Source organism: Canis lupus, chromosome 7 (assembly GCF_048164855.1).
Source record: "Canis lupus baileyi chromosome 7, mCanLup2.hap1, whole genome shotgun sequence".
Lineage (NCBI taxonomy): Eukaryota > Metazoa > Chordata > Mammalia > Carnivora > Canidae > Canis > Canis lupus.
Window position 1 is genome coordinate 42,218,754 of NC_132844.1, and position 72,089 is coordinate 42,290,842.

Here is a 72,089-nt window from a genome sequence, read left to right on the forward strand (position 1 = left end):
CTAGGATCTAGACATAAATATGTTATATCTGCAGTGGAAGAGAAGATAGATTATATATATATATATATATATATATATATATATATATATATATATATACTTTCACCTGTTTCCAAAACTTATTAGGGAAGATTTCTCAATCAAATCCGTGTGTTTTCTCCATTGAGTACATTTTTAAATTTATTAGTCAATAATCAATTACTGAGTACCAACGGTGTGCTAGTCTCTAGAAATAAAAGAAATACGCCATCCCTACTCTTTTGGGGGCTGTATTGGTAGATTAACAGGAAAGCTAGTTTAATAAATCCAGATGTAATTATTATTCCAAACAGCGGCACTGAGTACTTGAAAAACTTCAGCAGAGTCCTATTTTAATCTATGTGTTCCTAGAAGTCTCCCACAAAAATATGACATTTAAACTGACATTTCAATCACCTAATAAGGATTGTTAGCTGGTGAGGTGAAGAGAGAAAGTAATGGTCAGAAACTATGATGTGTTCAAATCCCTACAGTAGGGAAGTCCTTGGTTCAATCTAAGAACCCCCAAAGAAGATACGTTTGACTATATTACAGTCAACCTGAGAGTCTAAAGTGGTGGAGGAGAGAGAAGACGTAGATATAGAGCTTATAATGCATCCCTATAAGGTTTATTTAAAAATTTGCAGTTTTTCTAAGGATTATAAAAAAACTAGATAATTTTGACCTAAGACAATGATTCTTTTTTTTTAAGATTTTAAATTTTATTTATTCATGAGAGACACACAGAAGAGTCAGAGATATAGGTAGAGGGAGAAGCAGACTCCCTGAGGAGAGCCCAATGTGGGACTCCATCCCAGGATCCCGGATTATGACCTGAGCCAAAGGTAGACATTCAACCACTGAGTCACCCAGGTACCCAGACAATGATTCTTGATTCAAGGCAGTTTTTTTTTTTTCCCCCAGTAGACATTTGGCAATGACTACAGACATTTTTAATCATCTTATATGGGGGAAGCAGACTACTGGCATCTAGTGGCTAGTCCACAGGGATGTTGCTAAACATCTTGCAATGACAGGACACAGCCTCCACAAAAAGGAGTTATCTGGCCTAAAATGTCAATAATACCAAGGCTGAGAAACAGTGATTTTCTAGACAATTTCACAATTAGATTTAAAATCACTATGTTTCTTTGGAAGGCATTGAATTTAAGGGAGTACAAGGTGTGAGACGAATAGTTGGGAAACTATTGCAGTGATATAAGCAAGAAGTCATTGTAGCTTGGAGTAAGTATGCAAGACAATTGCAAAATTTTAAAATTTTAGGAAAAAAATAGAGTAAGACGTGATATCAGACACTGCTGTTGGTCATGTACTTTATCATGGATTTGTTGGTTTACTTTTTTTGGTGGAAGGCAGCAACCTGACCCACAGCTCCTCCAGTCTTCCTTTAGCTTTTCCAGTTGTTGAGCCAGATATACAGTTAGCTCCATGATAAAAGTTACTTTTTTTCTTCTGTTGGCCATTCTATTATTGAAGTTGAAGATGGTCAGTGATGAGAGAACAATGTGAGATCTAGTTTATCCTTGTGGACTCCAGATCATTTTCACAAGTTCTAGTTCAGTCTTCTCTTCCTTACTGCATATCCTTCTTTTTTTTCTTTTTTTTTTCTTTTTTTTTTTGTTTTTTTTTTCTTTCTTTTTTTTTCTTTCTTTTTTTTTTCTTTATAGTCTACCTTGCTGCCTGCAAATCCAGAACCAGATACAAGTTAATAGCTTTGCATAAATTATATCCTCAAATTGTTAGTCTTAAAATTCCACAGTTTTTCTATACCAGTCTTAGTAGCTACACATTTCTAAACAAATCCTGGCTGATACAGTTGGGAGACTTTAACTCAAATTTCAAAAGGCTAGACAAAATTTGGAGTTCAAAGCAACCAAGGAGAGAAGACCTGACTACAGTTGGGATACTATAATGGTAATCCACTGTAGTAGTGGTAAATTGGAAATAGAAATATTTTCACAGGGACTGAAGCATAGTTTTGAATAAATCAATCTTGGATTGTATCACGGTGGTCTGCTTCTACTGTATCTGGTTTCCAGAAAGGAAAGAAAATCTTCTCTTGGAGAGATTTTAAGATTTTAAATGTGTATTTGTTCATAGCAACCTTTCTTGTCAGAACTTTCATTCTGTTTAATTTTTTTTAATTTTTCTTCAAAAATTTCTTGGCTGTTTTTGAAGTTTTCTTTTTCATGTGAAATGTGTAGAATGAATGTTCTGATGAGCTATTTTATTATTATTATTAATGAAATTCCATTACATTTGGATAGATCAATGTATAGATAACAAAATTGTGGTACTCCCAATTTCATAAGATTATATCTGTCTATATACTTGGATCTTTATTTATGTCTTTTAAAATATATTTGTATTTTTACAATGTATAACTAGAACATTTTTAATAATATATATAACAGGGATCCCTGGGTGGCGCAGCGGTTTGGCGCTTGCCTTTGGCCCGGGGCACGATCCTGGAGACCCGGGATCGAATCCCACATTGGGCTCCCGGTGCATGGAGCCTGCTTCTCCCTCTGCCTGTGTCTCTGCCTCTCTCTCTCTCTCTGATGACTATCATAAATAAATAAAAATTAAAAAAAAATTTAAAAATAATATATATAACATTTTATAGAATATCCATAGTTATATAAATTTTGCCTTTGTGAAGATTTTATTATGTTTTATAGCTAATTACTTTCTAGATTGTATTATTTTATTTTTTAAGATTTATTTATTTATTTATTTATTTATTTATTTATTTATTTATTTTTGAGAAAAAGTAGAAAGAGAGGCAGAGAGAATCCCCAAGCAAACCCTAGACTGAACATGGAGCCTCATATAGGGCTCAATCGCCAGACCCATAAGATCATGACTTTAGCCAAAACCAAGAGTTTGGCACTTAACCTACTGAGCTCCTATTCTAGATTTTGGAATTGCTATTTTATGAATCTCAGAGCAAACATTGGCAGGTTTCTGTTCCTAGCAGGATGACATAAATAAAAATTATTCTTAGACAACAAACAATAAAAAAAGACATCCGATCTTAAAGCCAAGCAATATATAGATTTCCATTCATGCTGGATGTATGATTGAAGAGAAATAAAAGTGACTCTCAAAATGGGAATGGGACTTTTTTTTCTTGGGAGCTTCAGACTTATGGAGACAGAAAAGAAAATAATTACATAGCTCATTCAGTAAAATAAAGGTGGGTAATTATTGCCCACCCTCAGAAATGGGTAATAATATTTCACTTTACTCTTCACTTTTTAGATTACTTTTAACTGAAAATATTCACATATCTGAACCATAATTTAAGTGAAATACTGAAATAAGGCCAATTAATAACAATGGCCTCTAAGTATAAAATAAAGTCACACATCTCTCACTTTAAATAAAAAACTAGAAATGATTAAGCTTAGTGAGGAACGCACGTTGAAAGCTAGATAGGCCTAAAGCCAGGCCTCTTGCACCAATTAGCCAAGTTGTGAATGCAAAGGGAAAGTTCTTGAAGAAAATTAAAAGTGCTACTCCAGTGAACACATTAATGATTAAAAAAAAAAAAAAAGCAAAACAAACTTTTGCTCATAGGGAGAAAGTTTGAGTGGTTTAGTCAGAAGATCAAAGCAGCTACGATATTCCCTTGAACCAAAGCCTAATCCAGGAGTTCCTGACTCCCCTCAATCCTGTGAAGGTCTAAAGAGGTGAAGAAGCTCCAGAAGAAGAGTTTGAAGTTAACAGCTTCATGTGGTTTAAGGTAAGAAGCCATCTCAATAATGTAAAAGTACAAGGTTAAGCAAATACTAATACAAAAGCTGCAGCAAACTATCCAGAAGATCTAGCTAAGATGCTAAAGATGGCTACACTAAACAATAGATTTGCAATGTATATGAAATAGCCTTATATTGGAAAAAGATGCCATCTAGGACCTTCATAGCTGGGGACGAGAATACAATGCTTGGTTTCAAAGATTTCAAGGACAGGCTCACTATCTTATTAGGAGCTAGTGCAGCTAGCTGGTAACTTGAAGTTGAAGCCAGTGCTCATTTACAATTCTGAAATTGATAGGGCCCTTAAGAATTATTCTGAATCAGCTCTGCCCATGTTCTAAAAAAAAGACTGGATGATCACTATCTGTTTAAAACATAATATTTACTGAAATATTTACTATTTTAAACCCAGTATTGAGCCTACTTACTGAGGAAAAAAAGAAAAGAAGATTTCTTTCAAAGTACAACCACTCATTGACAATGCATCTGGTCCTCCAGAGGCTTTAATGGAGCTGTCAAAGATTAATGTTTTTTTGATGCCTCCTAACACACCTATCCTGCACCCCATGGGTCAAGGAGTAATTTTGACTTTCAAGTCCTATTATTGAAAAAATATTTCTCATATGGCTAAAGCTATCATAGATGGTAATTACTCTGATGCATCTGGGCAAAGTACATTGAAGATCTCTGAAAAAGATTTACCATCCTAAATGATACTAAGAACATTCATGATTATGAACACTGGGTGATGTATGGAATTGCTGAATCACTATATTGTACACCTGAAACCAATGTAACACTGTAGCTAACTATACTGGAATGTAAAATAAAATTAAATTAAAGTTGAAAAAAGAACACTCATGAGTTATGGGAAGAAATCAAAATATCAACATTAGGGGCACCTGGGTGGCTCAGTCAGCTAAGCATCTGCTTTCCTTTCAGGTCATGATCCCAGGTTCCTAAGATGGAACCCCACATCAGGCTCCCTGCTAAGCAGGGAGTCTGCTTCTTCCTCTGCCCCTCCCCTGCTCATGTGCTCACTCAGATAGATAGATAGATGATAGATGATAGATAGATAGATAGATAGATAGATAGATGATAGATAGATGATAGATAGATTAGATGATAGATAAATGATAGATGATAGATAGATGATGATAGATAGATAGATAGATAGATAGATAGATAGATAGATAATAGATAAATCTTAAAAAAAACACAACATTAATAGAAGTTTGGAAGGAATTGATTTCAATCCTTATGGGTGACCTTGAGAGATTCAATATTTCAGTGGAGGAAGCAAGTGCAGATGTGATAAAAGTTCAAAGAGAACTAGAACTAGAAATAAGAGCCTGAAATGTGACCAAATTGCTGCAATCTCATGATAAAACTTAATTGGATGATGAGATGCTTCTTATGGGTGAGCAAAGAAAGTGGTTTCTTGATATAAAATCTACTCCTGGTGTAAATGCTGTGAAGATTGTTGAAATGACAACAAAGCATTTAGAATATTACATAAACTCAGTAAGTAAAGCAGTGGCAGAATTTGAGAGGACTGACTCCAATTTTGAAAATAATTCCACTGTGGATAAAATGCTATCACATAGCATTGTATACTATAGAGAAGCTGTTCATGAAAAGAAAAGTCAATCAATGTACCAAATTTCATTGTTACCATATTATAATAAATGGCATTATCCATCCCAGCCTTCAGCAACTGTCACCCTGTTCAGTCTACTGACTGATCAACATTGAGGCAAGACACTCCACCTGCAAAAAGATTGTGATTCCCTAAAGCTTAGATGATGGTTAGAATTTCTTAGCAAGAACACGTTTGAAGTTAATGTATATACATTATATTTTTACACAAACTGCACACTTAATAAACTACAAGAGTATGTAAACATAACTTTTATATGCACTGGGAAACGAAAAAAATGGGAAATGAAAAAAATCATTTGACTTGCTTTATTTTGATGTTCACTTTATTGCAGATGATCTGTAACTGAACCTTTGAGGTATGGCTGTATGGCACTGACCTGCCTGGTGAGACAGAGAAAACTGGGATTCAAATCTCTCATCCTCCATCAGACATGTCCCTGGACTTATTTACATAGTAGTGACAAGGTTCAAAAAAATGGGGGAGGGAATCATATTAAAGCTTTCAAGGCCTTCTTTCAGGACTGGTGTGCTGTCACTTCTGCTCTCTTCTATTGTTAAAAGCCTATCACAAGGCCCGTGTACCCTTACAAGTTTAAAGTAGGCTCCATCTCATCACAGAAAGTCATATTGTAAAGGGTCTCATATAAAAAAGGGTAAAGATTCGTTGCTACTTGCAACTGATCTACAAAAGCAAAAACAAAAAAAAAATTGAGAATGACCGAAAGTGTGGGTGAACTTAGCATACTGAATATAATATATATGATGTCTCTGCTTTAAAGAAATTGGTTTCGATGTTATCTTTTAATTCTGTGATTTATGCTGACTTCTATTCTCACTGGCATGCTTACTTAACCTCTATGTAATGGATTAGCTGAAATATGGCATTATTAATGTAGCTCTATTTGGTTGAATTCAGTGCTTGGAAATAAACAGGTAAAGAGTTGTGAGACTTCTTCATCTGAAAGCTTAAATGAGAAGAAATTTTAAAAAGCCTGAAAAAGAAATTGTCTACAAGGTTCTATCTATAGTGTAACAAGATTTGAAAGATTTTTACTTTTATTCTTATAAGAAAAAAGTTGAAAACTCATAAAATGACAACCATGTCTATCTTACTGGGTTTACTGATACTTATCTGAGATTAGAGTAAATCATTATTAACGTGGAACTATAGTAATGTAAGCTCTGAACCTAACCATTAAAATTGTTGGGTAGAGGGGTGCCTGGGTGGCTCAATAGGTTAAGTGTCTGCCTTTGACTCAGGTCATGTTCTCAGGGTTGTGGGATGGAGCCCTGCATCTGGGCTCACTGCTCAGTGAGGAGTCTGCTTAAGATTTGCTGCCCCTCCTATTCCTGCTCTCTCTCTCTCTCAAATAAGTCAATAAAATATTTTTTAAATGTTGAATATAGACTAATTCCATTAAGGCAGAGATTTGGTATGTATTTGTTGGTTATTTATCTTCTTCATCATGGTATATGTTTCTACAATACATATTTGGAAGAAAAATGCCTGACTTTACACATTGCTGTCATTTTTCCCATGCTACCACAAAGTATAGAGCTAAGAATTATGCTTGATTGCTTAACTTTTTCTTAAATCACATACTGTCTGATACATTAAATCTTCTCAGCCTAAATACTTTATCTCACTTGAGCTAACTTATTTTATCTTCATTTTATTGAACCTATTTTTTTTCTTGCTTTAGATTTAGCTCATTCCAATCAGATCTGGAGATAAGGGATAAATTAAAATATCAAAGGAAAACAAGCACAAATTCATCTGTCACAATTTTTATGTTCACCTATTTGGGAATAATTGTCATAGAAACTTTTGCTAGAGCTAATTAAGCAAGTAATATATTTTCAATGAGAAACAGTGCCAGATTTAGATGGTAAAAATGAATCGCCTTAGGCAAGGTCCTAACCCCAATTACTTCAATTATGTGTTTCATGGAAATCATTATACTCAATTAATATTTGTTGAATTTATTCTATATTCATCACACTTTTATGAATGCTATAAAAACTCACAGACAAAGTGAACTCAAAGCTTCTTCTAGCACTGGAAGTGTATTTTGAAATATAGCTATTCAGATTTCTGTAGTGAGTAATCAATATTTCATAGGTTCAAATTTTTAAACTATAAATTTAGAAATTATTTTATTTTTATTTTTATTTGTTTTATTTTTAAAAGATTTTATTTATTTATTTATTAGACACACACACACACACACACACACACACACACAGAGGCAGAGACACAGGCAAAGAGAGAAGCAGGCTCCATGCAGGGAGCCCGATGTGGGACTTGATCCTAGGACTCCAGGATCATGCCCTGGGCGGAAGGCAGGCACTAAACCACTGAGCCACCCAGGGATCCCCTATAAATTATTTAAAATCTTTGGTTTTGTGTATTACTATTTTAGTATTACTAAATCTATCTTTTATAAACTAATAATTGTTCATAAATGGACCCTACTCATTCCCCGCCCCCCCGCCCAATTCTTAAGATCTGGTCTCAAGGTTTGCTATACTCCAATTTCTCTTTTCATATTGCTTCTGGACATGTTAACACCTGTGTTAGCCTGTATCATTGCCCCCACAGTACCTCTTAAACAGAAATTTGAAATATTTGTTTTAGAAAACAAAAATTCTCAAAAACCAGTTTATAACATCACAAACAATTACATCTAGTGATTTATCTGAAATTTCATTAATTGAGTTTTATAAATAAAACATATCGTTTGCACAATTAGCTAGTGGTAAACTAAAGGAAGAATGAGTGGAAGTTATTTTTGTGGGAGAGAAGACTTCTATGGTTTTACATAGGAAAAAATGGAAAGTCAGAAAGGTTAAATAACTGTTCTAAATAAAAGGACTAGAAAGTAGAAGAGTCACCAATTCTGAACTCTAATCCCAAGACTACATAAAGTATTTCTCCTACATAATTCTGAGAGGAGTTACCAAGGAAGTATTGCCCCTCTAAAGGGCATTAATTTAAATTTATGAATTCACTTCTCTGATACATAATTTACTCATCTAAGAAGGAAAGTCAGCTGTCATAAGGGACCATAGGAGTTGCTAGTTCACAGAATCCTTGTTTAATCCGTCTACATCTGTCAGAATCCTTGTGAGAATCAGCTAATAAGTGGTAGAGTTTTAATATCAAGTTGTTAAGACTGCCTAGCTGCCAGAGTATGTCTCTACTGCAATAAAAAAAAAATGAAATAGCTGTATAGTTTATTTATACAGCTTCATATCTTCCAGGTTTTTTTTTTCATTTGGAAAAATATATATCATTAACTATAACTTTGTTTATTTTATAGTTTACTATGCATTGATAATATTGATTTGATAAAAACACCACTTTATCATATTCCAGTATACTCAGGATATTGATGAACTTTTTGGATAAGTGCTGATTACTCTGTAATCCTGAAATTTAAATTGAAGCCAAAAAAAAAAACTTTATGAATTGGAGCAATATTCGTATCAACCAATTTTTGCCTATATATTTGCTGACATTAAAAGTGTCAGATACCAGGTCTTTGGTTTTGCTGTATTACTATTTCAGTGTTATTAGAATCTATCTTTTATAAACTAGTGATTGTACATAAATGGATCCTAACCACTTCCTGACTTTAGAGATCATAATATCTGTCTCTTTTTCTATCTATCTATCATCTATCTATCTATCATCTATCTATCTATCATCTATCAACATCTATCTTAATAGCTCTCCATCTATCAAGAGACATCTTTGTGAATAAAATACATACTCACTAGAACACTATGCAACTATGCATACTATGAGTTTTAATTTAAAAATAAAAAATGATTTGTGAGATAAGATAATCCAAGATTTGTGCAATGCTGCTATAAGCAGGAAAGAATATCCAGTGTGGGGGGGGGAACAGTCTCTTCAACAAATGGTGTTGGGAAAATTGGGAAGAAGAATGAAACTGGACCATTCTCTTACACCATACACAAAAGTAGACTCAAAATGAATGAAAGACATAAATATGAGACAGGTATCCATAAAAATACTAGAGGAAAACACAGACAGCATCTTCTGTGACATTGGCCACAACAACATCTTGCTAGACACATCTCCAAAGACAAGGAAAACAACAGCAAAAATGACTATTGGGGCTTCATCAAAATAAAAAGCTTTTGCACAGCAAAGGAAACAGTCAAAAAAAAAAACAAAAGGCAACCTATAGAATAGGAGAAAATATTTGCAAATGTCTTATCAGATAAGAGCTAGTATCCAAAATCTATGAAGAATTTATCAAACTCAATACCCAAAGAACAGATAATCCAATCAGGAAATGGGCAGAAGACATGAACAGATATTTCTCCAAAGAGAACATACAGATGGCCAACAGACACATGAAAAAAATACCCCACATTACTTGGCATCAGGGAAAGGCAAATCAAAACCACAATGAGATACCACCTTGCACCTGTCAGAATGGCTAAAATTAACAAGTCAGGAAATGACAGATGTTGGTGAGGATGCAAAGGAAGGGGAACCTTCTTACATGGTTGGTGGAAATGCAAGCTGGTGCAGCCAGTCTGGAAAACAAAATGAAAAATCCTCAAAAAATTGAAAATAGAGCTACCCTACAAATCAGCAATTGCACTACTAGGTATCTACCCCAAAGATATAAATGTAGTGATCTGAAGGGACACTTACACCCCAATGTTTATATCAGCAATGTGGACAATAGCCAAACTGTGGAAAGAGCCCAGATGTTTATCAACAGATGAATGGATAAAGATTAAGTGATATATATATATATATATATATATATATATATATATATATATATCACGTAATGGAATACTATTCAGCCATCAAAAATGAAATCTTGCCATTTGCAAAGATAGGGGTGCAACTAGAGAGTATTATGCTAAATAAAATAAGTCAAGAGAAAGACAATTATCATATGACTTCACTCATATGTGGGATTTAGGAGACAAAACAGGTTCATAGGGTAAAGGATGGAAAAATAAAACAATATGAAATCAGATGGGGAGACAAACTGTAAGAGACTCTTAATCATAGGAAACGAACTGAGGGTTTGTTGAAGGGAAGTTGGTGGGGGAGATGGGGTAACTGGGTGATGGGCATTAAGGAGGGTATGTGATGTAATAAGCACTGGATATTACATAAGACTGATGAATCACTGACCTTTACCTCTGAAATTAATAATATGTTATATGTTAATTAATTAAATTTAAATTAAATAGCAAATGTTATATCATATCTCCACCAAGAAGCAGAAAATGAAAGTTACTCAACTTGTTCTATTTTTCATGAAATTTGTATAACTGGATTAAGAAATGAGAAAATATGTAGCAATTAGAGTCCCACCACATCTGCCAGAGTCTAGGAAGCAGCTTCCACTATGTTTGGGGACTATTCCTGAAGAATCTAAACTGTCTTTTTAGATTTATTCCCACTGCAGTAGACCAGGTTATCTCAATATGTGACCTGCAGATAATTTCAGGGAGTATAAAGTATATTCTTCATAATCTAAGATATTGTTTTCCTTTTACCTGTGTTGATATTTTTCAGCTGATGCAAAAACAATGATAAGTATAATTGCTAATACCTTAAGATGAATAAAGCAGAGCACAAATTGTATTTGTAGTCCTGTGTTCTTCACCACCATTCACATACACTCAGAGTTTTGCTGAAAGATATCCTTGATGAATCAATAAAAGTATTATGTTTATTTAATCTTAACTCTTTAGTACAAGTCTTTTAACCTCTTATGTGAAGTACACATAGCACAGTCTGCTATATATCAAACTATAATTGTTGTCTTGAGAAAGGCAGTAGTGGGACTATTCTAGTTGTGAGCTGAAAGAGCTAATATTTTTCACAGAAAACCATATACTTGAAAGAATGCCTGACTGGTAATTTATAATATCCACACCTGGGTATTTGGTAGACATTTCACAAAAAGTATCAAAGTGGGACTGTTAGTTCCAGAAAAAACATTGGTCGTATTTTGGGCTGGAAATAAGACCTAAGCTTTCAAACAAAAATTAGGTTTCTGGAAAACTTGTATCTGCCACTGTGAATTTTACAGTTATGCAATATTTTAAGACCTTTGTGATGAAATAGATGGTGACAGTAGTGAATACTTTTTGATGAAATACAATGTAATGTGTCTAAGATCAGAAAATTTGCACAACTTAGTGAAACATTTCCAAGTGATCAATGGTTGATATTACGAGATTATTTATGTGTAAAGTTTTACTTGAGTTCAGGACAATATATAGCATAGTGGAAATAATGCATAGTGCAAATAAATATAACATGTAACAGTGCAACAGGTTTGTCAATATGGCTTGAAATTCCAAACTGCAAATAATGTTTAAAATAATACCACTTATCAAGTTTGGGTGGAGTAAAAGAATACCTACAATTATTTGAAAATGCTATTAAAGTTGTTTCTCTAATTACATATGGCTATAAAGCCAAATTATCTGCATATACATTAATCAAAGCAAGATAGAACAATAGATCAAATGAAGATGCAGATGAAACTCAAACCAACTTATTTTAAAGAAGAAATTAAAGAGATTTGCAAAAATATAAAACAGTTTACTTCAACACATTAAGTTTTAAATAGATAATGTACTTATTTTTAACAAAAAACTATTTGTGCTGATAATGGATTTATTTTTGTTAATTTTAAATTAATAGTGCTATTTTTTCAATTTTACTATTTAATATGTAAAATACTTAAAGATAAAATGACATAAATCAGACTTCTTTAAAGGACAATTTTTTTTACGTTCACAAAACATTTGTATTTTTATTTTTAATATTTTAACTTTTTAATATTTTTAAAGATTTTATTTATTCATGAGAGACACGTAGAGAGAAGCAGAGACATTGGCAGAAGGAGAAGCAGGCTCCTCGCAGGAAGCCTGATGCTGGACTCAATCCCCAGACTGGGATCACGCCCTGAGCTGAAGATAGATACTCAACTGCTGAGCCACCCATGAGTCCCTACTCTTATTTTTTTAAACTTTCTAACTTTGCAACGTATTGAGGTTAAACTTTTTTTAGTTTACATAAAAGTTGCAAAGGTAGTACATCATGTTCTTATATATCACTCTCATAATTTCCTTTAATTCAATAGTATACAAAACTATGGCTTTATCAAAACTAGGAAATTAATATTTGCTCAGTACTATAGGTTAAATTGTACTTGTTGCTTTTTTCCTCCAGTCTGGCAACTAAGGTTCTTTTATAGAATCCAATCTAAGACACCATATTATATTTTAATGCTTTTAACTAATAAGTCTCTTTCAATCTTTGATAGTACCTTAAATTTTCTTGTCTTTCACAAGCTTGTTAGTTTTGAAGAATAGTAATAAGATATTTTGTATAATGTGCCTCACTGTGGCTTTGTCTGATGTCTTCTCACAATTATGCTGAAGCTGTGTATTTTTGTGAAGAATAGCACAGAGGTGTGTGCCCTTTTTTATTACATCCTATCAGGAAGCAGGTGACATGGACATACTTGGGTAGATAACTTGACCAGAGGTTTTTCCACTTGCTATTCTGCCCTTTTAATAGAACTCTATTTTTAAAAGAAAATCAATAAGTTAAGCCTGACCTCCAATGGAGGGGAAATAAGAAATGTCTTTGGAGAGGGGTAAATTAAACGTCCTATTTCCCACAAAATTTCATCACTAATTTTCACATTCTTCAATGAATATCACTTATATCAATTATTATTGGAATTCTATTGGTGATTTTCTATGTCCCTGACTCTTTTCATATTTATTATTTGGAATTTTTCTGCAAGGGAGATTAAATCATGTATGTATATATGTATATATATTTGTATTTACTTACTTATTAATTTATGTAAAAATTCATGGATTTTTGGATTTAATTGTATACTTTGGTTTATAATTTTATACTATTATTGTCTATTATATTTCAACTATAGCTGCTGGGAGATTTTTCAGATTTGTTTCTGTTCCTTTTAAATGCCCTAATCCTTTTATTATGTGAGCAGTTCCTTAATTTCTGTTACTACACGATTCTTCAGGCTTGTTTTGTATTTTCCCTGCCCTGGTGCTAGAATCAGAAGTTTCTCCAAAGAGTTTCAGTCCCTTACATTAGAAAATGGCATTGGAAACCAAGACCTGAGTGCTAAGTGTGCTCAGTGCTACTCAGATGTCCTAATTCTAACACTCTTAGTGATCACTGATTGTGTCTTCTGGCAACTAAATTCGGTTACCAGGTAAAATTTCTAGTAAAATTTCAATTAGTTATTGGACTTATAGATTCTAGAATTTATGTTGTTTTTAATATAATTCTTTTCTTTATTGAAATATTGGTGAGGTAACATTGTCATACTTTATTTCTCTAAACATGATTTCCTTGGGACACTTGGTGGCTCAGCGGTTCAGCATCTGCCTTTGGCTGGGGGCTGTGATCCTAGGGTCTGGGATCGAGTCCCACATCGGGCTCCTTGTAGCGAGTCTGCTTCTCCCCCAGCCCCTCCCTCTGCTCGTGCACGCTGTCTCTCTCAAATAAAATTTTTAAATAAATAAACAAACCTGAATGTTTTAGATAATTTGTTGTAGCAATTCTGGAATCGTATATCCCCCAATGGTTGTTGTTACTGTTTTTGTTGCTGCTGTTACTGCTGTTTATTACTCACCCAGACTAGTTCCCTATAGCTTTTATTCCCAGTAATGTGCAACCACTAATGTCTCTGATGGTTTTGTTTGTTTGGTTTTACTGTTAAGTCCATTTGGGCTGCTTCAACAGAATACCATAAACTAGGTTATTTACAAGCAACATATATTTATTTCTCATGGTTCTGGGGGCTAGGAGTTCCAAGATCAAGGTGCCAGCAGATCTGTGTCTGATGAGAGACTACTTCCTGTTTCAAAAGTCAACATTACTGTGCCCTCACAAGACAGCAAGCAAAGGGAGCTCGCATGTATATAGCACGAATCCCCATTGTGGGGGCTCCACCATCGTGATGTAAGCAACTCCTAAAGTCCCCATTTCCAAATGTATCACATCGGGGATTAGGTTTCAACACCTGAAGTCTTGAGGGACACAAATATTCAGTCTACATCAACCACATTTATTTCTACTCGTGGGCCAGCGTTGTACCTGTGCCAGCAGTCAGTATAGCTTAGTAGTCAGCCTCTGAGTTCCTTGGGTCAGTAAATCTTCTAGCTTTAGAGGAGATTTTGTATGCATGTGTGTATTAGGGTTGCCTTCGTTGTACAGGCAGTGTATAATTCTGCATTATGCTTCACGTCCTATTTGTGCCATGCTTTTAGAACAGCTAGAGGTGAATAATTGCAGCCCTCTCTGGCCTTTCTTGGGCATACATGCAGTTTTCTCAATTACCAAGAATATGTCACAGCTTTTTAAAATCCCCCATATACTACTTGTTCCCTAGGTATTACTTCTGAATTTTTGGCTGTGCTCCTTTGTGCAAACTGAATTGTAGCCTTAGGCAGCTCCTATGTTAAATAGCTGCAGCTGATTGTTTTCAATGACTGAAATTAAAGTATCTCCTCCAGAGCTGAAGTCTGAGTCAGGTCACATAGGCACAATGCCCTGGGAATGAAGCTTTTCCTAGGAACTTCCTGTTGGGTACTATAGTGACAATACACTGTTAATGGAACTTCCAATAAGTGCCAAACAGGTATGCCCTTTCTGATGGCTAAGAAAGAGGTTGTTTTTTGAGGCCAGGGTTTGGGAGTGGTCCTAAATTAAACATCATAAAACCCACAGTTCTAATTGAGTGTTAGTATTTATTATTGTTTAAAAAAATTTTCTGTTTGTTTTAAACTATTTGTGCATTTCCAGAGCTCAGCGTTTGTAAAATATATCTTGAATAAATACTGTGCGTTCAGATAGAAATAATTGAGTTTTAGTTTTGAATATATTTCCAGTCAAAATCCTAGCCATTTACTTTATTTCTGTCAAAATTGACAAAATTATTCTAGAATTTATTTCAAAGTAAATCTAAGTGCAACTTGACACATTTAGATAAAAAGATACATGTGATTTTTTACAACTATAACATTGTTTTTAAATTCTGTAAAATTAAGACTTTGTGATACTGGCCAGGAATTTGTTTCCAGGAATATTACCAACTTGATTGAAATCCATTTTCTTATTAAAATAATCAACATGTGGAGGCCGAGAAAATTAAGACCATTCCACCTTAAGTTCAGAGTTAGCACAAGTACAGCCATCTCAGGCCCCTGTGAATAAGAGCTGAAATTTACCTTGCTTCAATTACAGGAAAAAACAGTTTATAGTTTAAGGCCCTAGAAAGCCCCATATTAGAATGAGAACAGAGCTCAAGCCAGTGGCAGAAAGCCCCAAATTAGAATGAGAACAGAGCTCAATGCCCTTGAAAGCCCCATATCAGAATGTAAACAGAACTTGAGAAATTCCTCCACCCCTTCTGGAGGTCCCCTAGACCAGCCCATAAAACTAAGCTGGAACCCACCTTGGGGTCCAAGTCCCTGCTCCTCTGTGTCCGGTACACTTGGACCCAAGCTCGAGCTTGTAAATAAACCCTCTTGTGTTTGCATCGGTGTTGGCTCCTTGGTGGTTTCTCGGATACATAATCTTGGGCACAACAAACATAAATCACTCATATTTCTAACAGATTTTTTCTACTTTCCAAAATGTTTTATAAACAATTCCTGAGATAGATATTATTAAAATTTTGAATATTATTCATTCAAATAAATATATTTGAATTTGTTATGCAGCTTTTTCAAATACTTTATTATTTCTTAGTCATACCTTGATACAAAGATATCTTTGACTTTACTATATTTTATAAAAATGATATTTTGGAACTAAATCTGATAACTTCTGCACTTACTAGTTCTTTCAATGAATAAATATTGTTACATTCCAAATAATATACTGAATACTGAGGACTCAGGATTGAGAAAGATGAATAGAATCCCTATCCTCATGAAATCGTCTTATCCAAAAGAAGACACAAATTAAACAAACTAAATATTGAGACTATAGCACAGGGCCAATCAGAATTGCCAAAATCAACAGAATGCTGAATATATCACCTTGTTGCTTTTAAGATGTAAGCAACAGCTTTTTAAAAACATCATCACGGGGATCCCTGGGTGGCGCAGTGGTTTGGCACCTGCCTTTGGCCCAGGGCGCGATCCTGGAGACCCGGGATCAAATCCCACGTCGGGCTCCCCATGCATGGAGCCTGCTTCTGCCTCTGCCTATGTCTCTGCCTCTCTCTCTCTCTGTGTGACTATCATAAATAAATAAAAATTAAAAAAAAATAAATTAAAAAAAAACATCTTCACGCTTTCAATCTATCCAACTAGTGCAAAGTGGGACTTAATATATCGTGAGAGATAACATTGGCCAGGGATAGAATTTGTCACTTTCAATTCCCTATCTTTTGTTGAACACTTAAGAGTTTAACTTCAGAATACTTCTTCAGAGATAAGAATAATAATTTTGATGAAAATCCAAATAAAGACTCTAGTGAGCACTGTAATTAAAATAAGTAGTTTTATAGGCTTCCAGTTATGGAATGAGTAAGTCACAGGAATGAAAGGCACAATATAAGGAATATAGTTAATGATATTATAATAGTGGTGTATGATGACAAATGGGAACTACGCTTGTGAGCATAGCATAACATATAAACTTGTCAAATCACTATGGTGTACACCTGAAATTAATGTAACAGTATGTGTCAACTATACTCATATTAAAAATGTCAATAATTAATTAATTAAATAAGTAGCATTATAAATGACAATAGGGACAAAGAAAGTTATTGCATGGAAAAAATTGTAAATAGCCTTATATTTTTCTGAAATGGATGAAGATGAACATGGATAGCAATCAAACACATAATGCATATGGACTCTGGGGTTGATAGACTGTCACAAGGCTAAGTGGTTTAAAATTATATACCCTTTCTTTTCATATCTATAAAATAATAGCTTCCAGAAATTTGGGTGTGTCATTGAACTTACATGATAACACTTCAATGAGAAAAAGTAAACATTCTTTTTTTTTGAATTATGACACACTGTGATATTTCCAGAAAAAACACATATGCTATATATCTGTATCTATATCAGGAAATGTTATATAGATAGATAGATACAGATGTAGATATAGATATATAAAACACATGTACCTATAAATGTACATCTTGTTTATATATATATGTATGGAGGCCGAGAAAAATTAAGGCCATTCCACCTCAAGTTTAGCATTAGCACAAGTACAGCCATCTTAGGCCCCTGTGAATAAGAGCTGAACTTTACAGGAAAAACTGCAGAATGTCCTTGGCAGGGAATCCCATATCAGAAAGACAACAGAACCCAAGCCAGTGGCATAAAGTCCCATATTAGAATGAGAACAGAGCTCAATGCCCTTGAAAGCCCATATCAGAATGTAAACAGAACTTGAGAAATTCTTCCACCCCTTCTGAAAATCCCCTAGACCAGCCCATAAAAAACCCAGCTTAACCCACTTTGGGGTCCAAGTCCCTGCTCCTCTGTGTCGGGTATACTTGGACCCAAGCTCGAGCTTCCTAATAAACCCTCGTGCGCTTGCATTGGTGTCAGCTCCTTGGTGGTTTCTCGGATATGTAATCTTGGGCACAACAATATGTTGTATGTGTACATATGCCTTTGAAACAAATACAAATAAAGGTAATATAGACACATTTTATTCTGGGTTATTTCTTCCTATCACCATCCTGATGGTTTATTGAGAAAGTATTTTGTTAAAAATATTACTGATTCTTTAGCAATTAGAAAATGATTATTTGAATGATCTATGCAGCATGAAATATGCATTCTGCATGGATGCAAAAATGACTTTTAGACTTTGTTGTTAGAACAAAATGGGAGTTGGAAGTAGATCCATGTTGCATAGCAATTACATAAATAATCTATTAAATAGATGAGTCTTAAGATGTGGAGAGAGTTCTCACATTTAATGTGTGAAGACAGTAACTTCTCCTTCCTTTTTATTTTATATCTTAAGATTCCAAGAGTACTTTTTCACTCATCTAATGTGTTTATTGGAATAGCTTAATGTTTTTGTTTGTTAGGTTGTGTAATATTGGACATTTTCTTGCATAATACTAGATTTGTCTTCTCAGACTATTTTTGAGGGATAAAAATACAGATAATATTTTTAGGAAAAAATGGGTAAAATATGTATATTTACTGAATATGATGAAGTGAATGCATCAGAATCTAACTTGGTAGAATATTCAGTTTGTAATCCATTTTAAATATCATGGCTTCTCTAGGATACTAGTTAACATCCAGGATTTTGAAGCCAGACTAAATTAGACATTTATTAGCTATCTGATGCTGTCATTAGACAGATTTATGTCATTGCTTTGATAAAATTGGAGTAAAGAATTGCCTACTGTGTAAAGTACTTAATAATAATTAATTGAATTAATATATATAAAGCAGAAAGGAGGGGCAAGAAGGCGGAAGAATAGGGTCCCCAAATCACCTGTCCCCACCAAATTACCTGGAAAACCTTCAAATCATCCTGAAAATCTACGAATTCGGCCTGAGATTTAAAGAGAGACCAGCTGGAACACTACAATGAGAAGAGTTTGCGTTTCTATCAGGGTAGGAAGACGGGGAAAAAGAAGTAAAGAAACAAAGGCCTCCAAGGGGGAGGGGCCCCGCGAGGAGCCGGGCTGAGGCCGGGGCGAGTGTCCCCAGGACAGGAGAGCCCCGTCCCGGAGGAGCAGGAGCTGCACCGACCTTCCCGGGCGGAAAGGGGCTCCAGGGAGGTGGAGCAGGACCCAGGAGGGCGGGGATGCCCTCGGGCTCCCGGGGACACTAACAGCAACTGCGCACCCAGGAGAGTGCGCCGAGCTCCCTAAGGGCTGCAGCGCGCACGGCGGGACCCGGAGCAGCTCGGAGGGGCTCGGGGGCGGCTCCGCGGAGGGGGCTGCGGGGCGGAAGCGCGAATCCAACAGCGCAGGTCCCGGGCAAAGGGATCCAGCCTCCCCCGGGACAGGCAGAGGCCGGGAGGGCCCAGGAGAGCAAGGACGCTCCTGCCCCCGAGCTGAGCAGATCCAGGCCCTGCAGACGGAGTAGTTCCTGCGGGAGCTGAATCCAGGTTTCCAGAGCTGCCACAGCCACTGGAGTTGTTCCTCCTGGGGCCTCACGGGGTAAACAACCCCCACTGAGCCCTGCACCAGGCAGGGGCAGAGCAGCTCCCCCAAGTGCTAACACCTGAAAATCAGCACAACAGGCCCCTCCCCGAGAAAACCAGCTAGAGGGACAAGTTCCAGGGGAAGTCAAGGGACTTAAAATACAGAATCAGAAGATACTCCCCCGTGGGTTTTTTTTTTTTTTTTCTTTTTGATTTCTGTTTGCTTCCCCCACCCTTTTTTCCCTTTCATTCTTATTCTTTGTCTTCTCTTTTTTCTTTTTTCTTCCTTTTTTCTTTTTTCTTTTTCTCTTTTTCTTTCCTTCTTTCTCTTTTTCTCCTTTTCCCAGTACAACTTGTTTTTGGCCATTCTGCACTGAGCAAAATGACTACAAGGAAAACCTCACCTCAAAAGAAAGAATCAGAAACAGTTAGATTAAGGGAAATAAACGACAGCCTGAGGAAGAAAAACCTATGTTTAATTGGGGTTCCCGAGGGCGCCGAAAGGGCCAGAGGGCCAGAATATGTATTTGAACAAATCATAGCTGAAAACTTTCCTAATCTGGGAAGGGAAACAGGCATTCAGATCCAGGAAATAGAGAGATCCCGCCCTAAAATCAATAAAAACCGTTTCACCTCAACATCTAATAGTGAAGCTTGCAAATTCCAAAGATAAAGAGAAGATCCTTAAAGCGGCAAGAGACAAGAAATCCCTGACTTTTATGGGGAGAAGTATTAGGGTAACAGCAGACCTCTCCACAGAGACCTGGCAGGCCAGAAAGGACTGGCAGGATATATTCAGGGTCCTAAATGAGAAGAACATGCAACCAAAAATACTTTATCCAGCAAGGCTCTCATTCAAAATGGAAGGAGAGATAAAGAGCTTCCAAGACAGGCAGCAACTGAAAGAATATGTGACCTCCAAACCAGCTCTGCAAGAAATTTTAAGGGGGACTCTTAAAATTCCCCTTTAAGAAGAAGTTCAGGGCAACAATCCACAAAAACAAGGACTGAATAGATATCATGATGACACTAAACTCATATCTTTCAATAGTAACTCTGAACGTGAACGGGCTTAATGACCCCATCAAAAGGCGCAGGGTTTCAGACTGGATAAAAAAGCAGGACCCATCTATTTGCTGTCTACAAGAGACTCATTTTAGACAGAAGGACACCTACAGCCTGAAAATAAAAGGTTGGAGAACCATGTACCATTCAAATGGTCCTCAAAAGAAAGCAGGGGTAGCCATCCTTATATCAGATAAACTAAAATTTACCCCGAAGACTGTAGTGAGAGATGAAGAGGGACACTATCTCATACTTAGGGATCTAGCCAACAAGAGGACTTAACAATCCTCAATATATATGCCCCGAATGTGGGAGCTGCCAAATATTTAAACCAATTAATAACCAAAGTGAAGAAATACTTAGATAATAATACACTTACACTTGGTGACTTCAGTCTAGCTCTTTCTATACTCGATAGGTCTTCTAAGCACAACATCTCCAAAGAAACGAGAGCTTTAAATGATACACTGGACCAGATGGATTTCACAGATATCTACAGAACTTTACATCCAAACTCAACTGAATATACATTCTTCTCAAGTGCACATGGAACTTTCTCCAGAATAGACCACATACTGGGTCACAAATTGGGTCTGAACCGACACCTAAAGATTGGGATCGTCTCCTGCATATTCTCAGACCATAATGCCTTGAAATTAGAACTAAATCACAACAAGAAGTTTGGAAGGACCTCAAACACGTGGAGGTTAAGGACCATCCTGCTAAAAGATGAAAGGATCAACCAAGAAATTAAGGAAGAATTAAAAAGATTCATGGAAACTAATGAGAATGAAGATACAACCGTTCACAATCTTTGGAATGCAGCAATAGCAGTCCTAAGGGGGAAATACATCGCAATACAAGCATCCATTCAAAAACTGGAAAGAACTCAAATACAAAAGCTAACCTTACACATAAAGGAGCTAGAGAAAAAACAGCAGATTGACCCCACGCCCAGCAGAAGAAGAGAGTTAATTAAAATTCGAGCAGAAGTCAACGAAATCGAGACCAGAAGAACTGTGGAACAGATCAACAGAACCAGGAGTTGGTTCTTTGAAAGAATTAATAAGATAGATAAACCATTAGCCAACCTTATTAAAAAGAAGAGAGAGAAGACTCAAATTAATAAAATCATGAATGAGAAAGGAGAGATCACTACCAACACCAAGGAAATACAAACGATTTTAAAAACATATTATGAACAGCTATACGCCAACAAATTAGGCAATCTAGAAGAAATGGACGCATTCCTGGAAAGCCACAAACTACCAAAACTGGAACAGGAAGAAATAGAAAACCTGAACAGGCCAATAACCAGGGAGGAAATTGAAGCAGTCATCAAAAACCTCCCAAGACACAAGAGTCCAGGGCCAGATGGCTTCCCAGGAGAATTCTATCAAACATTTAAAGAAGAAATCATACCTATTCTACTAAAGCTGTTTGGAAAGATAGAAAGAGATGGAGTACTTCCAAATTCGTTCTATGAGGCCAGCATCACCTTAATTCCAAAACCAGACAAAGACCCCACCAAAAAGGAGAATTACAGACCAATATCCCTGATGAACATGGATGCAAAAATTCTCAACAAGATACTAGCCAATAGGATCCCACAGCACATTAAGAAAATTATTCACCACGACCAAGTAGGATTTATCCCCGGGACACAAGGCTGGTTCAACACTCGTAAAACAATCAATGTGATTCATCATATCAGCAAGGGAAAAACCAAGAACCATATGATCCTCTCATTAGATGCAGAGAAAACATTTGACAAAATACAGCATCCATTCCTGATCAAAACTCTTCAGAGTGTAGGGATAGAGAGAACTTTCCTCGACATCTTAAAAGCCATCTACGAAAAGCCCACAGCAAATATCATTCTCAATAGGGAAGCACTGGGAGCCTTTCCCCTAAGATCAGGAACAAGACAGGGATGTCCACTCTCACCACTGCTATTCAACATAGTAATGGAAGTCCTAGCCTCAGCAATCAGACAACAAAAAGACATTAAAGGCATTCAAATTGGCAAAGAAGTCAAACTCTCCCTCTTCACCCATGACATGATACTCTACATAGAAAATCCAAAAGCCTCCACCCCAAGATTGCTAGAACTCATACAGCAATTTGGTAGCGTGGCAGGATACAAAATCAATGCCCAGAAATCAATGGCATTTCTATACCCTAACAATGAGACTGAAGAAAGAGAAATTAAGGAGTCAATCCCATTTACAATTGCACCCAAAAGCATAAGATACCTAGGAATAAACCTCACCAAAGAGGTAAAGGATCTATACCCTTAAAACTATAGAGCATTTCTGAAAGAAATTGAGGAAGACACAAAGAGATGGAAAAATATTCCATGCTCATGGATTGGCAGAATTAATATTGTGAAAATGTCAATGTTACCCAGGGCAATTTACACATTTAATGCAATCCCTATCAAAATACCATGGACTTTCTTCAGAGAGTTAGAACAAATTATTTTAAGATTTGTGTGGAATCAGAAAAGACCCCGAATAGCCAGGGGAATTTTAAAAAAGAAAACCAGAGCTGGGGCCATCACAGTGCCAGATTTCAGGTTGTACTACAAAGCTGTGGTCATCAAGACAGTGTGGTACTGGCACAAAAACAGATACATAGATCAATGGAACAGAATAGAGAACCCAGAAGTGGACCCTGAACTTTATGGCCAACTAACATTCGATAAAGGAGGAAAGACTATCCATTGGAAGCAAGACAGTCTCTTCAATAAATGATGCTGGGAAAATTGGACATCCACATGCAGAAGAATGAAACTAGACCACTCTCTTTCACCATACACAAAGATAAACTCAAAATGGATGAAAGATCTAAATGTGAGACAAGATTCCATCAAAATCCTAGAGGAGAACACAGGCAACACCCTTTTTGAACTCAGCCACAGTAACTTCTTGCAAGATACATCCACGAAGGCAAAAGAAACAAAAGCAAAAATGAACTATTGGGACTTCATCAAGATAAGAAGCTTTTGCACAGCAAAGGATACAGTCAACAAAACTAAAAGACAACCTACAGAATGGGAGAAGATATTTGCAAATGACCTATCAGATAAAGGGCTAGTATACAAGATCTATAAAAAACTTATTAAACTCAACAGCAAGGAAACAAACAATCCAATCATGAAATGGGCAAAAGACATGAAGAGAAATCTCACAGAGGAAGACATAGACATGGCCAACATGCACATGAGAAAATGCTCTGCATCACTTGCCATCAGGGAAATACAAATCAAAACCACAATGAGATACCACCTCACACCAGTGAGAATGGGGAAAATTAACAAGGCAGGAAACCACAAATGTTGGAGAGGATGGGGAGAAAAGGTAACCCTCTTGCACTGTTGGTGGGAATGTGAACTGGGGCAGCCACTCTGGAAAACTGTGTGGAGGTTCCTCAAGGAGTTAAAAATAGACCTGCCCTACGACCCAGCAATTGCACTGTTGTGGATTTACCCCAATGATTCAGATGCAGTGAAACGCCGGGACACCTGCACTCCGATGTTTATAGCAGCAATGTCCACGATAGCCAAACTGTGGAAGGAGCCTCGGTGTCCATTGAAAGATGAATGGATAAAGAAGATGTGGTCTATGTATACAATGGAATATTACTCAGCCAGTAGAAACGACAAATACCCACCATTTGCTTCAACGTGGATAGAACTGGAGGGTATTATGCTGAGTGAAGGAAGTCAATCGGAGAAGGACAGTGTATGTTCTCATTCATTTGGGGAATATAAATAATAGTGAAAGGGAATATAAGGGAAGGGAGAAGAAATGTTTGGCAAATATCAGAAAGGGACACAGAACATAAAGACTCCTAACTTGGGAATCGAACTAGGGGTGGTGGATGGGGAGGAGGGCGGGGGGGTGTGGGTGAGTGGGTGATGGGCACTGAGTGGGGCACTTGACGGGATGAGCACTGGGTGTTATTCTGTATGTTGGTAAATTGAACACCAATAAAAATTATTTTATTTAAAAAATACATATAAAGCATTTACAGTGCTTGGCATATGGTAAATACTCAATACATGCTAGCTGATACTATCCTCAAGTAGCAAAAGGAAGAGGGCTCTTTTCTCTATTGTATAGAACAAAACATATTTGAATGTAGGTTCTTATTTCATGAAAAGTTCTGAGGTGATATTTCTGATTTGTAGAAGAATATTTTTTAAAAATGTACTTTCCATGCATTGATAAATAAAGGAATCAAAAGGAGACACAATTAATCATATTTCTAAATTGCTTTTTTAGATAAACTTCTGGCACAGTCCCAAACTCAGGGCAGTGTTACCACTTCCATTTGCTGTGAGGATAAACTTTCCCCATATCAAGTCACAGCTTTTAATGCAGCTTCACTGCCTTCAGCACTTTCTAGAATCAAAGATGAGTCAGAGGACACTCTTAGGGTTTGAGAGCTCGAGTTTTTCTTTACACATTTTTCTGCTAAAAGAAATTCCTTCAGTTCTACCCATTTCCTTCTAGGCAACAGGCCTTGGTTACCTTAACCCTTGTTTAACATCCCGATTTAAACCTGGCTTCCAGGGGTGCCAGGTGGCTCAGTTGGTTAAGCATGTGCTTTAGGCTCAGGTCATGATCTTGGAGTCCTGGTGCTCAGTGGGGAATCTTCTTCTCTCTCTCCCTCTCTGTTCTGCTCTGTTCTCACCCTCTCTCAAGTGGATGAATAAAATCTTAAACAAAACAGAACAAAACAAAACCTGGCTTCCATTTCTTAGAATTTCCTCAGAAAACTACATGTCGTATACAAGAGAGACCAGGTCCTTACTCAGCAGGGAATCTGTTTCTCTCTTCCTCTCTCTCCGCTCTGCTCTCACTCTCTCTCAAGTAAATAAATAAAATCGTAAACAAAACAAAACAAAAACAAACTTGGCTTCCATTTCTTAGAATTTCTTACAAATTATATTCCTGTACAAGAGAAACCATAGTTCTTCCATTCCTACCTCCAAAACAATATTTGTAAAAGTTTGGCAAAGATAGTCCCATACATTCATTTTATATAATTAGGTTATTTTTCATTACAACTAGATATACTTTTACACTGTCAGTATGAGACTATAAACTTTATTCCTTTTCATGTTGTTCATACATCCATGTTTCATAATGTACCTCCACTTTAGAGTTGCCTTGTCAGGTTTAGTAGGTAAATTTGCTGATTAAACAAGTTACAAGTTATTAGTACTAAGAAACCAGAAAACATGATTTCAGAATAACATACACATCATGCAGTATATTTTTGAACAAGATAACCATCATAATATTTAAAAAATAGTCTCCTATGTCATAAATTTTTTATTATGGAAGAAACATATTTTCTTTGAAATAAACAAAACATAAAAATATACTGTAGATATAAAAGAATTAAAATTCCCAGTGTGTGCAGTAAACTTTATACGTTAGTTCTAATATTATTTAACATACAAAATGTTTACAATGTATTTTAAATACTGTTTATCAGATATTACATATTTTAATTAATATGGCAACATGTTAATATGATATATATTAGTTTCTAACAAAATTTGTGTTCTATGATATCTAATGGAATAATATAGAATTGTTATGCGATGAGTAATACATACTCATTTTTCCATATTATAAAATATTCTGAAAAAAAAAGAAAAAAAATATTCTGAGAAAGTTATTTAATTATACTTATATTCCATAGGTTACTTAACCATTCCTCTACTGTGAGATATTTAAATTTGCTTCTAATCTTACACTATTATTATAAGTGATGCTACAGTGCATATTCTCACCCAAAACTTTTATATACCACTTCATATTTTGCATTAAAATTTTTTCTAAAAGTAGATATTTTTAACATTTTGACTAAATGGTGACATTATAATTTTGAAATAAGATCTATTTATTGGGTTCTGTGAAAATACTAGTGATTGTAGAGCATTTGGAAATTTTTGTGACATATAAATTGGTCCTGGACATAATTAGTTTCCTGTGAGCCTCTGGTCACAATATATTCATTAATTTATCAAAAAATAAACTTGTTTTACCTGTGTTTATGTTTAAAGACATCTTACTTAATATATATTGTTGATTCATGAACATTGAATTCACAGTCAACAAACTATGTAGCTCATGTCTGAAAGAAGCTTATGTAACACATGGATTTTTCTCAGTAAAATACTCACAGCCTTCTCACATTTAGAAATAATGCACAGTACTGCAGCACTATATTTTGGGAGTCATTTTTGAACAGCAAAATCACCGGCAAAAAGCACAAAAATGTGACACTAAATATCCCAAAAGAAAGGAAGCTTTTTACACTGTAAGAGCTGAAACAGAAAGGTAGAACATCACTTTAGTCAGCCTTACCTGGGAACTTAAGTAGTGAGCAACTCAATTTTTTCACTACTCAGCACATGTCTGAATGAGCATGAAAGCATATGAGTATTGATTTTGGAGTTAAGAATAAATTTATACAAGTAAGCAAACAGGAAATATGGAATCTATGAATAATATGGATTTCTTGTAGATATCTATAATGAGACAGAAACAGAGATAGGATAACTTTATGTCTAAATGTAGCAGATCTACTGCATGACTAGAAAAAATATAACCTTACTTATAGCAGAAAAACATTCACATTTTCTTCCAAAGGCTGAAGCTAAAATAAATCCTGACTTTTATCATAAGATTACCTTTCTGATTTCATCAAACATGTAGATATACCAAAGTTTTTTCTCTTCACTCATTCCTACAGACATGCCATGCACTAGGAAGTTGGCTATATCTCGCCCTTGGCTCTTGAGGTCAAACTGATTTACCATGTGGCCAAACTCAGTAAAACTTTACCTAGGTGTTCAGTCTTCAGATTGGACCACATGTCTGGCCAATTCCAACCTAACCCCTTTCTCTGCATAACTTTTACATACTATTTGGTAAATGACTCACTCATGACTGGAACTGATGATCCAGAAGCAGCACAGGCGAAAAAACAATAATGAATTCCATTTTGTGCCACAGTCGGATTAGGATTTAGGCATTAAATATGTAGCAACTTGACCATTTACTTCCAGAAAATTGGCATGAGGGTACATTTCTTCTAAGACTCTATGGGAGTGTTTTCCCATTGCATTTTCGCTAACACTTTTTTTTTAACTTTATAATTTTATCACAAAACAGTTACTAAAATTCAAATTTTCTTCTAGTGAGGCTGAATTTATTATTTACTTTAAAAATCCTTTTTATGTAAATTATCATTTCTTGTCCCCTTATTTTTCTTTTGGGATATATGACGTACTTCCTGATTTCCATTCACACATTGCTGTTTGAGACTATTAAGTTTGGTTTGCTTCTTTATGCTACAACCCTGGATTTTACCTCTTCTAAATATTTTAGGAGGTGGAAATCATCTAATCTAGAAATCTAGACACAAACAGGCACTCGATATAATTATCATTTGTAAATAAAAACACTTTTGAATACAATTTTATTTGCTAATCTCTCTCCCTACTTTACCCCAATTCTGTCCTATGAAAGAGCTTTCAAATCAAGTGCTTACTATAGTATCAAGCAGAACAGCATCTTGCATTTACATAAAGTATAAAAACTGCCTATGTGAAAATTAGGAAAAGTAGGGGAATTGAAGTATGATTTATTTTTTAACTGCTTTTACTATCTTCTGATTTTATGGTGATGTAAGTCTTTGTTCTTAGAACAATTCCTGACACCTCCCTTTCTTCCACATTGCTAGGAAAAAGTTTTACCATTTGAAGATTCATCTCCACCCAAGGCTCTAAACTGATATTAAGCCTTTGTGGTTGTATACTTGAGCATCTTCCTTAGATACGGTCTCCAAAATTGAATTGCTCTTCAATGACCGAGTGCTTACTGACCCATGATTTTGGCATTCCCTCAGTAGACCAGGACTCCTCTTTTCCAGAAACCCCACCATAACATCTCTTTCTATTTTCTTGTATAGAGTCCTACTGGCACTTAAAGCTGACCTCATTTTGCAGTCTATTCCTTGCCTTATCCATGAAAGTCGCCTTGAGTCCCAATCTTCAAAACACTATTTTCTAATAACTTCAGCCCAAACTGAGCTCTTTCTCATTGAAATTATTTCATGCATTTTCTTACATTAATCATACAGATATTTTATTTTTTAAGATTTAAAAAAAAAGTGTCATTTATTTATTTATTTTAGAGAGAGAGCACACAAGCCAAGGAGAGGGACAAGCAGACTCTGTGCTGAGCTGGAGCCCCACACAGGGCTTGATCTCAACAGATGGACAACATGACCTGATGCAAAATGAAGAGTTGGCTGCTTAACTGACTGAGCCACCCAGGTGCCCCAATCAGATATTTTATTTCGTTTTATTAAAGATTTATTTATTTATTCATGCGAGACACAGAGGGGCAGAGACACATGCAGAGGGAGAAGCAGGATCCCCATGGGGAGGCCAATGCATGACTTGATCTAGAATCCCAGGATTGCGACCTGAGCCAAAGGCAGACACAACCACTGAGCCACCCACACATCCCCCCGATCAGATATTTTAAACATTTGTATATTTAAAATGCTCTATCAGACTACACAACTTACTACTTTATTAGTAAACAATGACCATATGTATTGCTATTTCATTTGCTGTTAATTTCTCTAATATTATCTTAGGAATAATTCTAATTCTGATTTATTCATTTATTACTGTGTGGTTAAATATATTAAATATTATTATAGATATAGATGCCAAGAGATCATTCTTGTTTACATTTCTGCACATTTATGAACAAATACATGAGTGGACACTTTGCTCTGTATTATTATCTTTTCAAAAGTGTTTTATAATGATCATCCATGATAGAAACAGTTTCTCTCTTTGGAGCAGATTTGCTTAATTTACAGGAAAATAAGATAATTCCTTCTATGGCAATTTAGTCATGTTTGCTAGCAGCCCCATATATAAGAGTAGGGTTTCCCAACCTCAAGGTTTTTTTTTTTTTTTTTTTTTCCCTTTAACACACAGTACTGAATGTGTAGGTTGTCTGGCACTCACCACATAACACCAAAGGTTGGTGTTCAAGGAACCAGTACAATAATGTTACTCTGGCTACAGTTTTCTATTAGTAATAAACTGTCGTTTGACTCTAACCCAAGAGTCTCGTATCTTCTTCCAATTTCTATGAAACTGAAAAATAATTCTTTTTGTTTGCAAGTATGGTAAAATCTCAGGCGCTTCACAGTTCCCCAAGACAGGTTGTATACAGGACTGCCAAGTATTTAAAATAATGATGTTCTATATTCATATATTATTTCTGTATATATAATTTTATTTCATCTTTACAACACTTCTGAAATGTAAAACTAGCACAGTTAAATAATAATCATCATGTAGAGGTATTTAATTTCTTTATTTATAAAATGATATAATTCCTACATCATGAGACCTGTCTGTGTATTAAAAATAGTCGATGAATATAAAGTGCTTGGTAGAGTACCTGCACCAGGAATGATTCTCTGTGTGTCGCTGAAATCTCACTATTGTTTCCAATTTTTCTGAGATACAAAGATTATCCAATTTTTTTATTAAAATATCTCTCTTTGATCAAATTTTATGTTGCATCCCCTTATTTTTCAAACCACTTATTTATATTATCAAGTATTAGTTGTAACCTAGTAAAATGCTTTCATATGTAGCTTTCTTTAATCTCTAAGTATATGATAAATGTTTTGTACAGAGTAGAGTCTAAATCACATGCATCCTATTTTTCTACCAGGATAGCTAATTGAATCCAGTCCACATTGAAGATTAACATCTGATAAGATTACTGTAAATGCTCAGTTTATTCTAAAACCTAGACATAGTGAACCAATGAATAAATAATTTTGGACATACTTATTTTAAGATATTTCAAAGCTTAATTTTTGTAATTGCTTCGTGTTGTATCTTTTCATCATTTTAGGGAAAAGTAGATACTTATTTCTACAAATATACAAAGAATGCTACCTGAAATTAGGAAAACTTCCCCAAAATAATTGTTCTTGTGATACATATGGTATGAAAGATGTCCACAAATCTAGGCATCTTTCCAATAGTGCATAATTGAATTTCCCAAATGTGTGGTGTCATAGAACAGTAAGTTAGTAATTATGAGAACAAGAGCATTCTTTTTATTATAATGTTAATATCATCAATAGTTGTTACAACTAGGAAGTGATATTCCTGGAAACCTCACAAAATTTTATCCCATTAGATTTATGCTTCCATTTACCTGTCTGAATCCTAGAGTTTTATTTAAGGTATTTGTGTTTGCAACTGACCAAATATTCAAAGTAATTTTATAGTTCAATAACACTTTAATAATTATAAAATATGTAAATGCAGGTAGTTTAGATTTAGATATCCTATATTTTGGAATTTTCTAGAACTAAGACGAATAATTTTAAACAAAATAGAAAACTACTAATTGTGTTGTCATTGTGCTGAAAAAAGTAGAATATAAGTACACTAGGGTAAAATACACAGAATGGAAATATGTTCCAATTGTTAAGCAAAACACGTGAAACTAGTCTATCAAAAATAGGTAGTTGAGGAAGATGTGACACAGACCTTAATGATTTAAGACATTACTTGTAGATAAGCCTTGAAACTAAGTTGACATCAAAATTACCTTGTTTCAGAAGAACATCAACTAGTTTTGATCCTCCTTTACTTTGAAATGGTGGAAGCTATCTAAATAAGAATAGTTTGTAAGTAAGTGATTAATTTGCATATCAAATAACAATTTGATAGAAATTTCCCAACTTTTTTCAAAAATTACAAAATAACAATTTATATACTTAATTTAGCATCATACACTGTATAAACAAACTAGTGCTAAAATGATAAATTAGCATTCTGTGATGATAAATGAGCACCCTGTCATAGAACAAATTATTAGTACCTATAAAACTTATAACAGAAATCTTTATTTTTTAAATCTGTTTGATTCCATTTTTCATAATTTGTGTCATAGTAATTCTTGAAAAGAAAATTAAGAGGTAATTTTAATCCATATAAGACTGAAATTGAGTTAATTGACATGGAATTACTACTTTTGAATGAATATCTGTAATTAGTTTGGGGGATAATTATCGTGCAAATATGTGGCACCATTTAACTTATAGTTCCTTTTTGTCATTACCAGACAATGAGTATTCCATAATATCATCTTTCTTATATAACAAAGAAAATGTGCATTTTTAGAGAAAACAAATCACAATTAATTGTAAAATGTGCAACAGATGGTGGAACTTATAATCATTCTATCAGACTAATAGTATACTGTCTGCATTTTGGAATTTGTTTTTCCCAAAAGATGATGCTGGGTTGAAGCCATATTGACAGCTGGTACATTGCTAATGTAGTTAGTTTGATATACCTCATCTATTAAATCTTGTACATTTTCCAAAATAACAGATGACAAGTGCAATTGACCACCTGGGGAAAGGCAATTTCAATAGAAAGAGAAAATTGATCTTCTCTTTGGTGATTGTAGAGTTGCTTACTGCTTTTCCTATTTTGGGTGACATTATTAACCACCAGCATATTATTTGCTTTGAAAAAGTACACATTTTGGAACACAGATCATGATTAAGAGTAATCTATGGACAGCTAACAGATGCTTTACCTATCATAATTTCTAAAAATGTAAACATGTTTTGTGGAATATCAGTTCAAATGAACATTTACAATATATGTTTTACAGATGCTACACTGAAATATCAATTAGATAATGAATTTCTTTAATATAAGCAACTAAACATATCTCACAGTTGTATGGTATATAATCATTTTTAATTAATTATTGCAGAAAGTGAATCTATTCTTTGCAGTAAAACATATAATGTCTTATGCTTTCAGTTTGCATAGAATTTATTATGAAGTTTCTTTGGCTTCAGTTAGAATAGACAATAGATAATTGAGACAAAAAATAATGGATTCCAATGGCATGAAAAGTACATGCCATTAAACTACCATTTTAACTTGGTTATATCACTGAGGCCTGCATAGGTACGTAAATAGGAACTCCTTATATCGGTACACAGCTATTCATAAGAATCTTATGTATTTGAGAATTGGTAAAAAGTCAGACGTAGTATAATATTATTAGGTAATAAAACAGTTCTGTTTCTAACACTGTAATATTATTCCTTCTTAAAATTTTCAAAATAGATAACATTCATTTTAGTCTTAAATAAATTGCAAAATTAAAAAAATACACAAACATTCTAACAACAGAAGACTTTAATCAATAATGCAATATTTTCATTCATATCAGATATATGCCCAAGCTAACTGAATTAAAATAAGTGAAATAAAAGATTTGGAGAGAGGTAAAATTTTTGTTTAGCTGAACAATAACATTGTTATAGAAATACTTAAACATGAAACTAGTATCATACATTTGTTTTTTGACTTAATATAACTGAACAAGAGCATCGTTTTATGTTGGTTAACACTTACCAGAATTTTAATGCTTACATCATATGAAATATAAATGGAAATGGCAATAAAAATTCTGTAATCCAAAAAGCCATTTTATTCATACAAAACTATATTTATTTCTCTAGGTTTTCAATCAAGTAGATATAATCAAAATGGGAATATAATTCTAGATATATTACATATTACATAACCTCCAAATACTTCAATTAAGTGTTTAAAATTCTATTTTTCAATGTTTAAAATTCTATTTAAATACAATAGTTTATGGTAATATTTTACTTTATGATAGTATTTTAATTCTAATATTGATTTTAAGAAGATTAATACTATTCAAGTTGAAGTATGCAATTATTTTCTCATGTCTACATAAAATTAATGTTAGCTAAAATGATAACATAATTAATGCACAATCTCCATTGTATGCATAGCATATATTTTGGTATATAACTAAATTAATTTATATTAAATTTGCAATTATTTACTGTAAATCTTAATAAGTATCATAGTGTATAAGAACCTGTGATTTTCAAAAATGGTCAAATTAAAATAATTAATAATTAAAGTAATTTCAATATGTAAACAATAAATAGTAAATGATACATAAATAGAAAAAGTACATGAAGCTGAATCTTAGAGTAGTTGCAGTTATGTAAACAAATTTTCATGAAATCCCATAAACTTACTAATACTAATCTCAGAGCTGTGGGAAGGAGCAGATGGCTGAAATGGTTAGAAATCCATTTTTCTGGCCAGAGGAACCAGGAAGAAAGGTACCAAAAGATCAGGTTGGGATTGGGAGGGGTGGAGATCACAGAGAGGCAAGAGTGTTGTGTAGGACCCAAAGCTCAGCGAAGCATTGATTAAAAGGCAAGTATTCCAATTAAAAATGGGCAAAGGACTTGAATACATATTTCTCCAAAGAGGACATGCAAGTGGCCAATAAACACATGAAAAATTATTCAATATCATTAGTTTCTAGGGAAATGTAAATAAAAGTAAAAGAGGTAACACTTCATATGTACCATGATGGCTGTCACAAAAAATATAGACAATAACAGGTTCTGACAAGACTATGGATAAATTGGAACCCCACATTGCTGGTGGGAATACAAAATGGTGCATCCTCTTTGGGAAACAGTCTAGCAATTTCTCAAAAAGTTAAACATGACCTTATCATATGATCTATTAGTTTCCTTCCTAAGTATGTAACCAAGAAAATAGAAAGTATATGTCCTGATGAAAATCTTGTACACAAATTTTCACAGAAAAATTATGCATACTAGCCACAACATGGAAGAAACCTAAATGTCCATCAACAGATGATGGATGGATAAACTGAGAACAGAATCACCATAAAATGGAATTTTTTTTAAGTTATGAGAAGGGATGGAGTACTGATATATGCTATGGTATTGGTGATCTTGAAAACGTTATGCCAAAATAGATAAGGCAGGAACAAAATTTTACAGATTTTAGGATCCCATTTATATGAAATATCCAAAAAGGCATATCCATAGAGACAGGAAGTAGCTGGGTTTTCCCAGAGCTGTGGGAATGGGCAGCGGGAGTGACTGATCTTAGGCATGTAGTTTCAGTTTGAGGTGATGAAATATTCTGGAATTAGAAAGTGGTGGTTGTTTTCCAAATTTGCAAATAAACCAAAAAAAATTAATTGTACACTTTTTAAAAAAATTTACATGTGAATTATTCCTCAGTAAAAATATAGATGGTATAAATATAGCAATGAAAGATGAACATTGGATTAAATAAACAAGTCCAAACTATTAACAGTGTACAAGAAACCTATATTAAATATAAAGAATACTTAAATTGAACATAAAAATTGGAAAAAGCTAACCATACAAACAATAATCAGAATATAATTGAGTAGTCATAGTAATATCAGAGCAAGTGGACTTTAGAAAAATAAATATTCTTAGCAATTAAGAAGAATATTACATAAACATAGAATAAATTCATGAAAAATGATTAAATCTTATATGCATATGTACATTAATAGTGTTTACTATTAACTCATATTTATTTGTACTTTAAGAACGTTAATTCTGCCATAGGGTTTGGTATGGTAGTACTGGAAAAAATATGGATATTGATGGTAGATTTTGGGAAATATCCAATTTATTTATTTATTTATTTATTGGGAAATATCCAATTTATAGGCAAGAGGCATGATTGAAAATCCATGATATAGACATCAAGTTCATGCCATATTCTGATGTTTATTCTTGAAATCAAGCATAGAAAGTAGTAAATGGATGCTATGTTCCAGTCTGCCTCTTGAATACCATGAACTGAAATATTTACTGACAAATCCCAAATAAAATCTACCATTGAATTATCCTACCTGCCTGGTTTATACCTGGAAAAAGTGTGCAACTACATTAAGAATATAGTAAAGAGTAGCAAGACAAGTGGCTTTCTTGAGTCTTCAAAAAGCAGAGGATTATGTCATCCACCAGATGAAAAAAGAATACTCCCAAGCAAGCAGAACAGAAGAAGTAATCATAGAAAATACTAAATTACAATGTCATACAGTGAATTTCAGTCCCAGATTGATATAAATCAGACTTATAAATCAGTTTGTCAGATCTGTGTATATATATTTGTATGTGTGTATGGGGGGGGGCAGCGACTAGTTGTGTACCCATGTGCAACATGCTTTCTTTGACAAGTATGTACATCAAGAGAGGTTGGTGGTAAAATGGAAAGTGAAACCAGATGAAAAATGAATCCAGAAGGTCCTGAAATGTGTTTACTTATCCTAGTTGCATATAATAAATACAAGTACCATCACTGAGCCCTTGTACAATAAAGACAATGCTAGAATGTGACATTATTATTGAGACAAATGCCATGGGGTCATGTCTTTGTTGTTTCTGGTCATCTGATCAGGCATGTTCTTGTAAGTTGATTCTGAAAGTTTAATATACACAATTATACTCTTTAAATATAAAAATCCACCTCTCCAAGATCATTCTAGAATTACAGTTTAAAATTGTATTTGCCTGAGTGTAACTTCTCCCAATATGCTACCTGAGCAAGTTGGTAGCAGTTCTAAAAATGAGTTAATCTTAAGAACTAAGGCATCACATTCAAATGTAGTTATTTAAATTAGGATTTGTTAGAAAGAACTATTGATTTGAATACTGTTAACTCCAGAAAGCCCTTAGTTTCAATACAATCACTACTAAAACTACCTGCACCTGGCTGACCAGAAGATTAATTCTGGTTGAAACATTGAGTTGTGCCACACAGATCATTTTTCACATGTCTGTGTTTTTGAACTCTTTCTCTTCCCAATTCCTCTTCTGTGTTAATTTGCCTCAGAAATTTCAGCTGTTTCAAGCTTCTTTACTCTGCTTCCTCAACTTAGCAAAATGGGTGCCCCTGACCAAAATGTATCTGCATCAAGAAGCCATACTGGTGGTGGGGCTCATCTTGTCACTTTTTCTTCTCCCAGAGGTAAAAGTCCTGCATTGCTTGATATACAATGTCCAAAAATACATGCTTTATATATTTCATTTAGTATTATACTTGCTTATTGGAATTAATCCTGTACTTGATAGTTCCTCATGGTCAGAGAAAAGACACTCCTGGTCACTATTTTCCAAAAGTTACCTACTAGGTAATTCCAAAATACATCTGAGCCTAGAGTTAATTTGTATCCTATGGAAATCTTTGCCTGTTGGCTATGCAGCCTCTCCCTAGCAATTTTATCAAAATAATGTCATAACACTATTTTACATGATATTCGTTTTTGGACTCCACTTATCACATTTTTCCCAGGGCTTTACTACATTTTGTGTCTAATATGTACCAAAATTGTACTTATGTTATCATCTCTAACATTTACTATTATGCAGAGTTAAAAAGTGTCACATTTTATTGATTATATACATTAATTAGGGACATTGATTATGTCTATTTTCACATATTAGCAACTCTGAAACCATGCATTAGCTCAAAAATCAGTTGCATTTTATATTGCTCTTGCCCGGGTGGTTGTCTTGTCAAACCTATCATTGCCTGGCATGTAAGAACTTAGTTGTTACTCTATAGTTGGATAACCATAACTCCTCAGTATGTCACTCCTTAAGTCTTTAAGGGTTCATATGCATGAGGACTAAAAGTACTGGTTATTATGTCAAAATCTGTTAATATCTACTGCTTTTCATAGATATCCACCATTCTGAGATGCAAATTATTCAGAAATATCCATCTCAGAAGATAAAAAATGATTGAAAACTTTATCCAGTATGTCATTTATATTTTTCTCTTTATATAGGTACAAGAGTGCTATACATCTTTAAATCTATCGCTAAATAAACTTAAACTAACTTCCTATGAGTAGGAAATATTGTAGTGATAATATATTTTAATTATTTTATATAAATTTTTTTACTAAGTAGTACCAAAATTATATTCAATTGTACTTTAAATAGTTTAAATATACTATATCTGTGTGTTTACATATGAGGAAACATAGGATCAAACTGGGTTTTTATTTAGAATAGTTCTCTCTTCAGCCTCTGGTGATGGTGTTCTCATGAAGTGAACTTCTAAAAAGACACCCCAGCAGATAAGAATTTAAAAAGCCTGTAAATATAGTTTTAAGAAAACAATAAATTTTTAAAAATTAAAGCTGGGTACAAAATATTTTTATAATACAGTGAAAATCTGAGAAATTAAATATTTTTGGAAGTTAGCAAATTAGAGCCACAAATAGTACCTATATGAAATCAAATATCAAAATTATTGATGTGGGCAGCCCCGGTGGCTCAGCAGTTTAGCGCCTCCTTCAGCCTGGGATGTGATCCTGGAGACCCGGGATTGAGTCCCATGTCAGGTTCCCTGCATAGAACCTGCTTCTCCCTCTGCCCTTGTCTCTGCTGATCCCTCTCTCTCTCTCTCTATCTCTCATGAATAAATAAATAAATAATCTAAAAAATAAAAATAAAATAAAATAATTATTGATGTATAAATGTTAAGTATTAACATGCATGGTGTTAACATGGTGTATAATGTGTAAGTATTTCCCAATTACACATAAATCTAAATTCTGCACTTCTTAAAATATTAGCTCAAGACTCATCTCTCTTTTGAAAACTTTTAGACATAAATCAACATCTTTCCCATATTTTCTGTTCCTTTGACCAATTTCACACACTAGGTTGAATGTTTCCCTGAAATGATGTCTTTGAAGTTGTTTAACAGGTGCCTCCAGGTCTTTATTTTCTTTATAGTACCTGCTTATCCTTTAAATAAATAAGATAAGGAGAATAAAACCAAGTATGCCCACTTTAGGCATTATTCTTTCCATCTTTGCCAACAATCTATTTAACATTGGTTCGCAAATTTCACAAGCCTATAGCATACCTCACAATGTCTTTAACGTGGCCAATAAAGAAATAACATACTCCAAACCAATGTTAAATTAATGACACTATTGGTCCCGGCAAGGGGAAATGTAAGGGATAAGTCAAAATTTATTTGAAGTGTGCCTTTGTAGGAATTTTTGTAGGAATTTGTACTCTTAAGAGCTGGCTTAGCCTATTAAAAGCTGACATCCCACTGCCAGCACAAAAGTAAAAGTTCTCTGTTGGAAAAACACACTGCTAGTGCACAAGGATACTGGTGTTGATGGTCAAGATGATCTTGAGGCCACTTCCCGGCTTTCACCACTGCCTGTAAAAGTCATCTTTATGGATGCAGGAGCTAACTGTCCCACCATCTTGGAGAGCTATTTTAGATCAGCAAAGTTTAGCTTTGCTCAGACTAACCAGAGTCCTCACAAACTCTTGGTATTTGTAGTCTACATGTCTCTTTGCCATAGTAGTTTCTTCATATGTTTTTCTTGATAAGCCCCTGGAGGGTTACCCCTCAGCAACTGAGCTACTGAATTCTTATGGGCAAGAACAGGTGAAATGTTGACATCCTCACACAATTTACTTCATTGTTGTGATGAATCTTAACTTCTAAAATCATTTTTTTTCCTCTGTCATTTTTTGGCATCATTTTTTAAGTGGAGTATATGGAGTTTGTGTCTATGAATCCAAGGACTTCTTAATATGAAAACAAATTCTGTGAAATTTCACACTCACACAGAAATACTTGGAGAATAGTTGAGTTACAGTTACACTATGCCCAATGTGCTAATAGCATATACACAAGTAGAAGGTACAGTAAAACCTGGCATATGCTTTCAGAAAAACTTTTAGAGAAGAGAAGTTATTCTCAAACAGATTCTCTTGTCTTTTATCATGATGCATCTAAGCCAAGGAATGAGTCATTTCTCTTTCTAATTCTGTTTGTCTTTTTGATTGTTTTTGCATTTTGGTGTGTCATCCATGTTTTTCTTGTCACTTTTGGATTTCAGAGAAGTGTATCCAATAATATATCTATGAATATTTAAGTTTTTTACATGCTTTCCGAAGGTATTATATTTTTATGATCCTATTTTTTTACAGTATAGGTCTATGCAAATGAAGAATCTTCCAGGTATCTTTTCCTCTAACTAAATGTTTTCCACAGTGCTTTCCAAGTGTATTCCATTTTAAAAGTTGGCTACAATCATCAATCTAATCACCAGATAGAATTATAGATTATAGTAGGCTTTTATGAAAAATGATAATTTCCTATGTGGGCATTTGAAAGAAACCTCTCTCTGTATCATAAGAACTTTATTTTAAATTTCTTCTTTGTCTCCTTTTGTCACATGCATAGGTAAGTCTACCTACCAACTTCTTTGGTAGGGTTTCACTCTTTCAAGTGTTTAATTATCACTTGCAACCAAATAAAAAACATATACATGGTTAATTCATAAAATAATAACCAATAGTAGGATCTAACAAATTATATTTGCTTTGCAATTTTTACATGTTTTCATTTTGATCCTTTTGAGTTTGAGATGTTCAAAATTCTTTAAGATAAATGTAAAACCATGGGAAATAATTCAGTTTAACAAGGAGATTAAGAGCTCTCCAACTGCTTCATTTTCTGCATATATAATTTTTATTTCATTTCATTAACAGTATTCTCATAATTCATGAAAGTTGCAAAAACCACTGTCTAAAACAACTGAGTTTTATTATACAGCTGCTAGTTTTCACCATCTTCAGTTTTCAAATTATAAAATAAAAAATACATGTTCGAGCATTAAATGCTTAATATAATCTTGCTGAACTTGCATGAACCAAATTTTATTTATGCCAATAGAATTATATTCTAGCATATGTGATGATGATGCTACCACAAATCAAAAAGTGATGTTGAAATCGAACAATTTAGATTACATTTAATGTAAGTCACTAGGTTTGATTAATGGCGTTTAAAATAAAAAGTTGAACTATATATGCCCATTTGACATCATTTCCCATATTAGAATAGCTTTTTCTAAGTATTCTCCTGACACCTCCTTATAGTCATTTTAGACACAATATACATCAATATACATTCTATAAGCTAGATTCACCTATAGATAGCTAGTCTATATAAGACTTTATTGTTTGCAACATATTACCATAGATTCAGTAATGCTGATTTCATTTGTTTTATTTTATTGTTGTGCTTTCCCACATAGGTCATTTTTTCTCTTTTGACAATTTAACAAAATCATTAGCTAAAAACCTATCATTTGAAAAAAATGACAAAATACACCCTAGCATAGAAAATAGTATATTGCTTTCAACAATATTACTTTATTTTACTGTATTCATCTGTTTTAAGTTTTGAATTCATTTTTCAGAGTAACTAAATATATGAATGAGTTTCCAAACCCTTCTGAAGCATTTGTCAATAATATTTTGTGCCTGTTGCCAAATTAGAAAAACCACTAAAGTATACTTGGGCAAGCCAGGAAATTAATAATAAATGGAAAACTAAGGTCCACAGCTATTATCTGTCATTTCAAAATATTTTATTTAATATGCTTTAAAGGTTTGAGTCAAACCATTTTTTTAATGAAAAAATGATTGGAGACATTAATTATATTAATGAGCTTAATGTGCATCTAGTAAGTGGACCACTTGTCCTCTAAAGGACTAGAAATGCTGCACTCATAGTTTATTACAGATTTTTTTTTTTTTTTTTTTTTTAGTTCTCCACTTACAGGCTTATATAGAAAGAATAGTACCTTCCATTATTTACTGATGGGCAAATCGGGGAAATTCAAATTTAACTATTCTCCCTACGATTGATGTGAGAGCCATTGGCATACACTGTGTAGAAGAATACTTTTAAATTGCATGCCTGTGTGACAGCTTTTAGTGATACAGTTTATCTTAATTTTGCATATTATATATCTTCTTGTGAAAATTATAAAAAAAGAGCTTTTTTAAAAGCAGCATTTTCTAATACAAAACTGCACAGATTGTATTCCACTTTTCACACTGGCTGGGTGATTAGAGAAATGTTTTATTTATCTGATTTATTTGCTGTCCATATAAAGACAGGTGACAAACTATCAGTCCTGAGAATACCTAGCATTTCAGTCACGCATTGCATTTTGGTCAGACATGTTATGAGCTACATATGGTAGAGATAGAGACAGAGACAGAGACAGAGATAGACAGAGATAGATCCTTGCTGTACGTACCTAAGATAACTTTAGTGCAGACTATGTCTGAGTAGTTTAACAATCTGCACTTCATTTCTAAAAGAACTTATGTTCAAAATTCTCTTTCCTATTTGACTGGCCTCCTATTATTTAATCCATCTGCCTCAACAGGCCCCCATTTTTAACAAGGAAATTCAGCCTTTTTTATTTTCACCTGAATCACTGGAACAACCTAAAGAAAAGGACTCTTCTTGTACAAGGTGTGGTTTGAGATCATTGAGTATTACTTAAAAGAACAAAACAAGCTGTCAAACTTATGAAATCAAAAATAGATGATTTTAATAAGGGTTTTTTTAAGGTGATCATAACCTAGTGAAAGGTTTCAAAATGTTTTTAACTGAAATGTGAACCAAATTCATAATAGTTTTTTATCTATTACAAAATGGCTCTCAGGCTAACTTGATAAGTAATACCAACCGACTCTTAAGTTCCAACAAAAACAAGTATTTAGTATCCCAGGCATTTAAAAGCAGAAATCAATTATTTGAGGTTATTTGGATGAGAAAAAAAAGATAGAAATGTCAGAAGTGATTCAACCTTCTAACTTGTTCCAAAGTAATAACCAAAGTAGGACAGTCTCAAGATCTGGTGGTTATCTCTGAGGAATGTACCTGGTAATCTACTGAGGTGATTTTAATGTATCCACTTAATATATAACTTTTCTGTATTCTTCATTTTCTGATGCTTGATATGTTCTTAGAAAAAACATTCCTGGGGATTTAGACTGAGCCTATGAGTATCATCTAAGCAAACAATGCATTTACCTCAGTAGCACCACCCTCCTATAGAGTCTTAATTATCTTATAATTCCCTAGAAACATATAAAGCCAGTTGCTAGGGATCAGAAGCTTTTGAGATCTTAACTTTTACTTCTACTCTAAGACTTTTACATACAAAGCCCTTAAATACAATATGATGTCCCAGTATGGATCTTGGAACAGAAAGAGGACATTTGTGAAAGTTTTAGAAAGCATAAAGTCTGGAGTTCAGTCAATATTATTGTAATAATATTAAATGCCTTTGTTTTGATGAATATGCCGTTGTTACATGTTAACATTAGAGTAGACTGGGTGAAAGGTATATGAGAACTCTCTATAATATCTTTGCAACTTTTCTGTAAATCTAAATTATGCCAAAATGAGTTTAAAAATTATTGAAGTTCTTAACATATTGTTGGCTTATTTGAAGCTACGACTGAGGCATAGGAGCAGAGGTCAACCTGTTGGCTTAACTCCTCTGTCTCAAGAAAACAAATAAAATAATTAAAATATTTGGGGGTTAGATAATGAGGACTAATTTGCCTTTTCATTTTTTAAAAGAATTGATTATGTTAACTTTGCATTTGCCTATATGATTTTTCTTTTAAAACAAGTTATTCTTGCATTTTTAAAATGGTAGAAAATAGCTTAAAAATGTAAAGCAATAAACCTTCATTCAACCATTATTCTTTAGTCTCTTCTACCAAAGACTATGACTTTTAAGTTTTTCTGATTTTGGTTACTTCTATGTTTCAGCAATATATATGTTTTTAGCCTTGATCTTTATTTAATTCTTTAGATGCATAATTTTACTGGACTTAAAAAAATTACAACCAATCTCCTTCTTTCCTTTTCTTAATAAAATTATAGCAATGCCCTTGCATTCTCTGCTAGACACTTCTGTAATGTGTCATTCCTCCAGAGAGTGTATCCTTCTAATCACCGCCAAGTGACGTGAAATATCAGCACTCCTATCAATACTTTTTCCACTTTTCATTTTTTCTCAGTCAACTAAGACTGTATTTTCCATTTTCCATGTTAAGGTGTATGTTCTTTTCTGTAGCCATCATAGCATTGCTAGTGTTCTATGTTTATTCTAAAATATAATATCCAATATGATTTGTTCTATAAATATTATTAAATGCAGGATCATGTACTAGGATCTGTTAATCTTTACAAGACTCTCAGGTAAATGACCCTGAATATACCTAGTGTGAAGTTCCACTGGATCTCTAATTGCATTATAAACTTTCATAGGAGAGGTTATCATGGTTTTTATTATTTTTATTTTTAGATTTTGTTTTTCTTGTCATTTTTCTTTGCCTTTTTTTCTCCTGGATATTCATAATGTTTTTATTTGTGTCTGTGTCTACTTATTCTGTCTTATGTCCTACTGTGCCTAAGATTCTGCTTGTGTACTTTGGTCACCTGAATCTTATATCTCCAAATCTCCTTTATTCATGAGTTCTAAACTCTGTGGCCAATCTGAAATTATTGTTCTCTGGACCTGCTGCACTGCTTAGACCCAAAGACTCTTCTTCTCTACTCTAGTCTGACTCCATTTGTTTATTTTTAAAATGTTTTTAAGGAAAAAGATGAAATCTCGTCTCTACTTACAGGACACTGCATGACATGAACTTCCACATAGAAATAAGAAACCCACTGAGAGGAGAAGTTTCATACACTATGTACAGTTTGGAATTCTTCAAGTATAGTTTCCTTGTAAAAAGTGCTACGATAACAAAACACATTTAAAAACAGTTCTTAGTAGAGAAACAATAAGACAAACTTATACCAGACTTGGTATACAACAAACAGGTTTATTCCTCAGCTACACAATCTAAAAGTTAAAGGTCTCAAGAGTACCATCCTGAACTTGGAATGTATAGCCTTCAGAGGCTGTTTTCTGGCACAACATTTGGATCTTCCTCTTCCTCTTCCTTGATTCCTTCCCAATCAAATTTGGTGACGCTTTGTACATAGACTCATTTTCGTGGTTTTGTAGAGCTTCGGTTTTGTCCAAACCTCCACATTCTTCCATCATTATACTAAATTTCTCAATTTTACCTAGTCTTTCAACTGCCTAAATGATGTCTGAAGCGGCATCCAGAATACCCAGAATACATTTGGTATCTTATGCAGTTGAGAGGTTCATCAATGGTTCTTTTATGCCATAACAAATGAGGAACACAATCTGTTCAAACATTCCACTACTTCTATAGTTGGTTATGGCCCCAACAGCTTCCTTTAGGGTCTTAAAGTCTGCCTTGGAGAGAACACCAATGAGGAATGGGATTAATCCATGATTTTCAACTTTCTGTATTTGATCCTGGTAACTGGCTGTGATGTTTGATATTGTCCATGTAGCTTCCTTTTGAATATTAGTTTTGGGGTTCATGAGTAGGCTGGGAAAGATAGTTAGTGCTCCTGCATCTATTATACCCTGAATCTGTTCATCTGTTCCAGTGACAACATTTCCTACATCACAACGGGCAATTCTATAGCACCTAGATGCTTCACAATTTGGGGCACAGCTTCTGTTTTCACAACCATTTCAATCCATTCATTTGGACCAGCAATAAGGTAGGAAATGGCCCAGCAGATATCTGCTAATACTTCTGGATCATCATGATGCAGGAGACGAACTAAGGTGGGAAGAATCTGCTCTACCTCATCTAACAGGACTTGTTTCAACAAAGGTTTGAAAATGTTCAATAAGGTTATGTAAGTAACTACACTCTAAAGATGACATATCAGGAACTTCAAGGAGAGTCAACAGTGAGTCAGCTGCCCATATTTGATAACCACGTCTCAGAAAACTGAACCATCACCTGTAGTATTAGAGCCCACGCAGCTCATTCCCTAATGATGGGTGAGGGAAGACGTCAACAGAGGAATGAATGTTGGGGTAGCACTTCCATCTACCACAACCACAGTCTTTCCAGAGGCAGTGTTAGTGAGCGCCCAAGCCAATTCAAACTGAATAGGACTCCAATCAGTTCTGCCCAAGAAGGACACATATTTTGGAATCAAACCAGCCTGATTATGTGGTCTGTGGGGGGTTGTTTTTCTCTAGAAAGCTGTTTCCTAGCAGCTTGAGTAGCCTGGAGCTGACTTTCTAAATTGTTGCTATTTGTGACCTTGATGATGCCATCAACAGACCAATTCATAGTGCCCTGGCTGTTGAAGATTCCTGCAGTGGAAAAGTAGTGTCATCAGGAAATGAGCTTACATTTCTCCTTTTCATCATTTGGTCATTCTCCTTAGATTTCCTCAGTTCTACCTTAACTTCTTTTCATGCTGCCTCATTCTCCATACTGTCTTTCCCCCTGTTCTTGAAAATGTTAAGCTGGGAAGTTTGTGAATTAGCATTCTCATTGGTGGACATGGTTAGGAAACAAAGAAACAAAGCTACATGGCTGGCTCAGGCTTTCACAGGATGCAGTGTGGGGCATCACAAGATGCAGGTCAGCTGCCCTCAAAACGTCCAGCATGGCTCAGCCCAAAGATGATGTGCTGACTCCATTGGTTTAAATTAAATTTTAAATTTTAAATTTTAATTAAAATTATTTTTTAATAATTTAAAAGAAATTCTGGGATGCCTGGGTGGCTCACTGGGTTAAGTGTCTGTCATCAACTCAGGTCATGATCTCAGGGTCCTGAAATCATGTCCCCATGTCAGGTTCCATGCTCAGTGGGGAGTCTACTTCCCCTCTCTCTCTGCTCCTCCCCTCTGCTATCTCTCTCTAAAATAAATAAAATATTTCTAAAAATATTTCTTGTTATCTGAATCTTTTCTGTAGCAACCAGTTCCTGCTTTGTGTCTGCAAAATGTATTAGAAGACATTTACTGTAGTCATTTTTTTTCGGTAGTCTTTTTTAATGCTATCTTCAATTTATCTGCATTAGCTCACTGTCTAGGAATCAGATCTTTGGTTTGTATGTACTTGTCCTCTAATGTTTCTCATGTTTTTCTTAATATACTGGCAATACGTGTTTATTATTCATATTTGCAATGCAGCAATATATTAAATAAAAATGTCCCTCTGTGACATTTCATTCCACAATATATAAATTAAAGTAGCCATAAACTCTCCTTTTGAATCATTGTGCTGCTAAGATTATGTATCATTGAAGTTTACTTGTGATACAACTATATGTCTTTGTATACTTGGAAATAAAACAAACCATTTGTTTATCTTCTAATTGATGGGATCCAAAAAACTTAACATTTAAAGCCTCTTGAATATAATTCCTTTTGGATTTATATAATATAATTTAAAATTAATGTAATAATATTTGCAGATAGAAGAAATTAAAAATAAAAACTATATGTTTTGCTAACAAACCTAGTGAATTCTGAATAAAACATTTATTTCCTCAAATTTATTTCCTTTGGTCAAACATTCCCAAAATACAACTTGCTTTTAAGTGTTCTGTGGTTCAGTGTAACTTCAAAAATGACATTTCACAACTGTGAAGGAGTCACTATTATCAAGAATCAGGTTTTAATATAATTTCAATAAACATCAATATATTGTTTAGATGTTAATCTTAGATATAATTTTTGAATGTTTTTCACTATATTTGGTCCAGAAATGGAAACTAACAATTACCTCCAAATAGGACATTTTTCTCTACTCTTTTTTCCAATGTTTATCCTTCTTCTGTGAAAGACATTTTGGAAAAAAAAAAAAAAAAAAAGAAAGATATTTTGGGCAAACTTTGAACTAATATCTAGCTCATGTTTCAGCAATCCGCCATGATATGCTGACCTAAGATTGTAAGTGTTTAAGTCAAAGAGATTTGTATGTGTGTCTTTTCTTTCATGCAATTTATGAGGATGGACTAAATTAAATTGACCTTTTGAATCATAGTTTTTATAGCTCAAACTTAGGTAAATAATATATACGTCATGTTTTGTTTAAGAATGAAGTGACCCAAATTTAGACACAGTATATACAAAATGAATTTTAGTTATTTCTCTGTCTACCACTGTTTTTTGTCTTTTGCTGTTGTTTATTTTGAATGTATTGTTATATTTTCCCTATCTCAGTTCTGTCAGTTTTGAAATAAGAAAAACAAGACAAAATTAGATTTACAGTTAGAAGAACTGGGTTCAGGTCCCGACATCATTTATTTATACTGGAAGTGATTGCAACATAAGGCATGTGGCCTCTGTGATATTTAAATTTCTCACATATATGACTTTTTTAATATGCCATTTCCTAATGCTTGTGAGACCTAAATAAAAAAAATTAAATGATAAAATTTAAAAATGTGTACTTCCATGGTGAACAACAATTTTACATACGTGTATACTAAGCTCCAGAAGGAAAATAATCTTTTCTCTTCAGTAGATTAAAATATTAAATATTATGTACATTAGAAATGTCACATTTCGAGGCACCTGGGTGGCTCAGTTGGTTGAGCATACAACTCTTGGTTTTAGCTCAGGTCATGATCTTATGGGTCATGAAATTGAGCCCCCCAATAAGCTTCATAAAATCTAAAAAAAAAAGAATTATTTACATTTCCTTTTCCCTTAGTGGATTAAAATTATAATATATACGTTAGCAATGCTCACATTATATGAAGGAAAAATATACAGAAATACTTTAACAGTTCTTTACAATCAAACTGAAATTACATTGTACTTTCTCACTCTATTTGGTTCATAGAATCCTTTTTCCATGTGGCCAGTTCCTTTTTGAACTCTTTTATGTGATCAGGAAAATAGATTTTCACAATCTGATCTAAAACATTCTATGTCATAAATTGCTTCATTATGTCTTAAGCAACTTCTATGTTCTATACTCATTCTGGATAATGTTCTAAAAACTTTTCTAGACATATGTTTATGAGGATGAAAAAACAGACATGAATCCTATTTTTAAAGATTCTACACTTTACCTAGAAACAGATATATATATCCAGTTGAATTTTTGTTATTTAACAGATTTGGTGGCAACAACAGTGTAATCTGAAGCAAACTTCTGATGACATTCAGGGACAAAGAGAAACAGAGGCATGGCACCCATGAACTCCTTTTTGAGTTCATTGCCTTACCATTTCTGAGAGATATGGCTAAGTTCCTCTGGGTTCTGAGCTCCATTCTCTTAGTGCTGAACTCCCGATCCAATTGGGTTTTCAGTCAATTCCCTATTTGTTTGGTATCACCAGTTCCACAATGGGAAATTCTGGTCCTTGGTTCCATACCCAGATTCTATATTGGAAACTGCTGGTTGAAATTCCCTATTTGTTTGGAATCCATCCCCAGATTCCATGTTGGGAACTACTGGTGTCAACTGCTGTACCCCATTTGTTTAGAATCAACTTGCAGTGCCCATTTGTTGAGGTCTGCTGTTTCAATCCATTCCCCAGTCCTAGGTTCCATGGTGGGAATTATTGAATGTGTATACCAGGGCTTCTCATGGTCAAGATGCAGTAATATCACTTGGTTACTAAGACATTAGGAAGCACATGTTTGTTTTTCTTGTTTTTTTGTAGATCAAGGCTAGCTACAAGAAATAGTATCTTTAAATTCTGAGGAGTTAAGCATACCATCTTCCAGCATGCCTGCTTATTTTATGTCTAGGAACTATAGTCCTGGAAGCTGTACATATCTACAAAAATGATAAAATTCTACTAAAAACAATCTAGAATTATAATGGCCATTATGAGGCATGTTCCAGTTAGACAACATCATTCATTTAAGAAGCACACTTGAAAAGAAGGGTTCCCAAATTAAATAAATAGAATAGGATGGATCCCTGGGTGGCGCAGCGGTTTAGCGCCTGCCTTTGGCCCAGGGCATGATCCTGGAGACCCGGGATCGAATCCCACATCAGGCTCCCGGTGCATGGAGCCTGCTTCTCCCTCTGCCTGTGTCTCTGCCTCTCTCTCCTCTCTCTCTCTCTCTCTGTGACTATCATAAAAAAAAAAAAAATTAAATAGAATAGGATAACTTTTTAACTTTGATGCCAAAGCTTCCAAAAGACTTCAAAACTCCAAAATAGCTTCATTAAAAGACTCATTATAAAAGGCTAGTGTAAAATTAGAGACATAGAAGATAACTAAAGCAAAAGACAATAAAACTGATGTGACTCCAACTGCTCCCCTTTTCTTTATCAAGTACTCACATTTTACTAATTCTCTGTCTGAGATGACTTTCGGTTCTGAAGAGATTAGTAAAGTTATCTTTTAAAATCTTTAAAAATAAAACTACTCAAGATTGCAGACAAACCTCCTCATGTGTATTTCACCCTTTGGTTAAAGACTGAACTCAGAGTCATAGTTAAAGAATTTCTTAACCCTAAGGAATATCCTCAAAAATTTTTCTTTTCTTTATTTAGAATAATTATTGGGGCCTAGGACCTGACTGTCATATTTTTATCAGCTAGTGCACATATTGGTAGGACCTAGTAAAGCCTAAAAATGGATGTAAGAAGCAAAATGACAAAACCTTGAGGAGGATATTTAAGATCCTTGACCTTCAATGTACTCCCCTTACAGATCAGAAAGAACTTGCAAAATAGCAACTGAACTTTTACAGTTCATTCCTAGAGGTTTTTCTGCCCTTACTGATTGATTGGCTTATTATTCAAACATGCAAACAAAAGAAAGATGAATCTGTAGCACACTTTAAAGCCCATTCAGAAGTCCTCTTCTGACGGTATTCCAGGTTCATACAATAAATAAGGTCACCAAACTTACTGTAGCTGTTGTGTTTGTAAATGAATTATATCCTGAGATTAGTGGATTAATAAAAAGGGCAGAAATTAGTATGGGAAGCCAACTCTCTGACTGAACTCATGACCAAAGCTGAGCACTTTGAAGCAAGACTTCAAACAGAAATCTGCCAGGCTATTAGCCTTGCAGCCACAACAAAGCAAAGGCTAGAGACCTCAAATAATACCTGGGCCTTTCACATTGTGCCTTCTAGAGTCCCATCATGAAATTACTGGTCCAGAAATCAATGTCTCACTTGTAATTAACCGGGGCACTGAGAAAAAAAGATTGTCCTCAAAGGTCCTATGCAAATTCTTCAACTTGATTGCCTCCATTTCTACCCCCAAGATAAGCCCCTATATGGATCTTACCCAGAGTTAACAGGTTTCCAAGGGCTTCTCCAGTAAACTACCAGTAATTTCCTTAAACATTCAAGAGGAAATTAAACTTGAAATTAATGTGAAATCTTGCCAAGTATTAACTGATGGTAGAGCTACTTTAACCCCTGTTTTCAGAGGAAAACAAATCCCTTAGAGGGAAAAAAAAAAAAAAAAAAAGTTTTACATGTTGTAGGTATCCAGTAAAGCTCAGAGGGGTTTCTATTTCAGCCAGTACAAATGACTCTGGGACCTTTTATTGAAAAACATTACCTTTTGCTATGAGATACAGCCCCTTTCAATCTATTAGGTAGAGATCTCCTTTCTAAAGTTAAAGGACATTTTGCTACCAGTGGAGACCTCACCTTAGAATTTTCTGACCAACCTGAACCTGGACTTTTATATTCTTTACATTCTGCTTTTGATACAGAAGAAAAAGAATTCTAACAAAAGTCTTTAATTTAATCAAGGTGCCCGAAATTCTGCAGGCTGCTTCTAATACTAACATTGGAAGAATAAAAAGTACAGCGCCTGTAAAGATTCAATGGATGTGACCAAACCTTTTCCTAAATTGCTTCAATATCTACTAAGCCTGAGACCATACAAGGTTTCCCTCCCATAGAGAAGAACTAATCTCCCAGGGGCTAAACATTCCCTGTACCAGCCCCTGTAATGCCCAAAAGCCTAATGGGAGGGGCTGGCAATTTGTTCAGGGCTTGAGATTTATTAACAAGATACTTATTTCCCATTTCCTAGTAGTTCCAAACCTGAAGACCCTTTTGTTGCCAAGTTCCACCAGACTGAAACGGTTCACTCTTGTAGACTTCTGATCAGCCTTTTTCAGAACCCCCTAACAGCCAGAATCTATTTATGTTTACTTGAAACAATCAACAATATACATGGACAGTTATGCCTCAAGGGTTCACTGAGGGCCATTCTTACTTCTCCTAAGTACTTCACCTAAGATTTAAGCATCCTTTAGCTATCTGAGAAATCAAGCCTTTTACAATATATAAACAACCTCTTGCATGCCCAGTTACCAAAGAGGCATTCATAAAAGATTCCTTTTATTTGCTACAACAGTTAGCTGAAAAGTAACATATGGTCTCTTAAAAAAGGAAAAATTATAATTATCTCTAGACATTGTTCATTACTTAGGTTATAATCTAAGTGCTGAAGGAATCCAGCTATCTCCAAAAAGGATTAAGCTAAATCCAAGTATTTCCTAGGCCCTCAACTAAGTGACAACTTTGTGAGTATCTGGGTATGGCTGGTTATTGTAGGCTATGAATTTCAATTTTTTTCTACTGGCTTCCCCACCCTATGAACCAAAGTTTTGGTCCCTCAACCTCTTTCTTGGAAAGTAAACATTAGCAAGCCGTTTTTAAAATAAGCACTGCAAGAACTGCTTGCTCTAGGGCTATATAACTACTCAAAACTTTTCACAAACTTTTGTTTGTGCATGAAAGAGATAACCAAGCCCTGGAAATGCTCACACAAGAACATGGTAATAAACAGTCCTATTGCCCTATTAAAGCAAACTTGATTTAGTTGCTTGTACTTAACCGCTTGTCTTAAGGGTATAGCTGCAGTTACAAAATTAGTAGAAATCTCAGCAGATTTAACCCTAGCAAATAGAATTTGTTTACAAACTCCATATGCTATACAAAGTCTTCTTGACTCTGAATTGACTCAACATTCCTCTGCATGTAGACTAACCTCCTATGAGATTCTTCTGCTTTCATCACCTAACCTACATCTGAAATGTTGTAGCATTCTTAGTCCTGCTACATTACTGCCTCTGCCTGCCAAAGGAGAGCTCCATGACTGCAGAGCAGTAGCATCCTTTTGCTATCCCATATTCTAACAAGGTGTCCTGATTTATGAGACACTCTTTTAACTAACCCTGATTCAATCTTGTTTGCTGATGGGTCATACTGTTCAAATGATAAAGGGAATTTCCAACCTATTTATGCTATTACTACCCAATATGAACTACTTGCAAGGGGAAACCTCCCACAAGCAGAGCTCCAGGCCCTTACCTCAACATGCCAGTTACCAGAAGGATAAATTGTTAATATTTATACTGACAGCCAATATGCCTTTTGGGTGATCTATGATTTGAGGATGCTATTGACACAAAGGGATTTTTTTTTACATCCTCTGGAACCCCAATCAAAACTGATCAACAAGCAAGCCTTCTTCCTGCTATGCTCTTACCTTCTGAAATTACTGTGATCAAAATTGAAGCTCACACTCAAAGGATTAAACTTGAGTATCAGAGGAGTGCAATATGGATGGAATCCATTCTGTTTTGGCAAAATTAATTACTCATTGCTCAACTTTTGCCATGTGGATGTCCTTATAATATGGCAGCAATCTGATCATGAATCAGAGAAATTAAGATGGGCAAACAATGTTTGGAAATTATATAAGCATTTGGGGCTATGAAAACCAAGATAGCTGCTTGGTTCAACCAGCAACCTGTTAAACCTCATGTATTTTTTGCATTTCTTCACCCAAATTATGCATTTTAGATGACTCAAATTTTGGATAGATATTGGTAAGGAGACTTCTATAAGATTGCAAAAACAGTATACCACCCATATCTAACCTGTCAGGTCCATAATCCTAGAACACTACTTTTGTCTCCAAACATCTCAGACTTCCTCCCCATGGAAGGAAACACCTGCAGCTGGACTTCATTCAACTATCACTTAGTATGAGTTATCAATATGCACTTGTTATTGTAGGTATATATTTCAGATGAATTGCAGCCTTCCCCTGCCAACAATGCTGATGCCCCCACATGGTAGCAAAGAAGCTGTTAGAAAACATGTTTCTCACTGGGGATATACCTTCCACAATCTCCAGTGATTGAGACACTCACTTCATGGAACAAATTGCATAAGCCTTAATGAAAATCTTGCAAACTTCTTGGAATTATCACTGTACCTCTCACTCTCAATCATCAGGTAAGGCTGAGAGAATTAATGAGATCCTCAAACTAAAAATCTCTAAATTTGCTGAAACTACTGGACTCCCTTGGCCTAAAGTATTCTCTCTAGTCTTTCTGACTGTTCACAGTACCCACTTTGAGAAACATAAAATCACTCTACATTAAATAGTTACCAGTAGAACAGTGTCTATTGGTATACAAATTTCTAGTTATTTCTTGTTTTATGCTAATGTGAGCAGATACATAAGTCTTTAATGACTTATGCTCCAGCCTCTCATCAATAGGTTAAAGAAAATTTCCTAAATTCCAGTAAAGGATCCTGTTGGTCCTCCTCTGGATCCTAGTGACTAAGTATTCTAGAAATGTCATCAGACGAAGACAGTCCTGGAGCCCTACTAGAAGGGATCTTACCAAGTGCTCCTGACCACTGACACTGCTAAAGAAGAGGAAGAAGATATTGAGCCTTGGGTTGCATATCACAGCCAAAGAAGGTTCTACCTGATAACTGTTCCTGTGAAGATGCTCAAGACCTTTGAATCAAACTGATGAGGAAGAGAAGTAGCTGACATGAAGTAGACTTTTTTCACCCAATATGCTGGATAAGACTTCATATATTAATAGAACATGAAAACTTTTTTTTTCTTTCTTTCCTTTAGTCCTGTATTGGCCTAGAAGGATAACACTCTCACCTAAATCTCCCAGAGAGTAAAATTTTAGACTAATGAATTTGGCATCAAGGTATCTAATCTATCCATAATGCTAGAGACCCTCTGGTCCTTCCTGTGACCAATTTCTTTTCTAGTTCCAATTTCACTGCAAACTATGGTCGACCATCCTTAGTAGTCTCTCACTGAGGCCAATTTTCACAGCCAGAACACTTAGTGTCTTGTTTCTTCCTTTCTCCAAATATAACTGGACTTACTCAACAACCTACATAAATTTTGCACCCCCACATTCTCAAGAATACCTAGATTAGATCTATCCCACCTCCTAAGAGAACTCACCAGCAGTACCCTTATTTGCAAGGTATTTAGAAAAACTCTTAGTTCAATTTAGGAAATTTTCTTCTTGTATATGCTAAAAATTGGCCGTAGCTTGAGTGGATAAACACAGAAATCCCTGCAAATGAACAGATTAATAGTCCCTCCTTAATTTGAATTATTTATTCCTCACAGAATTTGTCTCCAAGTCATTCTCTTGGACCTGTGAAGGCCCAAATAATTGGCACATTGCCAGATAATGCCTCTTAGATTATCTAACTATGCAGCTAACTTTCCATAAAATATCTCACTGGTCATAACCCTCAGATTTATCATCCACTTAGAAAGGATCTACTAGAAAGCATTCATGAAGCAAATATAAATGAGACTATGGTCAGAGACCTCTCTTTAACTCTAGAAGGTACTGCAGAATCCATCACTAAGGCAGTAGCTGCCCCCCAAAATCCCTAGATTTTCTGGCCATGATTGTCCTTAATAATGGGATAGCCCTTGATTATTTTTAAGCTGAGCAAGGAAGTGTCTGTGCTATGGCCCACACCACCTGCTATAACTGGATTAACACTTCTGAGGAAGATGAAACTCAGTTACATACAATCACTGGGCAAACCACTTTTCTTTAAAAGGTGACTTCTTCAGTGGGGTCTTCCTTTGACTTATTTGATTTTAATTGGTTTGAGTCTTAGTGATCATGGCCTCAAGTGCACTCCAAATGTTATTATAACCATAATAATCTCCTTGGTGTCTTATTATCTCAAAAGCATTAAATGCACGTCACAGCCACTAACCATGAAGCAAATGATCTCCCTAAGACAAGAATATCAGAAAATATGTGAAGAGAATGACAGATTTAAAGATTATTAATCTAGAACTCTGACCTGTCAATGTCACAGGAACTAAGCAAAACCATTATGACCTATGGATACCACAAAAAGGAATAACAAAAGCTGCTAGTGATAGCTGAGAGGGGCAATAATGCCTTAAATTTTGTTCACATCCTCCAGTCAAGCTAAGGGTCTGAACAAAAGTGGGGAATTGATAAAAAAGAAAACCATAGTTCCAAATAGAGTCACTTGTGCTAGGCCCACATCATAAAACAAGGATTTAATATATAATTGAATTGCAGTTGCAACTTTTCCCAGGAATGTAATGTTAACCAGTCAGTCTAGAATTTCCTGGTCAGCACCAGGGAGATAATCCAATAAGAACCTTTTGTCTCTCAAAATGAGGTGGCCTTGCCTGATATAATACTTTTTTTTTCTTTCTTTTCCATTTATTTATTTATTTATTTATTTATTTATTTATTTGGTCTGTTTATGACTTCCTTGCCCTCTGTTTAAAACTCCAAAGGGCTACAGAAAGCCCTTTGGAGTTCCTTTCTACTCACTTGATGGGATGCTGCTTATTTATGAATCATTCAATGAAACCAATTAGATCTTTAAAATTTACTCTGCTGAACTGTTATTTAACACTACAATGAAGAGTTAATTAGTACCACTTATATTTGAACACCATGCCAGAAGCTATTGTAGGGATGAGAAAGTTTTCCTTTCTTCCCTCTAGGTTCTTTGGCTTTTCAGTAATTAAGTTGACATAAAACAAATTAACAGAAGAAAACAAACGGAAGTTTAAAAACATGTATATTTTGTTTATACATGACCCAGAAAAACTGAATAACTCCCCAAAGTGGCCCCAGCCACCAAATTAAACATACTTTAAAACCTTCAGTGGTTTGTCTCTGGCTGTAGGACAGAGCTTAAGTTATATGGCCACATATTCAAGATTGTTAACCTTAGTTAACATGTTATTAAACTTCTGCTTGTGTTTCTACTGTTAATCTGGCATTATCATCATCATCATATTATTATTACTATTATTATTAAAGGGTGGTCTCAGCCAAGAACTTCAAAGAATAAATGGAAATTATGTTTCCTTCCTTACATAGGTAAAGGCAAAGCAAGATGAATAAAATAGGCTTTAAATTTTATATGTAACTGCCCATTTCACATTTATCCCACTTATACTAAGGAATCTTTACCAGCAGTTATTTATGCTAAAATAACAAATATTACTCTATTCTAAATAGAAAATTAAATCATTAAAAATATTTTATTCTGTACAATGTGAACATATCTCTAGATCCTTGAATTAATAGTTTCACATTTTTTAAATTTACCCTTTTAATCATCTTTAAGTGTATGATTTAGTGGTATTAAGTTCATTCACAATGCTGTGTAACCATCACTGCTATCAATTTTCAGAATTTTTTAATCTTCTGAATTAGTTTTACATTTTAAATAGAGCCCTTAAAACCTTCCAATTCTTCACAGTTCCTTTAAGTAATTTTTTTGTATTCTAGACTACTTTTATGGCATCACACTACTAAATGTCAGTACTTTCTGATAATTATTTTGTAGTTATTTTTATTTTTTATTTTTTTAAAGATTTTATTTATTTATTCATGAGAGACACAGAGAAAGAGAGGCAGAGACATAGGCAGAGGGAGAAGCAGGCTTCCTGCAAGGAGCCAGATACTGGACTGGATCCTAGGACCCCAGGATCATGACCTAAGTCAAAGGCAGACACTCAACCACTGAGCCATCCAGGAGTCCCTGTAGTTATTTTTAAAATTGAAATATAGGTAAATGCACAAAAAGAGTGTATAGATTTATACATTTTATAAAGGAAACACATCTAGAGGTTCCTGGATGGCTCAGTTGGTTAAGAGTCTGCCTTTGGCTTAAAGTCTGGATTGTGGGGTCCTGGGATCAAACCCCGAATTGGGCTCCCAATCATGGAAGAGTCTGCTTCTCCCTCTCCTTCTGCCCCTCCTGCTGCTTGTGTCCTCTCTCCTTCTTTCTCTGTCTCAAATAAATAAAATATTAAAAAAAAGTAAACTCATCTATATAGCCATCACAAATATCAGGAAATAAAACATTATCAGTGTTTAGGAAGATGCCCTCACCTTTTCCCTATTTCCATACACTTTTCCACCTTCCACCACAATATAAAAGAGAAGTTATGGAAAGTTTTGTGGAAAGTATCCATGCAAAGAGAAAACAACCGCCATGGAGTGGAGCAGTAATTGAAAGCTTATTTTAAGAAATAATGATAGGAAAACATCAAAAAAGATCGGATTTAGATAACTTAGAAATTCATGCAGATGTGTTCAGGTTTTATGCAATTGAATTCAAGTATATTGTGATCTTTCAAGTACTCACATCCTTTAAAAGTTATTTTGTTCTTTAATCTTGTTGAATCATATTATAATTGCAAAACATTTTAAAGTCCATCTTCTTAAATATAAACCATTCTACCTTGTATCAAGGGTAAGAGTAACCTATGTATAAGAAAGAAACACAAGAGATATTAAGACTCAAAATATAATCTTTTCTAAATTTGTAGACAAGGTTTAATTTTAAACCACATCATGTATCATTATAGTAAAAGATGGGGAAAATTTAATTTAATACAGATAGTCAGCACTAGACTGTTGGTGTACTTCAGACAGCAAAAGCCACTCTCTTGTTGCAGTGGTAGTGGTGGTGTTGTGTTGTTTGTGGGGGTTTTTTGTTTTGTTTTTGTTTGTTTGTTTGTTTTAAGTAGGAAGTGGAATTACAATGCAAAGCAGTGGAAGAAATGGGAGAGGGGGATGAATGGATCCCTGCAAAGTGCAGGGCATTTCTCTTTTAGTGCATAAGCATTTATCCAAAGAGTGTAGGTGTCGTGGGTCATAAATGAACAGCGTGCACTAAAAGGAAGGTAGCTAAAATGTTATATTGTGGATTGAGTCCCTTTTATACATATCTTGCCCCCTCAATGCTAAACTCTATAGCGTGATGTGAATGATATGTTTTTGTGATTTTATGCCTACGCATTACCGGAGAACTGATAAAATCATAGTCCTCGTAAAAATGGCATATCTTGACAACCATTCAAGTTCTTTTATTTCTCTATTGTATATGTGTATATGTTTTTAAAAATGGTCATTAAATTCTATAATAAAGCTATTGAATTGAAGACTGGAGAGAAAACTTAGATATATATTCTTACTAAACAGAAAGTCTAAAATGTCAGTTAACCAAGCAAACCAAAACAAACAAAACATAACAAAAACCTGCCTTGTCTACCCACCACCTCCTACCACCATCTACTTTCTCCCCATTTTAATGTTTGCTTCCTTTCTATTTGGCACAGAAGAAGTAAGCAAGGCACCACGTTATGATTTAGTGCATTTGTAAGTAACTTTGTAATTATCACAGGAGTCTTTTGAATTCATTTTTCTAGAGTCATAAGTTTTCATTGTTTTAATTTCAGGTACAAAAAAACAGTCTTCCTTCCAGAGAAAATTTTAAAAATAATCCATGTAAACATTTAAACTCTGTGCTTTCTCATTGAAATATGAATATGTGTCTGGTGCTTGAGCAGCACAGTCAGTGAAGCATCTGACTCTTGGTCAGCATCAGATCATGATCTCAAAGCTCTGTGCTCAGCATGGAGTCTGATTAGGGTTTCTCCTTCCTGCCCTTTCTCCTGCCCTTTCTCCTTCCCTTGACACCCCCTCCCGCCCTGATGTGCTCACACACTTTCTCTAATGAATAAATAAATCTTTTAAAAAATTAAAAAAATAAAATATGTACAGGTGTTCTCAAAATTAAACTTTTTTTTTAGCATGTCAATCTTTGATTTCAAAAACCTTCAAAAACCTATTAAAAGATTTCATCCTTTAATAAACGGATGTTTTATTAAAGCTAAAAGTTATATAAAGAATAAGGAAGGAATATTTTGTCAGCACATGGTAAAGCAGTAATCTGTCAGAGTATCTATAGTACGCTAGAGGAACCACATACCATTCCTGCATCCTAAGTAAATCTTTGTTCAGTGTTTTCATTATTTGGGGAATGCAAATAAATATACATAAAATTTCAAAGACTTCCTAATTTTATGTATGTATACATAGGTAATTATATACATATGCAATAAAAAGTATGTCAGAGTTTAAGTACCTTAAAGTCTCTATATTCATTTTAGCATAATTAAATTTTTTATTTCATTATGTATGTTAAAATATATTCTTTACTAAATAAAAATTCATATTTAAAGTTTTAACTTCAATTATTCACAAAAAAAGAGGTGATACTTTTCATCTTTTACACCAAGTTTATCATTCAGAGACACATTTAACAGAAAATTGTTCATGTTTCAAAAGAAGTTTTGACAGTAAACATCAAATAAGAAAAAATGTTGTCTATGCACTTAGCATTAAAAACTTTTTGAGTTCAAAGATGATGCTTTTGGTATTATTTCAATATCTAGAAAGGTAATAATAATACATTTGCCTATTTGTTGACTTTTTTGACAATATTACTAAGTAAAATCGTTATGCTTTTTCTTTTGTATGGTAGTACAAGAGCATAAAAAGCTAAAACTTTGCATATTTCTCTTAACCATTGATGAAAGAAAAAACTCTCTACAGTCCTGATATACAAGCAAAGCCACTTTAGATTTCTTTCTAGGTCAACATGACTTTACATAAACTTTGTTCAAACTAAAAGCCTGATTTATGGCAACATGCATGCATTGTACACCTGTTTTGTGAATGCGTGGCCTCAAGGAAAACTAATCTTGTCCTTGAGATAAAAATCAATGCTCCTACTCCTCACATTCCTAGACTTTAAAACTGGTGGTTCCTGCCTATATGCTAATCTATAATCTTTTAAGCTTTTAAAAGATTTGGAAAGGTATATAACCTTATAAAAACTGTTCATTCTCCAAAGCACTTTCTTCCCTGTGAAGATCATGTTACTGGGCAGCTGTTCTAATTGGACTTGAATAAAACTCTATTTTCTTTTTATATTCAAGTTTTCTCTTCTGGTAAATTTGCATCGACACAATCAGTGGAAAAAATAATTTTGTTCTGTGAATTTTACACGTTTCTGTGAGATATTAGAAACTGATTACTATTGTTTATAAATTTATAAGAAAATGAAAAAAGTAAAATGTTTATCTATGTAGTACACTGTAATTTAAAATACAAGAAATATTGAGAATCAGATTTTTTTATTTCCTCATAAAAATTTGTGACAAACTGTAAACAGTGCTTGTCTTCTCCCTATATAAGTTATGATATGAAGAGAGCTTCATTTCTAGATTTTAGTGAATTATTACACTCCTTTCTAAATTTGGATTAGCTTTCAACATTTCATCCTTTATAATTTCAATGTTAAGAATTATTTCTGAGAGTTCCTTTAATATGAAGATTTTGCCCTTATCACTTTTCTGGGATATCATCATGCTTTTGGTTACAAACACCTTCCTTAAATAATCCTTAGAATCTGGTTCCAAATTTCACAGTAGCATAATTATTTGTATTAATAGCTTAACCAAATAGCTTCACAAATTATCAATACATCCCATTTCTGAAATGGTGGAATGAGTCTTTCTGATAATGAAAAAAAATTATCTTCAATCTCTTACTAATTACTTTTTTTTTTTTTCTTTCAATGTAGCAACTAACATCCATTCTATGGCCAGGATTCTACCCAAAGAGATTGGGATTTTGTTTATTTGTTTTAATGGAAGCATTTACTTCAAAGTATAAGTAAACATTCCATTTCAACCTTAAGTGACTTCCTGTTCCTAGTGTAATTTAAACTAAAACTTGTCAAAGAAACTTTACTTGTTTTTTATAATCATCCAACTTTTTCAATATAATTCATATTTTAACTTCATGCATACCTAAGTCATTCTATATTTGCTTTGCTGTAACCATTTTAAAATCTTATCACATCCAATTTCATTTACAGATATATCACACTTGGTTTCTTTCCTAAACTTTCACTATCCAATTTCTTCTTTCAATAATCCATTTCCATAGAATTTCACAAGAGTTCCCACTAGGAAACAGAGAAGCTATGTGACTATATGCTTTGCTGTCTGTGCATAAACAGTAACAGATGCACAGTGATCATTCTCCAGAAGAATTTAAAAGAAGTGACATGATTAGTTACTAATATTGATAGTGATATCGACTAATGATCTAGTAGCAAAGTTCACGCTTTATGCAATTATTTACAGTAAATATACCATTAAAAAGAAATCCGAACTGTGTTGTTAGGGAGTTGGCCTTATTTAACTAAACTGTGGTAACTAAAGTAACACATAACAAGGTCATGAAAGTGATGAATACTATGTATAAACATATTATAATTCACCTCGATGAGCTTTATAAAACACATAAAAAATAAAATAATATAAAATAGTTCATTATTTTTTTTATTACAGAGGTATTCACAATATATTAATTACTTGAGTCCAAAAGAGAAAGGGATCACCAGGAATGTCAAAGAAAGTTTGTTTAATGATAAAGACTGTGATGTTTAATAAGAGCTTAAAAAATATAAATGTCACAATAACATCAAATATTTATATATCCAACTTTAAACATTGCTTAGAGCAATAACACAGTATTTTTGTTATGTTTCTAAACATCACACTGTAAATAATGAAATAAAAAAAAAACTTGTATATGATGATATCTTAGAGATGTCAAGAGGAAAAGAAAAGAAAAAAAAAAAGTAGCCAAGATTTGAGGGAAAAGAAGGACATTAAAGGGAGAACAGCTTTCTCCAGTGCTTTTTCCCTAAAGAAATTTGCCAATATTCTTGGGAACTATGAGGCTGTGAGATTTGTTAAAAGTGGTTACAAATAAGGAGGGCACATGATGCGATGAACACTGGGTGTTATATGTTAGTAATAAACTATTGAACACTGCATCTGAAATGATGTACTATTTGTTGGCTAATTGAATTTAAATTAGAAAAAATACTGATGACAAGTAGTTATAGCTCAAAAATAAGATTTCTCCACAGTTTCATGTAGTTGGGAGAGAATAATTATGTTCAGTGCCAAACAGGGTTTGGAATGTCTGGTATATATACCAGTTAGGACCCTGGAAGAGGTATATAGGGAACTACAATTTTTAGATTAATTCAATCCTCTTCCATTTTTAGTTTTTGAATGTAGAGGGCTGGGTAAAGTATCACTTCCTTTGATAAAACAACAAAAATGGAGATACTGCAAAATAAGTTTTCTTGAAAAAAGAAAGAAAGAAGAAAGAAAAGAGAAAAGAAAGAAAGAAAGAAAAAGAAAGACAGACAAACTTCTTCTTGAATCCATCAAAAAAATGGAGATCACAGAACAAATATTCAAACAAAATGTAGAGAGTAACAGACATCTTCAGAAAGTTGGGGACTGAATGTGTGTTTACTTGGGGCTGCTACTGCTGCTGAATGCCATATAAATATATAGGAAGATCAAACTAGAAAAATTTAAAGGACTGTTAAAGACTGAACATGGGCTTGCTTGACAGTGTAACATCCTTGAAGACCATAGAAACCTCTGATACTCATAGCAATAACAAATTTCAAATCTGATGATCATAACAACAAAGTTTTTCAAACTCTTGTCTAGATGAACATATACCTCACACTAAATGCCAAGGAGGACAGAAATTATACTAGACTCCATATGTGTGTGTGTGTATATTTATTTATTTACCTCAGTATCTCACATCCTAAAAATAATTAACAACATTCATGGTAGATCAAAAAATAAGGGGGAAAAAGGAATCTAAAAAGATAGAGAAATCATTAGAATCAGACTGAAAAATGATTCCCTCACCCCCCAAAAAAAAGACTGTTAGAACTATCAAAGAGGGGATTTAAAATAATCATGATAATTAAGGTAAAGGTTACAATGGAAAATGTTAACAGCATGCATGCTCAGACAGTTAATTTAAGCAGAGAGATAGAAACTATAAGAATCAAATGTGATTGCTAAAAATAAAACAGTAATAGAACTGAAAAAAATGTTTTGATGGGCTATCTTGCAGATTATACAAAGCCAAGGAAATAATCAGTGAACATGAAAACAGATCAATAGAGATTATCCAAATTGAACGCAAAGAGAAAAGAATGGAGGTGAAGAAATATGTAAAGTACAGTAATAGTTGGCCAATATTAAATGATGACAGTACAAGTTAATTGGAATCTCAAAAGAAGAGAAAGAATAAATGGAGAAAAAGATATATTTGAAGCAATGACAAACTACTGTCAGGCTGAATGCCACAGAGCTGAGTGTCTCAAATGACACCAAGCATAATACTAAAACCTAAAATAAACAAACAAGAAAAAAAAATGTAGACTTTGATATCCATCATACTCCAGCTGCAGTAAATGAAAAATGGAGAAAGTCTTGAAAGTGGCCTAAAGCAAAGTCATACATAACCTGAGAGAAACAAAGATAAGAATTAGAGTAGATATCCCATCTGAAACCGTGTATGCAAAAAGACAATACAGTAACATCTTTAAAAGTATTGAAAAATACACCTAAACAGAATTCTATATCTTGCAGAAAATGTCTCTTAATTTTCATTTTTTTAAAAGATTTTATTTATTTATTCATGAGAGACACAGAAAGAGAGGCAGAGACACAGGGAGAGGGAGGAGCAAGGAGCCCGACGTGGGACTCGATCCTGGGACTCCAGGATCACGCCCTGGGCCAAAGGAAGACACTGAACTGCTGAGCCACCCAGGGATCCCAGAAAACGTCTTTTAAGTGTGAAGGAAAAGTAAAAGTCTTTCTCAGATAAGTAAAAAGCTTGAACTTCATTCTCATCACATGTACACTGTAGGGAAATCTGAAGGAAATTTTTGGATAAAAGCAGTTTTGTATTAGTTAGAATCTTGGATGTTTGAAGAAAAAATGAAGAGTGACAGAATTAGAAAACTGAAGATAAAATGTAATTGTTTTCCTATTTTCATTGCTGCAAAATATCTGTAACCATATATATCAATGATTATAATCCCACATCATAACTTTATAAGCATATGCTAAAGTCAAATGTGACAATAACGATCAAGGTATGGGAGAGACAAATTGAGAACATACTATTAGAGCTTTACACTCCACCTATGGCAGTGTGATATCTGAACTTGGGCTTTCATTTCTAGAACAAAATTTAATTCATGTAAAATGTGAACTTGTAAAGATGGAGAATGTAATGGTGAAAAGGAAATGTAATTGAATATACTTGGTTTTCCTACACAATCTGTTTTCCTACATTTAAGGAAAATTTAGTTGCTCCCAAACTATGTTACAGTTATAAATTACTTACCATTGCATTTATAATCTTACTTCTATAACTGTATAATATTTAAGAAGCAAATGCTCCCTAAAAAAATATAATATTGTAATTAAAGAAAGGATATGCCAACTTCAAAATTTAGCCATTGCAATGCGCTGAGAAATTAAATTTTATGAGGAAATAAATTCAACAGTGCTAGCTTATTTTTGTGTTTTGTTTTTTTAATTTTATTCATCACATAAATAGGAGGAAACACATACTGGAATGGATCTTGTCCACATGATGAAAAGAAAAGCATTTATTATTTATGTATGCCCCCTTCACAATTTGCCTTCTGTTTTTAAATTTTATTTTTATTTATTTTTTTAAATAGGAAGACATTCTGTCTTCACAGATCAGAAGTCTTTTTTTTTTTTTTTTGAAAGATCTTATTTATTTATTCATGGGAGACACACAGAGAGAGAGAGAGAGAGAGAGATGCAGAGACACAGGCAGAGGGAGAAACAGGCTCCATGCAGGGAGCCTGATATGGGACTTGATCCTGGGACCCCAGGATCACACCCTGGGCCATGGCAGGCGCTTAACTGCTGAGCCACTCAGGCATGCCCAAATTTGCCTTCTGATGCATTCAAGTACCCTTGTGATAGGCTTTTCTTCTATGATCTTCTCTTAAAACACATAAGGTTGCATGGTCATGAAGTTAATAGATATATTTATATATGTATGGGTGAGTTTTGGGGATGCAGTTAGATGCATGTCCCTGTAAGGAATATAATCCTTCCTCCTTGAAAGATTTAAAAAAAAAAAAAAAAAAAAAAAAGACAAAGGGCACACATTGACAGTTTCTCTTACAATTCTTTTTAGACTTTATTCACTCACAATCTGTAACTTTTTGTTTATCTTTTTTGACCATTTTCTCCTGGTAGTCCTAAATAATAGCTATCATCCTATCTCTATGCTGAATAAAGTTAAATTATATTAATATTATTGATATAGAATTTGTATATAATTCCAAATCAAATATAATTATTCATTACAATATAGTGGATATGTCTTAAAAATCATTGTTTCCATTACGCTATTACTGATATTATGTTTTTCATAGTTATTCTTAGCAACAAAAGTATATTTTGTGTACCTTTACAGAAAAATGCTTCAAATTGAAGTATTGACAGGAGAATAATTAAAAATTAAAATCAATCATTTATTTTATTATTTGAAAGATTTATTTATTTATTTACTAGAGAGAGAGAGAGAGAGAGGGAGTGGAGGGGAGTGGCAGAGGCAGAGGGAGACAAGCAGATCCCCTCTGAGCCAGGAACTGATTTGCAGCTCAATCCCAGAACCCTGAGATCATGACCTGAGACAAAACCAGGAGTTGATTGCTTACCCACCCAGGTGCCTCCAAATCAATCATTTAAAAGCATATGAACTTATACAAATAATTGCAATATACATTGTAGTTTATAAACTATTACTGACACAACTCAATTAAGGTAAAATATTTTAAAATTGTGGTTTTGTTTTAAAGCTCTCATCAATTTTTCACAATTTTTGAATTTAGAATGAGCCTAAAGCATAAACTTATTGGAGATTCATTTTATCAATAGAAGCTAAATGAACTTAATTAGTTTTCATAGGGCAGCCTGGGTGGCTCAGCAGTTTAGTGCCATCTTCAGCCCAGTGCATGATCCTGGAGTCCTGGGATGGAGTCCCACATCAGGCTCCCTGCATGGAGCCTGCTTCTCCCTTTGCCTGGGTCTCTGCTTCTCTCTCTCTCTCTCTCTCTCTCTCTTTGTCTCTCATGAATAAATAAATAAAATATTTAAAAAAATTGGTTTCTAGACCTACATTCAAATGTTCTTTACTTTAATCTTAAGGTAGTCCTTAAATAGACACATGGGGAATTTTTGAAATCAAAGATATATTTTTTTTCAGCCTTTGTAGGACCTCCAATCTAAGAATTACCAAAGTGAAAGAAGGAATTTAACTGTTGAACTTTGAGTCAGGAGATTTGGATGGTTCCAAATTTTATAAACCAATTTAAATCATGTTGTACAATTATTAATATTCTTATGTTTCTGTCACATGTACAAATTGATGATTGAAAGGCAAGTGGCCTTTCAGTTGTGGTTTTAGACTTAAATACCAAAAGTCCAGAAACTACAAATTAGTAACTTCAAGTGTTTCCTCCCTAATAAACTTCTGTCTTATTATTATAGGCATTTTAAGGATGATTTAAGCCATTTTCTTCAAATAATGCACATTGTTTAAATGTTTGGGATCACATTTTTATCATTTGTATTTTTTATTCTTTATCCACTCAGTTTATTGCTTTTATTCATTTCTTCCCCCACCCCTGTATTTGCTTTGATTATTTTAAAAATATTTTGTTAAATAACAAAATTTTGGGGTAACAGAAGTATTTAAAAAACTAAGCAGTTATGAATGTAACTTGTCCTACATATAGCGATATTTTGACCAACAGTGATTATTCTTTTTTTTTAATTTTTTTTTTTTACTTATTTATGATAGTCACAGAGAGAGAGAGAGAGAGAGGCAGAGACACAGGCAGAGGGAGAAGCAGGCTCCATGCACCGGGAGCCCGATGTGGGATTCGATCCCGGGTCTTCAGGATCGCGCCCTGGGCCAAAGGCAGGCGCCAAACCGCTGCGCCACCCAGGGATCCCTGCTTATTCTTAATATTATGTGACAACAGAAGATTCAGAGATCTAAGGCACTCTTTTTGAGCTTGCCATTATAAAATCAAAGTATATATGTTCCAGTTACAGGTGGGACTCCATCATCCTTTGAGAGGTTTCTCATTAGATATTGTCTACCCAAAGTGACCTACAAAACAAAAAATGAGGGATAGAATTAAATTTACAAGCAGTATGGACCAATATGAGTTACGTCTAAAGGGACTATTGATGAATTCATTCAGAGAATTTTTCTCTAAAACAGGAAGATGAAAAAGATTTCTAATAATGTGGCTGCAAATCTTTGTCAAAAGTTCTGAATTGATTAAAGCAAGTGTTTTAATTTTCTTTTTGATGGACTGGATAAGACTTCAGACACTGCTGGTCAACCTCAAGTAGATACATTCTTACTCAATACCCTGAAGGAATGTTTTTATTATTTAAAGGAGAAATTGTTGGAGCTTGTCAGCAGAACATTTAAGCGACATTGGCCAGAAGTAATCTGTGTGACCCATGCAACTTTATTTAGCATAAAAAGGGGAATAAAAAGGACATTTAAATCATAATTTATTAATAAAATCCATGAATTGCTTCCACTCAGTATTAAATTCACATTTTCCAAATAAACTAGTGATATCTTTCATCTTGTTAAGGGGATTTTGTACTGTTGTGCTTATTAACATTGTGAATCACATCACTTAATGAACAAACTAAACTATTTCACTCCTGATAAATAAAGGTGAACATTCTTTTCAACTATTACAGGTACTTTATATTTCCTTTTCTAACTTTCTTTCAGTTTTTTTTTTTTTTAACCTTCTTGGTAAGTGTGTTTGTATGTCTTTATCTCACCTATTTGATTTGATCTCACCAATCTATTTCATAAGATTTGTATCTACCTGTTAGATACCTGAACAATACTCTGGTTTACATTTAAAAAAGAGAGAGAAATAAATAAGTAAAAATTTTTATATATAAAATAATAAAATAAAATATATGGTTATATATAATTATGTTTTTCTGTAATTATATATAATTATACATAAAATAAAATAATAAAATTTTAAAAGAGGCCAGGTACTTTTTAAACAAATCTGCTGAGGCCTATTTTTATTTCATATATTTGTATGTATCCTATCTTTCCCTGAGACTTTTGAAACTAAAGATCATGATACATTCCTTGCATGAGTATTCCAAGAAGAAAATGAGAGAGAGGGAAGAGAAGGAGGGAGAGAAGAAGGAGAGAAGGAGGGCAAGGAGAAAGGGAGAAGGGGAAACAAAAGAGACTATTCTGACATTACTTCCCTTAGCATGTCAGTCACCATAGGCTAAAGTAATCCCCTCAAGGTGATTAAATAATACCGAATCCTAATCAAATGCAAAAAAAAAAAAAAAAAAAAAAAAAAACATGCTAAGTCAAAGCTTTTTTCTTATTTATTCAATAGTTCTTTATTAAGTTAATTTTTGTTAGAGTATAGTTGACACACAATGTCACATTAGTTTCAGGTGTAAAATATATTGATTTAACATCTCTATACATTATGGTCTGTTCACCACAAGTGTAGCTACCACCTGTCACCATCCATTTATTCAGTAGCTCCTCTTTGATGAATATAAAGACTCCAAATTCCAGGTATTTTTATTTTAATATTACATAATATAAAATTACAAAAATAAATAGTTTGCAATTATTTCCAAGGGAGAACCCTACAAAACAATTCCTAATATTTTATTTTAATGTGTAATTGTATGATTTTTCCATAACTTTTTAATTTCTAGAAGTAGGCACAAAATTACAAAAATTGTAATATAGTTGCTTAAATAAAGGTGTTATGCTTGCAGGTCTATCAATTAAATTTGTCCAAACTGATTCAACTATTAGGTTGTCTTCTTTTTTTTTTAAGATTTTATTTATTTATTCATGAGAGACACACAGAGATACAGGCAGAGAGAGAAGCAGGCTCCATGCAGGGAGTCTGATGTGGGACTCCATTCCAGGACTCCAGGATCACTCCCTGGGCCTTAGGGAGTTTCTGCCTGGGATGTAAAAAGTTGGAAAGAATATTATTCAGTATAACAATGATTAGTTTGGATGAATAAGTGCATAACTTTCCTTCAATCCATCTGAGAGCTTAGGTTGCAGTATAAACAGCCAATCAAAAAAAAAAAAAAAAAAAGAAGAAGAAGAAGAAGCAAGCAGCTCCCCACTTTCTAAGATGGGATGGCACATGGGCATTGTCACACCTTTGCAGAACACAGAAGGAAGATGTTCCAACTGCCACACAAGTAAGTCTAAGTCAGATAAAATGTTATCAAGTTGTTAAAAGCAGAAGGTGGGCTAGTGTGATAAGTACTCTGAGGTTGTGGTGGGGGATAGACAGAAGAGGATCTCACAATTTCTAGTAGGCTCTTTTTCACAACCTCCATTGAGTACTGAGGAGAAACACTGGGGATAGATCCTTTTTGGGGAATTGAAGCATGGTGGAAGTTAATGGTGAAAAAAGTATGAATCCCTAATTCCATGTCCAGACTCTTCCCTTAAATGGAGCTAAAACCTTACTCTATTGGGAAAAGGGCAGCAAAACACATCACTCCAGGACTCAAGTAAAGACCCATGTTGTTGGAAAGGGAAGGAAAAGTCCTCTATATTTGGTATGGGGAAGGAACAGTGGTCCCTTAGATCCTATACTTATACCATCAGAAGTCTCTTCCCTCTAAGAAACGGGCAAGACATTCTCTCTTGCAGAACACCCATCACAGTTACAAGGCAGAAAAAGTCTTCTGCACTACTGAAGCTGAGGAACAACTCTGAGGCAGATAGAGCCAAAATAAGAAAGAATGAGTCAAGAAGTTACTATGGAAATTAGAAAATATTCTGAAATGAAGACAATAAAAACACAACATATGTAAATTTATGACCATAATTAAAGTAACATTGAAGTATGAATTTATGATATTAAATGTTTATATTAGAGGATCCCTGGGTGGCTCAATGGTTTAGTGCCTGCCTTCGGCCCAGGGCATAATCCTGGAGTCCTGGGATCGAGTCCCACATCGGGCTCCCTGCATGGAGCTTGCTTTTCCCTCTGCCTGTGTCTCTGCCTTTCTCTCTCTCTCTGTCTCTCATGAATAAATAAATTAAGTATTAAAAAATAAATGTTTATATTAAAGAAGTTGCAAATTAATGACATGGCTAACATTTTTAAGAAACTAGAAAAAGAAGAGTAAAATGAACAAGCAAAGGGAAAGAAAAATATAGAGCAGAAATCAATGAAATTAAAAATAATAGAGAATATCTGTGCAAACACTCATTATTTAAAAACAATAGTATTGGTAATCATATAAATAGATTGATAAAGAAGGCAGAAATTTCTAATATCACCAATTAAAAAGAGGGCATCACTATAGATACTCACAGGTACTTAAAAGACTTTATGCCTATAAATTAGACAACATAGATGAAGTGGACAAATACCTTAAAAGACACTGATTACCAATGTTCACTCAGAAAAAAATTGTTAATCATTATAGTCCTAAATTTATTTAAAAATTAAATTCTTAATCAAAAATATTCCCACAAACTAAATCTCATAACCAAACGGCTTCAGTGGTGAATTCAGTGAAATACTTAATGAGGAAATTATATCAAATCTACACAAATATTTGTAGAAAGTCAAAGAGGAAGAGGCACTCATCTTATGAGCTCACTATTACCTTAATACCAAAATCAGAGAGAAGAAAAAGAAAAGAATGACTTCACATCAATATTCTTTGTAAACATAGACTCAAACATCTTCAACAAAGTATTTCTAGCAATTTAAATCCAGGAGTATATAAAACAAAGTATAATACCCTCTGATTAAGTGGGCTTTGTCCTGGAAATGCATAATAGGCTTGACATTCAAAAAGCAATTTAGGGTTACCTGGTGGCTCAGTGGTTGAGTGACCCCTTTTGGCTCAGGTCATGATTCATAAGTCCTGATGAAGTCCTACATCAGGCTTCCCGCAGGGAGCCTACTTCTCTCTTTCTGTGTCTCTGCCTCTTTCTCTCTGTGTCTCTCATGAATAAAGCAAACAAGCAAAAACAAAAAGCAATTTATTTACCCATATCAATATGCCAAAAACCCATATAATTATCTTACTAGATGCAAACGAAATATTGGACAAAATTTAACATACCTTCATAAAAAACATAAAACAAAATTAAGAAAATATTTTAAGCAAAGTAGAAACCAAACTTCTGCAATCTAATGAAGGATACAGAGGGTAAGCCCAACTCTCACATTATAATGAATGGTAAAATAACAAATGCTCTCATCTAGTATCAGAAAGTAGTCAAGCATATCTGCCTTCATGGCTTCTATTCAACATTATAAGAAGTTTATACTCACTTCACTGAGGGAAAAAAAAAAAGGAATTGTTTGTTTCAACATTTAAAAATCCTTCTCTTCAAAAGATATGTTTAAGTAAACGAAAAGAAAGGACAGACACTAAGAAAAAATGCATATAAAACAAGTAGTTGTATATAT

General features: G+C 34.2%; 1 pseudogene; it reads right to left on the reverse strand.

Moving 5' to 3' along the window:
- Window positions 1-44,489: 44,489 nt before the first annotated feature.
- LOC140636289 (importin subunit alpha-1 pseudogene) lies at window positions 44,490-46,037 on the reverse strand (annotated as a pseudogene).
- Window positions 46,038-72,089: the final 26,052 nt, after the last annotated feature.